Source organism: Globicephala melas, chromosome 2, assembly GCF_963455315.2.
Source record: "Globicephala melas chromosome 2, mGloMel1.2, whole genome shotgun sequence".
NCBI lineage: Eukaryota > Metazoa > Chordata > Mammalia > Artiodactyla > Delphinidae > Globicephala > Globicephala melas.
Window position 1 is genome coordinate 164035340 of NC_083315.2, and position 56825 is coordinate 164092164.

The window sequence follows — 56825 nt, forward strand, 5'->3', positions numbered from 1 at the left end:
GGAAATTCTTGGCTAAGCCCCTCTGTTCCCTGGACCTCAGTTTTCTATTCTGTCGAATGAGAGGATTGAATTAGATGATTTCCAGACTTCCTTTCAGCTCTAATATTTGATTCTGCTGCAAAGAAGTTAGACCATAACATAGCTGTGTCGTTATATTTAGGCTTACCTGCTTCTGCATGTAGTGCTTTAAGCTTTTTTTTTTTTTTGCGGTACGCAGGCCTCTCACTGTTGTGGCCTCTCCCGTTGCGGAGCACAGGCTCCGGACGCGCAGGCTCAGCGGCCATGGCTCACCGGACCAGCCGCTCTGCGGCACGTGGGATCTTCCCGGACCGGGGCACGAACCCGCGTGCCCTGCATCGGCAGGCGGACTCTCAACCACTGCGCCACCAGGGAAGCCCTGCTTTAAGCTTTTAAAGTCACTCTTACATTTATTTTCATGCTGGAGGGAGAGTCCCCATTTACCAAGAAGTTAGGTTTACTGTAAAGTGTATCCCAGGTTTATCTTAATGTGAATCAGTGTGCCACAAAATATTCCTCTGAGTTTACTTCAGTCCTAGTACATACCAAACCTGCTACTTTTGGTGGTCAGAAAAGTAGCTCACTAAATTGTGAGCTCCTCAAGGACGGGGCCTATCAAATTTATCTTCATATTCACAGTGTTTAGTGAATTTCATTTCCATGAGCTCAATAAAAGTTTATTGAAGGAATGAATGAACAATAATTAGGACAGAGGTAGAAAGAAGAACTTGGATGTGAAGGGGTCTTTTGAGTTTCAAGAAAATCAATCAACCAATACTTACGGAGAGTCTACAGTGTAGAAGGTATAGTTTCTTTTTTCAACACCACAATTTTTTTTTCCATTTGAATTGTCTTCACTTTTTATTTTTAAATTAATGAAATATCATCATTATGGGACATTAATCTTTTGAAATAGCAGGGCTTATCTCCAAGCTTTCCTTTATATGTATTCTATCATGTTCTTTGAAGAATGTAAATATTTAGAAGAAAATGTTTTTTTAAAAAATTTGACACTCAAAATTGCTCACTTTCCCCTTTTATTGTTGCTTTTCTGGTCTTTTTAAAGAGATCATGTCCTCTTCCCAGCTTTTGATCATTTTTGGCTCTTTTTGGAAATAAATGTCCAGGATTGATCTGTCAGTGGGAGTAGGCATGACCTAGTCTGTTCTAAGTATTTTAACTGAGTATCATTCAACAAAGTAGGAACTCTATAATGATCTGAATTTTTACCATTTATAAAAAGATGTAACTCTTGAGTCAAGTCCCCTATGACCTTAGCTCTATTTACATTCACATCTCCAGGGGTCTCCTAGTTACTAGGGAATTCTGCACAAGTTCCTCACAAATTTCACAAGCAAAATATTTAGAATCATAAAATTCTAAATCAGGGAGGCACCAGAGAAAGTCCATCTGGGTCCCCTTTCCCATTTTTCAGTTAAGAAAACTAAGTTCCAAGAAGTACAGGTTCAGGACAGAGCCGCCTTTAGGGTCTTACTAGACTGATCTTTCCTTTGACCTTTGAAAACATTTTAATGAAAGATTAGTCATATTAAGGGGATCAGAGGAATGTTATCATTTACAAGGCCTCCGAGTGACTGTGGAAAATCTCTAGATGACTTTGCTTTGGACTTTGTGATTCCATTTAGGGATTGGCTGTCCTGAATTGTTCCCTGTGCTAGGCCTTATCTATACAGCTTGTTTAAAATCTTTGACCTCAGTTTAAATTGCTGACACTTTCCTGTTGTTAAGCCTTATCATAGTTTCTTTACTTATGTCTTCTTCAGGCTAGCAGTGGTTCCCTTTCTCATTCCCAAAAGAGCTCAGAGAAGCTAATTTTTAAAAAGAATTTTTTTAACTGAAGTGTAGTTTATTTACAATGTAGTGCAAAGAAGCTAATTAAAAAAAAATTTATTTATGTATTTGGCCGCGCCAGGTCACTGCCGCGTGCAGGATCTTCATTGTGGCATGCAGGATCTTTTACTTGCAGCATGCAGGCTCTTAGTTGCGGCGTGCGGGATCTAGTTCCCTGATCAGGGATTGAACCCGGGCCCCCTGCATTGGGAGTGTGGAATCTTAACAGCTGGACCACCAGGGAAATCCCAAAGAAGCTAATTTTTTGAGATGAGTAACAAACAAATGAAAGGGTAAGTAGTTATACAATTATAATTTTTTCATATCATTCCAAAGTATTTTTTAGGGTATTGCAACATGCTAATAAAGAATAATCATGGATATATCTTCATTTCTCACTGTCCAACTTTTAGGCTGGTTCCTAAAAATTTGGTTCTTTTCTTCAGCTGATTAAAACAGGTATGAATGGACTTGTTCAGAGTATGGTGCTCTTTCACAGAAAGAAAAACTTGTTCCATGACTTTTGCAGCACCTAACCCCCAACCCAGCTGGCTACCTAGCAAATGTTACAAGCAGCAGCGTTTAGAAAGTAAAAATGGCTTGGTGGCAGCCTGTGGTATCACCATACAAAGCACAGGTTGAAATGCATGCTCTAGTCTCAAAGTACCCCAAAATACAAAGTTCCCACAGGTGTATACAAAGTCCTGAACGGCTCTGTTCCGTTCTCAACCTTTCTTTAGGATTTGAAAGTCAGAAATACCTCTATTAGAATCACTACGTCAATAGGCCATTTAAAACATGGCTTCTATATTTTGCTGCTATTCGGTTTTGAGGTCATTTCCTAGGTTTCAAACGTTGTGTGAAACAGGTGCAACTAGGAAACTTTGTGTGGCAGAGAAGAGCTAGAGCAGTGAAACGTGAAACTATAAATCAGTTCTTTGAGTCACAAATCTCTTCAGCTGCTCTAGAAGACAGTGATGACTCAGCAGCATTCCACTGGCATGGTGGAGGGAATGAGTCTGCGAGGGCTTGTTGCCCTGGGCACCAGCCTGTTGGGGGCGTGGAAAGATGGGAGACCTTGGATCTTCCCACTGCTGAACTGTTAGACTGCTTCAGATTCCCTGACTGTTCTGAATTGCCTTCTATCTGACCTTTGCCATGTTTAGCTGATTGATGTTTTAGATATTACAAACAACCACAACTTGTATTTGTCTCGCTAGGTATTTATTGTTTACAAACTAATTCGACATTCTTTTCACGCATGTAACCCTCACACAAGCCCTTGAGGTTTTGTTATCACACCCATTTTACAGATGAGATGGCTGAGTCTGTGTGGTTAACTGGCCAAGGAAATAGTCATTTAACCTGGCAAATAATATGCCACAATATTATCCTCTTCTTGGGAAATAACTGTTTTCTTTGTCAAAACAATAAAAATAACCAAGCCTTTTGCTGAAATAAGACAAAATTTCTTTCGTTTTGGTTTATAGAGGAGGGTGTGAGAAGAAAGGGGGCACACCACTACTCAGTTGTACAGCTTAAAAACTCTCCTGAAGGCAAAACTTTTCAGGGACCAAATGATCCAGTCATCTTGTTGTGATGCCTAGAGTTGGTTTATTAGCCAACGACTCGGAGTCTCTACTTAGGATGAATAAGACTCAAGAAGCATCTTCACTGGACTTAGACAGAGATAGTTCCAGTTTTTCTGTTCAACTACAACTTGCCTTTGGCCGTATTTTCTCCATATAGGAAGCAGGGAATGGATCCAGTCATGTGAAAGTGGGGAAAGAATTGCAGAAGGAGGAAGGATCAGCCCAGGTCCATACGTGCTCAGAGCTGTAGAAGGGTACAGGTCAGGATCAAAGCAGGAACAGTCTGGCCTATTCCTGAGGAAGTATGATCCGCCACCAAATCTAGGGAGACTCATTTCTGGTGGTAGTTCCAGTGGTAGTATCAAAGCAAAAGACTTCCTTTTCCTTTTGTCTCTGCTTTGGAAAATTCACTTCTCATATCCTCTCTAGCCCAGTAGTGAATTGAGCTCACCACTAATCAATTAAATAATCTATTGATATTTATTATCAGGTACTGTGCTGAGCTCAGAGTATAAGATGGTAGCTTCTGCTACTACCTGGTTGAGGAGATGAAATACATGAAAAGATAATACCAAGTAGAAATGGGTAAGAGGTGTAGGCATTCAGAAGAGAGGAAGTATCATTCAGAGCTATGATAATTGGGAAAGTTTGAAAGATGTGTGATTTAAAGAGGACATGAAGGACTGGTAGGATTTAGATTGGTGGCGAGGATCTGGACACTGAGAATGGCATGGAAAAGGCAGTGAGTTGGGAGGGCAGAATGAGTATTCAGGGGTCAGAGAGTAAACCAATTTGTCTGAGGCAGAGAATTCATATTTGTAGAATAACAAAAGTAATGCTGAAAAAGTAGATCAACAGACTGTTGAAGGGCTTTGAATGCTAGGCACAAGGACTTTGCATTTTATCTCCTGCAGGCATTGGGGAGCCTCTGAAAGTTTCTGAGCAGAGAAGTGACAGGATGAAGCTAATTTGGGTGACTGACTGTGTGCTGCATGTATCAGAAGGGAACAAACTCATTGGGATGAACAAAGAATAATGGATGTGGTACTAAAAATTTGGAACCCTCAGGATTCTTGATCTAGGCAAACATGATGCTCCTTCCTTTTTTTAAATCTCTAGAATGGTGCTGTCCAATAAAACTTTTTTTTTTTTCAATAAAACTTTTGTGATGATGGAAATGTTCTGTGCTGTCCAACACGGTAACCACTAGCTATGGGGGCCTACTGAGTACTTGACTGTGGCTAGTGAAATGAAGGAACTACATTTTAAAATTTTAATTATTTTGAGTTAAATAGCCACACGCAGCTAGTGGCTACTCTACTGAACATCATGGCTCCAGAAGGCAGGATAAAGGCTATTCATTATGATTCAAAACCAAACCACACAGTTACCAAAATAAATCTTAATTCTGTTGGAATTGGTGAGGGCCATTCTTTGGTATAATCCACATTCAGCATCAGTTTCTCTGATTTATCATTATGGCCCAGTTTTCTGCATATCAAGACCTCAGTGAAAGTACCAGTTTGTGCGGATCACTGGCTCTGCCCTTCAGGCAAACTGAGTCACCCCAAAACCTGCCATTCCAGCTTACCACTGTGGCTACACAGCCCTCAGATGACTAGTTGTTAAATCATCTATAAGCTGCTAAATGCCTATTGTTGCATGGACGTCTTAGACCTGCTCTCTGGTATGACCCCCACTGTAGCACATGTGGTAGAAATGAGAAGTTGCTGGTTACTGTTTGGATGTTGATTAAAGCTACTTTTGCACTTGACTTTTGGATTAATGGGGAAAATGGTGACTCAGGAATTTCCAGAATAATATGGCTTAGAGAATACATTGCTCAGTAGGTCAGCTGCATTGTTTTAAAAAAAAGTTTAAATTTAGTGTAAACACCTAAAGCACAAAAACTATGATCTTATCCCATTGGGCGTTTTAGAATCTGAATTCACATACTTGGTCCTTAAGTCTATAACTGTTGGCTGCCTGTGACTTAAAATTCAGTCCATTAAAGCACAGACCTAACGAGGCCCAAGTCATGGGTCCAGTCTCATTAATGGTCTGTTATTTTGCTCTGTTCTCACACTTGCTGTGTTGCATATTCATGACCTTGGTCACAAGGGTGGACCAAGCCAGAGAGGGAATAGTGCAAATCCATGACCACAGCTACTAGCAAAAGAAGCACAAGCCCTGTGAATGGAGGGCAAGATGTGTCCTCTACTATACAAAAGAAAGTGTTTAAAAAACAAACAAGAATTGGGCACATATGCAAGGTGAATGGTGCTATTTGGAAATATTTCACTTTAGATCATTAACTAAATATACTGATGAACCCTGCAAGCTGGAACACACAGTAGGACATGTAGTGGTCTGGTTATGCTTCACTTAAAATTCTGGGACACTAAATAGACATATGCTAAAATTGATAATGTTTTTCTCATGGTAATAAGTCATGGCCTAACACTTGCTTATTTTGTTACAATGGTAACACATTTCAAATTTGAATGTAATGTTAGAATTTTCCCTGTATTCTTTACCTATCTAAGAGTCATTCATAAAATATAATAGCAAAAAAAAAGATAATAGCAAAATTTTATATGGAAAAATAATGAGGTATTTTGTCATTGATAGGGATAGTAAAGCTTGTGTAATAATCCTGTATAACACTTAATGAAATGTAAATCCACACACAAACAGCAGGAACCTGTTCTGGCTATTGGAGATGATTGATGAGGAAGACAATCCCAAATGGTGGATCATCATCAAATTATATTGGACTATGGGGCAGAGAAGGAGGGAGCTAGGGATGGTGGAGAGGTAGAAGACAAGATTTCTTTCCTGTGAGACAGCTTACAAATTCCTTAAGGAAAATCCTCTAACTAGATAATCCATCCACGAAGACACAACAGACTATGGTTATATTCAGTGAATGAATTTAGACTGGTTACTTTGTAAAAACCATCAAACCAACCATTCACCTCTCTCTCTCTCTCTCTCTCTCTCTCTCTCTCTCTCACACACACACACACACACACACACACAGTCATTTTCTCAAAAGACTGTAAGCTCCATGAAGGCTAGGAGATCTATCTATCTATCTATCTATCTACCTATCTACCTATCTACCTATCTATCCATCATTCCAATCATCCATCTCTCTCTGTGTTTAATTTAAAATACCAAATCCCAGGGCTTCCCTGGTGGCGCAGTGGTTGAGAGTCTGCCTGCCAATGCAGGGGACGTGGGTTCTTGCCCCGGTCCGGGAAGATCCCACATGCCGCGGAGCGCCTAGGCCCGTGAGCCATGGCCGCTGAGCCTGTGCATCCAGAGCCTGTGCTCTGCAACGGGAGAGGCCACAACAGCGAGAGGCCCGCATATCGCAAAAAAAAAATTTTAATAAATAAAATTAAATAAAATACCAGCTCCCAAAGATACAGCATGGAATAGGACTGGGATTAGGGAGTCCTTGGCTATCTCTTTCAATGAAAGCATATAGTCAACTAAATGTTTGACAGTGAGCAAGTCTCCTCACCTCTTTAGGTCTCCTCTGCAAAATGAGAAATGTCCTCCAACTAGGAAGCATCACAAAGTAAAAGTTTTTCTTTTTCGTATGCATTCTACTCCTTGTGTGGGAGATACAGCTATTACTACATTCCTATGATCTTATTTTAGTTTTAAATCCTTGGGTAAGAAGTATCTCTTTAACAACCAAATTTGAACCTTATTCTTTGTGCTCCTTCCAAAAAATTAAAAATAAATTCTATTAAAAATTCTATTAAATTACAAGAGATATAGTGTAATGCTTACATGTTTGGTCCTCTGAAATAGATTTTTGGGTTCCACCACTTAAATTAGGCAAATCACTGAATCTCTCAGTGCCTTGATTTCTACATAAGGATAATAATGACACTGGCCTCACAGGATGGGGAGGAAGATGAAATAATACAGTTAGCACAGAGCCTGGCCATAGCCAATGCTCAGCAAATGTTAATTTTTAAGCCATTCCCATTTCTCCATTTGCCCTCTTCATCTTCAGTATATGTATAATTGTGTGTATACACGCATATATGAAATAATGTATAATATATATTATACATGTATATTTTATAATAACATATATTATAATCTCAGGCACACCGTTTTACAGCTGGAAGGAATTTTTAGATTAAATCCAAACCTCTTGTTTTACCCCTGAGTATGTAAAATTATTACATTTTTATTCTTTCTGTTAGACTCAGATAGGTAGAGTAATCAGGTTAGTGACAGAAATGATATTCGAACTTGAGATTCCTGACTTGGGGTTGCATTCTTTCTATTTTTCTTCAATTTAATATTACTTTATATAAATAATAATAACCATTTTCTATCAATATTATGAAATATTCCATAGTTTTTTGGTTCTCAGTAAATTATGAGTTCATAATAATGTGACTTATTTTCTTCTTGATCTTTTCATAAATTAGGAAGTTTATTCACTTAAAGAAATCTTTAATGAACACCCAGTGATCATCTAGGTGGTCGGAAGAACCTGCTTCAGGAAACAGGTAAATCTTCACACGGTACCTTTAAAAATTTCAGGTATTAATTTCACTAATATATAATCTAATATTAGAGCCCCTGAGCAAGATCTTGGGCAAGTCACTTGACCTTCTTATATTTCAATGTGTCAAACTGGCCGTAAAACTGAGTAAAGCATGACCTCATTATAAATCCAATTAGACTTGAAAGCTAAGATGTGATTTGATACATTAAAGAATTACCAAAAGGGAACTCTAGCTGGTAAAATATGAAGAATCACAATAATGAATTTTACTATAATAAGTAAAATGATTCTGAAATACAGTTTTTAGCAAGTAAAATCATGAAAAAGGTTCACAGTGTTTTATTTGGGTGAAATAGGTTAAATGATAGAGGAAGAAATATTATTTTAGAAAATGCCTGGTTTTCAAAACCATACATTGTAGCAACTTAATTATAAGGCGTGGAAGACTATTAGAAGGTAATAAACCCTTAACAAACACATTTTATTTCTAGGCCACTATTTCCCCCTACCTACACAACGTATGCCAAGTTTTAAAATGTATTTAACTAACTACTGTATGAAAACCTGGCAAAAGAATACAAATTCCCTTAGTGTGTTTAGCCATTTAGACTGTAACTCACTGTATTACTGAATATTCTTTTAACTGACTTTATATTAGTCCCTTCCCCCATTTCCAACTCTCCTATTAATATATACATTTAAAAAATATATATACATATATTTTATTTCCACTCAGGTTACCCCTGTGAGCACAAGATGATGATGATGACGATGGCGATGACAATGACAGTGATTGGTAGATGTGTTAACTGGATGATGTCTTTCTCATCTGCAGAGGGAAGGCAGTACCATTCCCTGGCTTGCTGCTACAGCTTCTCTTTAAATCGTACAGCAGGTTCACCCTTTCTGCAGCATTCCAGAAGGAATATCAGTAAGAACAGTTCCACAGATGCTTGTCTGAGGTTATCACAGAAGTCCTGGGGCATCTACAATGTGCCTGAACATTTTCCATTGTTTTACATCTTTCTGCAGACTTTGTCAAAGCCAGAAACAAACACAACCAAGCAAAGCCCTTTCAAGCAGAGCTTGTCAATCGCACACTTTGCCACATTCTCTGAAACAGTAAGCAAATGATAACTTGCAACTGTTGCTCAGGCCCTGTAAACAAAAGATCAAATTCTGTGCTCTGCCTTGGCCAAAAAAGAAACTGCAGCATTTTGTCAAGATTTTTACAAAGTTCTGGGCTTCAAATTTACAACTGGTACTGTCGTTTCTCTAGTATACAGAAAATTGAAAACATTAGTAAATTTAAAGATTAAAATACTACTTGAAAAAGCATATAATTAAGATTGTACATTAAAGAATGGTCTAGCTCCATAGTAGAGTCAGTCAGCTGTGTGTTCTAGCTCTAATCTAGGGGATTCTATGTATCTATTTTTCTCCTTCTTTGTTTGTACGGGCGTATGAGTAAAGATCTGATCTCTCTCAGGACCAGGTAATTAACAAAAAACCCAAAACCAAACAAACAAAAAAATTAAAGCATGTGTTTTAAAGTCTATAGAAGATGCACAGATACATTAATTTCAGTAAGACTGGGGTCAGGATGAATAGTATTTTCCACAGGAAAAAGAGAACCAAACAGTAGGAGAGGGAGATTATTCAGGCATTAAAAAAAAAAAAAAATTCAGTGGAAACGTAAAAACATTAAAATAAGACTGGCTAAGCATATGAACACGACACAGATTTAGCAACTGAGCATATATTAATTTGTCTCTGATATTACTTCAAATTTTCAAAAGCAAACGTCTGACCAATTTCTTGCACGAGGCACACTGCCCTTCCCCTTCCAGACCCCTCTCCCCGGCAGCAGAAGGAGAGCGGTCAATTCCTGTCCCCAGCTCCCCGCGGCCGCCCCCTACCCTAGGACCGCCCGCAGCTCCCCAACGGAGGCGGCCAGCTGGGGACGACGAGGCCAGGGGCCAGGGGCACCCGGGTGCCCCAGCGGAGCGGTAGGAGATGTGAGGTGGGGGTAGGAGGGGGGCCCACAGGTGGGGGTGGGGCTGGGGTGAGGGGCCTTGGGCTTCTGAAGCCCAGGGCCGCCCCAAGTCGGGGCTATGCTGACGTTCCGTCCTCGCCCCGGCCCCGGTGAGCATCTCCGGGGACTCTTCGCCGCACCTGTCCCGCGACCCTGCGCCTCTCCCCTCACCCTTCGCGTATGGGTCTCCAGCCCCGGCCCGCCGCGGCTTGCGCGCAGGGGCCGGCGGGAGGCCGGGCGCGCCTGGGGGCGGGGCCGAGTGGCCAAGGCCCGGCCCTCGCAGCGCAGCTCAGAACGAGGCGGCCGCGGCTGAGGCGGAGGGATACCGAGCGCCGTATATATATCGCGGAGCGCAGGCTCGCACTTCGACAGTGGTGCTGGGAGTGTCGCGGACGCAGAGCCGTTACTCGCAGTTGGGCGGCGGCGGTGGCGGCGGTGGCGGTGGCATAGCGCTCAGCGCTCACAGCGCCTTAGCAGCAGCAGCAGCAGCAGTAGTAGCAGAGGCACCCCTGCGGTCACAGCCCCGGCGCAGGTGCAGCCACCCTTGTTCTCTCTGCTCTTCCTCCGTTTGCTCGCACCATGGTAGGTCGGGAGTGGCAAACGCCGGCGTAGCAGCTGCCGGCCCATGATTTCTTCCCCAATTTTTAGTTCAGACTATTTTTTACTCCTCTTTTTCTTTTCTTTGTTGGGTTTTTTTTCTTTTCTGGGTGTTACGAAGCAGGTGCGGTTTAGGATGCATTCCGGATTTGCATCTCGGTTTCCTCGGCCAGGGATCCTCATTTAAATTTTCGTGCGTCTTGGAGCTGGGATTGGCCGTGGGCTGTCCGCGGGCTGGGGCTCTGGCCCCAGCTGAATCGGAGCCATCTGCATCCACCCCCCTCCCCCAGTCCGCACCACTGCATCCAGCGCGCCGCACCCGGGCTGCCCGCAGCGCTTCGCCTCTGCCCCGGGGGGCGGGGGAGCCGGGCGGGGCCGGGCACTAGACCCTGGCTCGCAGGCAGCTGGGCGGGCGGGCAGCGGAGAATGAATGGGCCGGAGCGAGCCGGTGGCGCACGTTGCTCCTGCCGGGATGTGGGGGGCGCCGTCAGCCTTCCCCCAACACTGCTGTCCCCGTTGGGCGCTCTCTCCCGGCGCTCTTTCCTCTTCCCTCCCGGGGGGCGCGGCGCGGGCGTGGGCTGGGAAGGAAGGAGCCGGGGAAGGGTGGGGTGGGGGCAGGAAGGCGCGGGGTGGGGGCGGAGAGGGCGGAAGCGGCGGGCCGGCCGCCCTGCACCCGGGCGGGGCCCTGCGGCGTGGCCGGGGCTCGTGTCTCGTGGGTTCGTCCCCCTGCAGCCCCCCACCCTGTGCGGCAGTAAAGGCGTGCGGGAGCCTCGGTACACCAGGAGGTCCCTTCCCGAGGGAGGCGCTCGGCTCGCGCTAATTGGGGCGGGGGACAGGCGGGGGAGGAGGGAGCTGGCGCGCAGCTCGGCTTCCAGCAGAGACGCAAAGTTTCTGCTCTGGGAGGCGGTGGCGGCGCGGCGGGCTCGTCGCCTCGGGGAGCAGAAGCGGGTGGGGGGCGCGGGGCGGACTGGGCCTCCGCCTGCCGCGCAGCCGGGGGTTGGGGGTGGGAGTGGGGGTCTCCCTGGCCTGGGAGGGCGGCGCCCCCTTGAACCCGCCTGCACTCGGGGCCCGCTCCCCTGCCCGGCCCTTCGCCCGGCGTTTTCTCCGCCCCGAGCCACTTCCCAGTCCGAAGGGAGATGCCCTCCACGTTTCCGCTTTCTCTGCAGCCTCTAGATTGCCAGATGCGGCTGTGCGCCTCGCTGGGTGTTTTCCATAGCCCCTTTCCTCTCTCGGCGGGCAGGGCTGACATCACCCACAGCGTTTTCTGGCTTGGCGGGGTGGGGAGGTGGCTCCCGGCAGGTTCAGCGCACCTTCGCCCCCAAGGCCAGCGCGGTCCGGTGGTCGGCGTGTATTTCTTTGTCGAGGAAGGCTGATGCTCTCGATAACCACTCTAATGCGAGAATTTTGCGGCGAGGTGAGACTGTCTCCACGGTGAGGTGACAGCTTCTCTTGCGAGGTGTGGCAGCGCTTCCTGTTGTGCAAGACAGACGTTGCCCTGGCATTACGTAAATCATCGTGTCTCCTTCATTCGGTATAAAGAAGACCAACGTGCTATGTCTGGGTTAGAAAGGAAGGAAGACCCAGTTCTAATTTGAAAACATAAGTGTCTGATGTAAATCAGTATATGGGAACATCATTCCTATTGTGAAAGCTTTCACTTATGAGTTAGAATAAACTTAATGCCGTCAGCTTTCTAATAGGACTTATTCTGGAACTGGCTTCATTAGGCGTCCTTCATTAATATAAAAATACATATTAGCTCTCCTTGAGATCTCGAATTCCCCTGGCTGGAGGCACAGGTTCAGTGTTGCTGAGGCCAAATAATGCAAGTGAGAATTACCTTCGTGGCCGTTACCACCTCTAGTCAAGTATTTCTATTATGAGCAGCTCTTATGTCATCCATAAAGTAGGTAAATATTCTCTAACAAAGTTAATAGTTCCTCTCCAAAAAAGGGAGGGCGCAGTCTCAATAATTATTATGTAGTTTCTTTGTACTTAATTTTTGCAGTTTTCTAACAGCTCAGCTGTAGGACAGTTCCATTTTTTCCTGGCTCCTGAGTCAGGATAATTTGACCAAGGGCATTTAGCTGTTCTAAATTTTAGGCTTTTAACAAATAGCTGCCTAATTTAAATGATTGGAAAGCACTTGTTACGTGAGAATGAAGTCGGTAGGATAACCCATTGCTGTATATTTTTTTCCATTGAATTGTGTCTCATAAAATAGATATAAAAGCCTGTTAATCCAACCCAATGACATTATGTAACGCCAGTTTGGAGCTTTGGAGTGCCTGCAGCAATGCGCAAGGTGCACTAAAAGTCTGCCCCTGGACCCAATCCTGGCTGCGGTGACAGCAGCAGCAGGCTGGGTCCCTTCTTGGATGGAAGCGGGGACTGTGGCACCCCTGGTGCAGTAGGTGGCGCTCTTCTTTCTCAGAGCCTGCCCCTGCAGCCGATGCAGTGGGCCTTTTGCCACTAGAGGTGCCATTTTTCAAACTATGAACTGACCCTTCCTAGTTAGACTGCAGAGCGTATAGCCATAGGCCCAGAGAAGAAAACCCGAAATGAGATGTTGTCACTTCCTTTGCCATCCTTTGTTTTTAAAATAGCGTAAAGGGTTCCCTTTATTCTAATTGTTTTTATTAAATAACTTTGCTGAAGTTTTCAAACAGCTGATTTTTTTTTTGAGATTGATTTTTGAAAGATCACTATTAAAAGTGTAATTGGAAAAACCATGTTGACCTCGATCAAACTCTGGTGGATTGAATTATAACCTTTTCTTTTTCTATGTAGGCTGATCAGCTGACCGAAGAACAGATTGCTGGTAAGTTGATGATTTCAGGGAGTTTCAGTAGACCGGAACTAGGCAGACTCAGTTCTGGTGACTCCTCTGTCCTCTCCCCCTATAGTCTGAGCAGTTTTCTAAGAATTTACTTAAATGAAAACAATAAGCAGAGATATTTAGGTCAAGTGTTACTCCTTGTCAGCGTTTTGGAGATAATGAGAAAGGAAGTAGAACTAAGAATACCCACATATTATACTCTGGAGTATTTGACTATGCTTCACGGTGTGCCAGGCTTTGTATATAATGAGATTGCATGGAGCCTGCTACAAAAATGTAGCAAAAATGTAGTTTAGAATTCTTATGCCATAGGTCTTTTAGTAATTCACCATGAAAGCTTGTACTTGCTATTCTAAATGGGAACGGATGGAAATAAGTGTCAGGACCACTGTAATAATTGGGAAGGGAATGATTTAGTTTATATTTTAGCTTTTAATATTCCCTGGAGAACTTTTTTTTTTTTTTTTTTTTTTGCGGTACGCAGGCCTCTTACTGTTGTGGCCTCTCCCGTTGCGGAGCACAGGCTCAGCGGCCATGGCTCACGGGCCCAGCCGCTCCGCGGCATGTGGGATCTTCCCGGACTGGGGCACGAACCCGTGTCCCCTGCATCGGCAGGCGGACTCTCAACCACTGCGCCAGCAGGGCAGCCCCTGGAGGACTTTTTTGAGATGGTTTCTCTTTAGGAAACCAGGAATGCCTTTGAAATACTCTGAATGCCATGTAGAGAGAACACACTGGTTACGTGGGATTGTACATTTCTGGTAACCACCTCTTCCTATGGCTGTGAAACGGGGAGTTCTTGTGGCTGTAGAAATTTAACAGGAAGGGACCATAAAGGAACATGTGGACCAATCTTCACTTGTCAGATTGGACTTAGGACTAAATTAAGTGTGTTGAAGCTTAGCCTTCCTTATGTGACAATATTGTGGCTTTATGGAACTGGTTACCAGGAATGACGTGTGCTCTATGGACTACTGTGTGAAGGCCAATCCAACAGAACTGCTGTGATCTTTGTTTCAGCAGATAAAGAGCAGACAGTTTCTCTTAACTTGCACAACTTGGATGGCTTGCTTTGGCAAGTTAAGGAAAGGGCGTGCTGTGGCTGGGTTGGGTGAAGACATTCATTCTAAAAGGTAAACTTTTGTTTTCAGAATTCAAGGAAGCTTTCTCCCTATTTGACAAAGATGGCGATGGCACCATCACAACAAAGGAACTTGGAACTGTCATGAGGTCACTGGGTCAGAACCCAACAGAAGCCGAATTGCAGGATATGATCAACGAAGTGGACGCTGATGGTAAGGGCTTTAGCACTATGAACGAATGCCAGCGTTGTGTAATTCAAGTTCAGACATTAAAGATTGTCTTTCAGGTCCCCAGATCAAGGCAAACGTGCAAAGATCCTTTCTGTGGTTTCCTTACAGCCACTGACAATTAAAATAGAAGATTACGGGCCTGCCTTTCGCCCTGCTCACTGTCTAGAATATTTCCTGGATCGGATCACAGTATTGTTCTTTTCCACTCGCCATGACCTACAGCTCAGTCTTTTATCAACTGGCCCATGAGTCTGCACTGAGTCCTATGGGGAAAGTAAAAATAAATAGCCGTAGACCTTTAAAAAAGCTTATTGTCTCTAAGAGGAGAAAAAACCCAAGTGAGGTGGGGGAAGAGCATTCTCAGATGTTAACATGTGGAAGTGAGTACAGTGTGAGCTGTCAGTGTGTTTTTTTTTTTTTTTTTGTGGTACGTGGGCCTCTCACTGTTGTGGCCTCTCCCGTTGCGGAGCACAGGCTCCGGACGCGCAGGCTCAGCGGCCATGGCTCATGGGCCCAGCCGCTCCGTGGCATGTGGGATCCTCCCGGACCGGGGCACGAACCCGTGTCCCCTGCATCGGCAGGCGGACTCTCAACCACTGCGCCACCAGGGAAGCCCTGTCCGTGTGTTTATTGAAGAGGATTTTGAGGATCATTGAGGCTTGGAGGTGGGGTGCATGATGATTGTAGGGAGCAGATTTATAGAAGCTAGTAGAAGGATGTGGAGCCAGAAGGGACAAGCAATAACCCCTCCAGCAGTTGGTCACCATTTGGTTGTTCGTTCCTCTGGACTCCAGAACAGTGGACAGTAGACCTTTTATTGGGCACTTCTATCAGTAAGTCGTTTTTGATCACTTCCCCCCCAAAAGAAAACACGTTTTTTGGAAATAATATCAATTAAATTAATAATTTTAATTTATTTAATAAACTGAAGTAAATTAATCAAATCTACAGACATTGTAGAACATTAGTAAATTTTGAAAAGAGGTAGGAATAAACAATTTGGATCTAGACTACTTTCTTGATGATTGGCATGATAGTAGCCATTAAAAATATGGTATCATAAGGTGATAAAATGGAATTACACTTCTCTGGTAATATACATTTAGAAGCAGGGGTTTTGGGTCAGCTCTTTAACAATGGTTTTACCCCATTTGAACTACTTCTAAAGACTGTTTTCATCCTTAGTAATTTGGAAAAAGGTTTTTCATAGTTCCGTCTCGTTTGACTGCTAAGGGTGACCAGCCATCTGGGAGCGTGGGGTGGCTCTCTCATGTTTTGTGTAAGCCCCGGGGAAGCTGCTTGGGGGCTGGCAAAGTGTATTAGGCCCTCGGGTTTTATGGAACAAGGTGGGGAAAGTTGTCTCAAGGTATAGAATCTGGTACTCACAATGAATAAATGTGATGCCTAAGGACATCGCTGTGTGGCTGTAAGAGAGCATTTCAAATAATTTTGTCTTCCGTGAATGTCAATAATGCTTAAAAATTTTGGAGGCTAAATAGATTTGAAGGAATCTCTGAATTATTATTTTGATTTAAAGGTACTGGTGAAAATGAGTGACTTAACGTAAGGCTTTTTTCTTCTAATTTAATTTTTGTTTCTGTTTAGTTCAAGTAACACTGTTGATCTGGTGACTTGTCTTTGGGGTGTTCATCGAGCTGTTGGTTTTAAAGGAGGAGTTGTTTGGAATACTGGCCATAGAACAGATTCTTCTGACAAAGTTTCCTGAATGTTAATAGTCTGAGCTGAGAAAACACTTTTGAGCCTTGCCCTTAATGGGAAATAAAGATACTGGAGTTGGGGAGAACATGATTAGGTGACTTACCATAATGTGGCTGAGAAATGCCTCCTGGAGAAGACTTTGCAACACTTCATGGTCCCTGGCATAACAAAGTCAACTTTTTTCCCGCTCATAATCCTTTTCTTTCCTAAAAACATTGTGTATTCCTGGTGGCCCAATTATGGACCTTCACCAGCATCGCTAGTGCAGGCAGAGCTAGATCCGAGTGACCTCCCTAACTCTGGGGAAGGCAAACTCAGGTGCCTCCCTTGGGAGTAGAAAGATTCAGCTTGCACTGCTGTGGGCTTTTTTTCCTCTTGAACGGTACAAAACCTTCAGTGGCCAAGAGTCTGTATGTGCATTTTCCTTTGCATCATTAAATGCTATCCTGGGCACTGATCACTGGTTTGAATTAAGTGAATCACATGAAATTGCCCTGTGAAGTATTTGAATAGTTTAAACCTAAGATGGCTCAACATAATAAAACAATTTACCAGTTTGTCCTAGCAAATGCTTACTGTTCTATAAAGTGGTTCTAAAACTATCACTCCAGGGTAGCGTCACTGGAGCGCTTATTTTACATGAGCTTTTGTTTTTTTATTTGAGGGAATGGCACCATTGACTTCCCAGAATTTTTGACTATGATGGCTAGAAAAATGAAAGATACAGACAGTGAAGAAGAAATCCGCGAGGCATTCCGAGTCTTTGACAAGGTAACCCTGCGTCTGCATTGCAGACTGTGCTTAAATATGGCTTTCTGGCTGTCATTTCTAAAAGCTTTAACGTTCTGTTCTAGTTAGAACACTTACCTAACTGCCTGAGCCTCTGTAATCTCATTTTCAGATATCCTGACTTATTGTAGTAACCTTATCAGATGAGAGTAAACATAATAAATAGTAGAGAAATTTTGAACCAAGTTTCTTGATTGTGACTTTCAATTTCTGTTTGCTTTTCAAAAGCCCCTGCAGTGTCTGCATTGCCTGACTGCATGTGTTTAGTAGGTAGAAGTGGGAACTGGAGATGGAGAATTGTCGACATACACACAGTTGGCAGTAACTTGAGGGGCTTAATTAAGTCAAAGGCCTACTTGCCCACAGCGAACCACTATGAGTCCCTACCAGTAACAGTTGCTGAATGTTCACAGGATGGCAATGGTTACATCAGTGCTGCAGAGCTACGTCACGTCATGACAAACTTAGGAGAAAAACTAACAGATGAAGAAGTAGATGAAATGATCAGAGAAGCAGATATTGATGGAGATGGACAAGTCAACTACGAAGGTAACACACCAAGTTTCTTCAGCTTAGTTTTTAAGGTTTCCCTTTAGGATCTATAAACAAGTTAACTGCTTGAACTAGATTTTTTTTTTTTCCTTATGCAGAGTAGAGACGTTATGTTCATTAAAGCTGCTTTTGAAGATAACCGAAAGTTATGATTATTTGTCTTTTCAGAATTCGTACAGATGATGACTGCAAAATGAAGACCTACTTTCAACTCCTTTTTTCCCCCCTCTAGAAGAATCAAATTGATCTTTTACTTACCTCTTGCAAAAAAAAAAAAAAATTCATTTACTCATTCTGTTTCTATATAGCAAAACTGAATGTCAAGAGTACCTTCTGTCCACACACACAAAAAATCTGCATGTATTGATTGGTGGTCCTGTCCCCTAAAGATCAAGCTACATCAGTTTTCCGATATAAATACTTGTCCTACCTTAATGATAAGGAAGCACTTAGTGGACACCTGGCAGGTCCGTCCGCTCATGGTTAATACACTGTTTGGGCTGGCCAGTTTTTCATGCATGCAGCTTGACAGTTGAGCACAGTCAGGCGTTTGTATTAAAAATGAAAAACAAAAAAACAAATTCAAAGCCTGCTCAAAGGGGCTCTAGTTCAATTTGTTACCATAAACCATAAAAGCTGGTTTACTGAAAACAGACATTGAAGATTGGTTTACCTCAGGATGCTGTGGAAGAGAAACTGTCCAGGCATAGCCCCACTAGCAGGATGGCCCTCTTGTAACTTCCCCGTGCCCCTACCTGTCGTGACCGGGACACACCCTGGTGGCATGCCCACGTGTGTTGGTTTAGCCTTGTGTGCATTGTGCTAGAGCGGAGTGGGTGTCAGGCTATCACCATTCATACAAATTTTTAAAAACCTTTATCAAGGGAGCATCTTTGGACTCTCTGTTTTTAAAACCTTCTGAACCATGACTTGGAGCCAGCAGAGTAGGCTGTGGCTGTGGACTTCAGCACAACCATCAACATTGCTGTTCAAGAAATTACAATTTACGTCCATTCCAAGTTGTAAATGCTAGTTTTTTTTTTTTCCAATAAAAAGACCATTAACTTAAAGTGGTGTTAAATGCTTTGTAAAGCTGAGATCTAAACGGGGACAAGGCAGTTGGAGGGGAGGCAAGTGTACCTTTAAATGCCCACAGCCCAGCATTGGGTTTCCCTCCCTCCCTCCCTCCTGAAATCCCAGCACCAACTGCTGAGCCTGAGACCTTGCCTAAAACCAAGCAGATGCCGATTGCTTCATCTTATTTATGGACATGTAGGTCTACTTGTATTTTCACTGGGGGGGAGGGGGGAAAGTGAATTATGGTAACTTAATGATTATTCAGGCGGTAGAGCTCTTAATGAAGGAAAAAAACCACTTTCTCTCAAGCATGTATTTAGGGGTTCTTATCAATTGTGCTGCTGATTACCTGTTTTATGTAACTACTTGAGACCATCTGTGCAAAAGACATGATTTAGTGTGTCTGTAATTCAATCCTCGCTGTGTGTGGTAGAAGCAGTCACTTTTCTAAGCCAGGCTTTTCATGCCTAAAAGACACTACCAGTCACCTTTTGATTCACAGTTTTTAATTTATGATTATACTTACCTTAGACTCCTTTTCCTTTTTCTTTTTGTTTTTTTCGGTTGACTTGACTTTGCTTCCCCACCCCCCAAGTAGAACGAATGCTAGCTCCCAGCTTGAAAGTAACACTCCCAGCCCAGAGGGAATTTTGTGTTTCTTGATAAACCTGTAACCAAAACTCAGAGATGCTGGTACTGGTCTTTGCAGTGGGATTGGTTTGCTTAAAAGCTCCCTAAGAGGCGTTTGGATTTAGTGCAGACCTCTTTTTGAAGTGAAGGCTGAATGTGCATTTTTCAGGGTGTTAACTTGGTTGTATCTTATTAGCGAGGAGATTTGGATTTTGAGTGTTTCTGTGAGAAGTTTTACTTTGCCAGGGAACAGCGGCAGGCTGCTAGTGAGGCAGTGAGAAGCTCTTGGCAGCCAAATGGGTGCATTCGGGGCTGTTTTACGGAGACCCTCAGCTTCTCCCTCTCCTACTTCTTGTCTCTCTGGCACTTTGCAGCTCTTTAGTTTTCCCGCCAGAGGGGTGGGTCAGAGCAGTGGAGAGGAGCCTGCCCATCTGCCTTTGCTGCTGGTCCTTAGACCCGGTGGTTAGAAGAAGAGAGGTTGACGTCATGAGCTGGGCTTGGCTTTCACAACTCCTTGAATCTGGAAGGAACATGTCAGAATACCTCGGGGGTTTTCTTCTGGTGAGACAGGACTGGGGTTTCTCCTTCGAGTAAGTTAATAACCTGGATGTTTCTTGCAGGGAGGTCAAGTAGCCTGACTGTTGACCCACTCTCAGGCCTGTGGCCGATGACCTCCTGGTAGTTTTAAAAAGGGTTGAGGGCGATTTGGCTTGTTTTTCAGAAACTTTGCCTTCTATCTTACCCTTTCACCAAGTTTTTTTTCTAGAAGCTGGGTGGACTCCATGTTAGTGGTCCTGCAGTCTTTCCTAAAAGACTACTCTTGAAACCAGATTCTTGAATGGCCCGGATCCTGTACGGGAACCAGAAACCTTTCCCCCAGGGGATGCTGAGTTCCACTTTGGTGCACCGGGAACTCAGTCCACTGTAGCCTTTCTCTCTGGCCTTTGAGGGGGACGACCAGCCCAGGGGTTGAGTGTTTGCAGTCTGCAGGGGTTTGTGAGAGGAAATGGCTGGAATGAGGTGGCAGTACTGTGAAAGTTGGTCAGCACCTTCCTGTAAACTCTTGCCCTACTTCTAACTGCTCTATAAATATATATATATATATATATATACACACACATATATATATATATATACACACACACACATATATAAAGTGACTAGTTTAACTGGCATCCCGCAGGAGCCTGAGACTTGCCATAAAAAACTGCTGAGTCCTTGGCATATACCTTCATAGTTTTGTTCTCCATCTGTTCAGGGTAGGTGTCAAGCAAGGTAAATGTATCTTGATATTTCAGATGGACTTTTGATGTACTGTTGCCAAGGAAGGTTTTTTTCTGATTTTTTGGCAAACGAATTTTTGCACACTTTAAATTGGTGTCTTTCGGCAACTTAAAACACATTGAAAATTAGCTACTGTACATATTTTTATATTCTCTTTATAAATGCATGTCTGACTGTACTTGTAACCATATTGTAACACGTGGCCGCCCAGTAGGCCTCGTGCTGCTGTGGCCCCGTCGGAGTAGCAGCATATTAGCAGCCCCTCAGCATACTGGGAACTTCTTCCTAAACAAAGAATGTAAATTTGGTCAAGTCTGCTCTTGGTTCATTCAATTATTTTTAACATTTGAATTAATTATTGTATATCCTAAATACATTTATCCTTTTGGCAGTGACTAGATTCCACGAATGTGTCTTAATCTATCCCTTCAGCTGGCGGTTACTATTATCTTTTTTGATCCCTTGAAGTTACCCTGTAGGAGACAGAAATTCTTTGCTGTCTGTATTCCTCAGAGTGAGAAGGTAGTGGCATGGGTGGAGTGTGTGTTCTTTCTCCAAATCTATTATAATGTTCATTAAACATGTCTGTAGCAAAGATGGTGGTAGTTCTTTTGTTACCGAAGTCACCCTTCACCGTGGCGATTTGCGAAGGAGATGTACTCGAACGTTTCTGTAAATCGTGAGATGAACTGTTTGGAGATTTAACCACCTCTCTGATGGGGGACCAACTCTATGGAAATTGTAAATAAGTTCTATTTATAAACCTGGCACTGTATTCAATAAACATTTCTGCAGCCTTTCATCTCTAACTGCGAACTCTGTAGGTTTTTAGCTCGCAATGCTTTCCATTCCTTTTGCTCAATGAACAAGCTACACCTGCCCTCAGCTGTGATTCCACCTGGGCCCTAGCGTGGTAGGGGAGGGACCAGAAACACCACAGACACATCCCACTACGGCCTTACCCTGGTTTTAAAGTTTAGGTGTCAATAGCTGACGTTTTAACACAATCTCTTGGCATATTAATGTATCTGTGTTTGCCTTATGTGGAAAATTCACACCGTAAAAAGATTCATTCCTCTTTAACTTCAAGGTTAATCCAAGTCTCTTTAGGAATTGTGTGAAGAAGTACACTTTAAACATTAGATGGGAATTTAGATACTAGATGGGAATTTAACATTACGTAAGCACATGCCTCTGCCCATGTCCAGAGCAGGGCAGTGGAGGCTACAGCTTCCATGCAGAACCTTGGAGTTGAAACCTTGCCCTTAATCAGTGCCATCGCAGACCCTGGTTTCTAGACAAGGTTCTCTAGCAGGAAAGGCCATCTCCTGGCTGCCACCTGTGTTTCCAGAAGGATCTTCCCCAGGCTGCCTTGCCCATTTCCTTTCTTCCCACTGCACAGAAGCACAAGAGGGCTGAGAAGAACGAGAATGATCACAGGGTAAGCCCCTGCTTTGGCCAGAGGGCTTGAGACACAGCCAGCCCCTCGTCTACAAGGATGGAGACACCACCGTGGGGACAGAGCCCTCTGCTGAGACTTTAGGCCCGGCTCCTAGTTTTGCTTCTGTCCTTCTGTAGCCATAGACAGGTTCTTTACCTCTCTACACCTCAGTTAAAATCAGATTATTGGACGAGGTACATTCTACCTGTGGCTTTCTAGTATTGTGACCAACCCAGCTTGGCGTCACTTGGTGTTTAAATTGAAATTGCAGCCTAAAGGGTGGGAGGCAAAAGAGTGTAGGTATGCTGTACACTTGGAGATGACAAATGGCATTTTAAAAGTCTCAGCAGCTCCCTGTTGGGGGTGGAGCGGAGGGTAAGCTTGCTCTTAACACTGTGATGTAATACTGGAACGGGGGTCAAAGAAACATCATGAAGTGACTTCCGTCCTCCTGGCAGCACAGAAATAGGAAGCTGCCATTCACTGCCTGCAGGAGGTTCAGTCCAAGTGATGTCATCTAGTTTTTCAGCAGTTTTGGTTCAGGAAGAAAAACACATGCACACATTTCCGATTTGAGCTGAACTTCCCAGAGCACTGAGGGCCGGAGCGTCCAGTGACTCATGATGCCTTAGAAGGAAATCAGACTTCAAGTTCTTTTATAGCTGCTGAGAAGCTGAGAAGCTGCTGCTTCTCTCCCACTGCCCTCAGCCCTCTGCCAGGGAGTGAGAGGAGTTCACTCGTGCTCTGGAATCCACGGGAAAGCTGACGGGAGCCCGAGGAACTGCCGGCTCTCCCATCTCACGTCTCCATCGACAATGCCGGAACTTGGGTTAAAAAAATGGTGGCACTGTCCCACATAAGAATTATTTATGTCCTGCCTGTGTGTCAGCAGCTATGGGAGTGAATGTGTAATTTACATATTCAGATAGTATTTCAAATGTCACGTTTTTAAGTTCTGCTTTCACTTTTACAAAGGTGAAAGGTCAGTGGTTCGGCTCCCTCTTCACTCTTTGTGAACATCCCATTCCCTTCCATAGCCTGGCAGAGGCCTGCCTCTTCCTGTTCCTCCTCTTCTGGGTGCCCTGTGGTCCTATCGGAATTCTGACTACTCCTTGAGAAATGCTCACTGCCCCCAGCCAGGAGCCCTTCTCTCTAGTATGGCTGGACCTAGCCCAGATTTGTCTAACACCATGAGAAATGAAGCCACCTGGTCACATCTCACCTCTTCTCTTCTTCGCCAAAGTCTTGATCTTCAACTGGAAGATGTCACACAACACCCCGGGGCTCCCACGACCTGATTCCAACTCAAGGTTGGAGACACTTCCCTAAACCCCAGAAGTGGGTGATGACCCAATGGTTGGCTAAACCCTAGTGAGCTCATCCTTTTTGGAGCGTTCCGGAGGGGAACTCAGGGTCTGAAAGCAGCTGTTCAAACAGAGCAAATCCTTTAACTCAGCTCTGCAAATAACTGCCCGGCCTTCCCATTCAGGCTGCCACCTATGGCCAGGAAGGAATTCAGAGCATAGTTCTTTTGCTGTTTCTTACTGGGAGCGCCAACTCATTAGAGGAAAAAGTGAGAGTGCTGTATTCTGATGATTTGTTCTCAGGTTCAATGCCTACAATGTTCAGAGCTCAGAATTAGAGGACTTCAAAATACTGGAAGGCTCAGTATCAACCTTTTGAGGAGCTTTTGCAGGCTATTCATAGAAACATGAGATACAACCGCCAAGTAGCGTGCCAATGAACAATATATAACAACTTGAATAAATAAGAACTGATGCAGACATAGCATAAGAAAGTATAAAGCAAGAATTGACAAGAGTAACAAATCCATCATCATAGAGATTTTGACATAGTTACCCCAGTTATTAAGAAATCAAGTAGACAATAGTACATTTGAACTACACAATGAACAAGTTGATTTCATGTATGTACGTAGAACATGGCATCCAGCAGTTAGAGATTTCATATTACAGATATTAACATTAATAATAATAAATCATTAAATATTATATTGATTATAGTTATAGGATAATATAATTACAAATACGTAACAAATTAGTAATGATAACATAAGAAATTAATAAATAAGTTTAAGTAGAGAATTAAGATTGACTATATATTAGATCATAAAGTAAACTGCAACAAACATTAAAAAAAATCTTTCATATTGACCAAGTTGCCTAATAACAATGCAATGGATAGAAAACAATTTAAAAATTACAACTTTTAATATACCCATTTAGTTTGAAAATTAAAGTCCACTTCTAATAGCATTTCTAAAAAGAAATAATATGCACATCTAGAAAATGTTTAGCACTGAATGAGAACAAAATTCTACATTCCAAAACTGTGGGATACAGCTTCGAAATTAATAGCATGAAAATGCTTATAATGGAAAAGAAGAAAGACTAAAAATAAATAAGGTAAACATCCAACTTGAGTTAGAAAAAGAATAAAATAAGCCCAAAGAGCAGAAGTATCAAAGATACCCACAGAAATTAATGAAATACGAAACAGGTACAAAAAAGAAGATCAACAAAGACAAAAAGTTGGCTCTTTGAAAAGATGATTAGACACAGTATGGTAGCTTGTCAAAAAATTAAACATATAATTACCACATGATATATCAATTCCACTTCTGAGTATATACCCAAAAGAATTGAAAGCAGGGACTAAAACAGATATTTGTACACCCATGTTCATAGCAGCTTTATTTACAATAGCTAAAAGGTGGAAGGAACCCAAGTGCCCATCAGTGGGTGAATGGATCAAAAAAAAAGGTGGTGTGTATATATATATATATATATATATATATATATATATATATATATATATATATATATATATATATATATATAAAACAAAATATTATTCAGTCTTTAAAAAAGAAAGGAAATGCTGACATATGCTACAACATGGATGACAACAATCTGTTCTTTTGTAAGAACAAATACTGTATGATTCCACTTACATGAGGTCCCTAGAGTAGTCAAATTCACAGAGACAGAAGGTAGAATGGGTGGATGCAATGGGGGGGACAATCATTGTTTAATGGGTAAAATTTCAGTTTTGCAAGATAAAAACGTTCTAGAGATGGATGGTAGTGATGGTTGCACAGCAATGTGAATATACTTAATGCTGATGAATCGTACACTTAAAAATGGTAAAAATTATAAATTTTGTTATGCATGTTTTACAATTGTTTTTAAAAGTCAAGCAAGTGAAGAAAATATTACAGAAAGATAATGTCATCCTGGAAGTTGCTTATATTGCAGATGATGTTTTCTGTTTCATTGATTTTTTTTCCCTATTATTTCACCATTAATATAATGTTTAATTATTATAGTTTTATAATAATAAAACTATAATAATAATAATAATTTTTTATAATAATAATTTTTAAATTATTATAGTTTTATAATAAAAAATATATAAACTATATTATAGTTTTTATAATAAAAGTTCATTCCATTTCTGGTTTAAAAAGTTTAGACAAATCTCAGGCAGTGCTAATGAAAAAAATGTTAGGAGGGAATTCTCTGGTGGTCCAGTGGTTAGAACTCCACGCTTTGACTGCTGAGGGCCCGGGTTTGACCCATAGTCGGGGAACTAAGATCCCACAAGCCGTGGAGTGCGGCCAAAAAAAAAAAAAAATGTTAGGAATAAAGTGGGAGACGTAACCACAAATAAACCAGAGATTTTTTGAAAACTGTACTGTAAAAACTTTGATGCCAATAAATATGAAAACTTAGGTAAAAGGGATAATTTCCTAGAGAACTGACTCAAGAAGAAGTAGAAAATTTAAAACAAACTAACCATTAAAGGAATCTAATCAGTAGTTAAAAATATATCTACCTGTGCTGGATGACTGTCTAACTGTGCCCCATTCCTCCCCATGAGTGATGAGGCCTTGGTCTCATACCCTTGAGTCTAAGAGGACACTGTGACTACTTTGACCAATGGAATACACTAGAAAGGATATACTAGTTTCTGGGCCCATGCTTTTTCCAATTCTGCCCTTGGAACATTCTGGAAGCCCTGAGATCTCCATGCTGGAGAGGCCACATGTAGATGCTTCAGCAGACAGTCAGCTGAGCCAAGCCTTCCTGCCAGCTGTCCCCACTGAGGTGCCCAGTAGGTGAGGCTATCTTGGATCTTCCAGACCAGGTCATTTGCCAGCTGAATACCACTGAGTAATCTCAGTTGACCTCAGATGGAGCAGAAGAATCACCCATCTGAACCCTGCCTGAATTCCTCACCCACAAAATCAGGAGATAAAATAAAATGGTAGTTGTTTTAAGCCACTAATATTTGGGTTCATTTGTTCTGAAGTAACAGATAACAAAGCCACCACCAAAAACAGAAAAAAATTATTCCAGAGAAAGAAAACAAAACAGAAAGATTACACTGCAACTCTTTACCCATTCTTGACAAGTTCTTCCAGAAAATAAAGAGAGAGTATGTTAAAACTGATTATCCACACCAGATAAGAATACAAGAAGGAAGGAAAATGACAGGCTGGTCTATGTACATAGATGTAAAAATATACAAATATAATTATTAAACTCAATCCAGCAGTGTATTAAATAAAATGCATCTATGAACATGTTGGTTGTAATCCAATAACCCAATGATTATTTCACATGGAAGGAGAGAGAGTCGTACGAGGGGAAGGAAAGGCTGAACAACCTAGCCAGTGGAAAGGCAGATGCCCCGAGCTTCAGGCTTTTTGGAACTGGGGACTCCCCCTCCTCCGTCGAGCCTCTGGTCCTCTTGCTTGTGCATTGTCTTCCTTCCCTATCTTCCTCGAAGACTGGCTTTCTCTACTGTAGGCAACGTGGCTGGTACCACTCCTGAGATTTATACCCTACACTTTTAGCCAGGTAGAGACAATCTGTTTCAGTCCCAGCTCCAACATTTTTGAGGAAGAATTCTGCTACAGTTTGCCTAAGGCACCCAATCTTGGACTATTCATCTGTGCCAGGAGGTAGACTCTGGGGAAACAACTATGCATTAATTTCTTATTGCTGCCATAACAAGTATCGTAGACTTAGCGGCTTAAAACGGGGGTCTCCAAAGCCTGGGCTGCAGACTGGTAACGGTTCACGGCCTGTTAGGAACCAGGCCACACAGCAGGAGGTGAGTGGCTGGCCAGCGAGTGAAGCTTCATCTGCCGCTCCCCATCGCTCCCCATCACTCGCATTGCCGCCTGAACCATCCCTGACCCCTCCCCCCCAGCCCCCCACCCCCGACTGGCCTGGAAAAATTGTCTTCCATGAAATCGGTTCCTGGTGCCAAAAAGGTTGGGGACCGCTGGCTTAAAACAGCACACACTTATCTTACAGTCCTGGAGGTCAGAAGTTTGAAATCACTTTCACTGGCGTAAAATCAAGGTGTCAGCAGGACAGGTTCCTTCTGGAAGCCCTAGGAGAGAATCTGTTTCCATGCCTTTTCTAGCCTCTATAGGTCACCTGCATTCCCTGGCTCATGGCCCCTTCCTGAATCTTCAAATGTAGCATCTTAAATCTCTTTCTCTATGACCCCTGCTTCTATTGTCACATCTCCTCTGACTGTGACCCTCCTGCCTCCCTCTTATAAAGACCCTTGTGATTATATTGGGCCCATCTGGACAATCCAGGATATTCTTTCCACCTCAAGATTCTTAATCACATTTGCAAAGTCTCTTTTTCCATGTAAGGAAACATATTCACAGGTTCCAGGAATTGGATGTGGGCCTCTTTGGGGGCTATTATTCTGTCTGCCCTCAACTGTGATTGGCTTAGATTGGATCAGGTGTTCACCTCTGGACCGATCAACCACCACTAGGAAGTTGGGCTACTCTAAAGTCAGGGCTGCTTCCACAGGAACCTCAGAGATGGGGGAGTTCTCAGAAGGATGGGAACACTACACAGAGAGGATGAAAATTTTCCCCTCCGGTGGCATTGCTGTCCACTCATTACCCAAACTAGAAATGTGGGAGTCACTCATAATTCCTTTCTTCCCCCTCATGCAGTATCAATTGTATTATTTTAACCAATACTTAAGTAGCACTTAGTCTGTGCCAAGCGTTGGTTTCAGCCCGTGACCCATAGTCACTCATGTATCCTCCTGTGAGATAGTTACTCTCCCAGCTCCATTTTCCAGGAGGGAACCTATGGCGTAGAAAAGGTCCAGTACTTGCCTGGGGTCCCACAGCCAGGAAGCTGAGAGCCAAGATTTGAGCCCAGGAAAACTGGCCCTAGAGGCCATGCTCTTAAACACCCTTCAATTCTGCTTCATCCTTTTACTTATGTTGCCAGTGAGCATTTCCTAAACGCTGTGTTTCTTCCCTACATTATCTTATTTGCTCCTTCAGATAACTGTGATTGAAGGCGGTCCAGACAATTCTACCTTTTAAACGCCCTGCACCCTGACCTGCTTCCCTCCTGAGCCTTATCCTGTTACCATCCACCTCTTTTTTTTTTTTTTTTTAGGCTGCACCATGCAGCGTAATTGAACCTGGGACCCTGCGGTGAAAGTGCAGAGCCCTAACCACTGGACTGCCAGGGAATTCCCACCGTCCACCTCTTATCTCTTGGTTGACTGCTACTGCCTTCTAACTGGACTGTCTGCCTCTGGCTTGGTCCCCTCAAATTCATCCGTCAAACAGGTGACACAATAATCTGCCTGCTTAAAATGCTGAAGTTGAGGGTTCCTTTCCCATTGTCGAGGGGAAAGTCCAGTCTCACTAACACACTCTCCAAGGCCTTCCATGAGGTGCCTCACCCACCTCTCCAGCTGCCTTCCTGCCACTTTATGCTCCAGCAAAACCAACTTGCTCATGGGTCCCCTCACATACAACCCATCCCATTAAATGGTGAGTTTCTTGAGGGCAAAGACTTTCTTACTTACATCTGAATCCACTTGGCCTGGCATGGAGGGATGACTCATACTCCAAAAATGTGTTAGGGATCCACTCCCATGGGACAGGAGGTCTCCAGTGGATTGCCACTGAGCTCTGTCCTGATCTATGTTCCTATGCTTGGCTCTGATGAAACCATAACGACACCCCGTATGACAGAATCAGGAAAGTTGAGGTTGAAATGATGGTCCCACACGAATTTAACAGACATGTGTGTAACATCTTATGCTTAGGTTCCAGAATGCACCTGCCCACGTACAGCAAGAGGGAGACAGAATTTAGGGCAGCAAATAAGGTAGCGCTGTGAAAATTAGAGATTCAGCGAGCGACTCGAGGCCAGGAAAGGGTCAGTGTTGAGTCCAGAGTTTGAAATTCCGTTTCTGACGTTCTTTCTATAGTCCAGCATGGCTTCCCCAAGGCCTCTCTCTCTTATTGGTTTCTGTCTCCATTGAAGAAGAAAAGCGTGTCTTATATTTCACGGCATCCCTGTTGGCTTAGGCGGTTCCGTCTGGTCACCATGCTTGTTCCGCCACTCTGGGATGGCTGACTCCTTCTCAGTCTTTGGGTCTCAGCTTGGATGTTTTCTCCTCAAGAATCCTTCCCTGACCATCCTCTACAAGACATCCGCCCATTAGTCTCTACCACAGCATCCCTGTTTGTTTGCTTCCCACCAGCGTAATTTGCTTCCCTTCCTTGTTCATTGTCTGTCTCCTGTGAGAGACAAAGCCCACGGGGCAGGGACCAGGTTGGTCTTGTTCACCAACGTGTCCCCAGCCTCCGGCTCCAGGCCTCGGTGTTGGAGGTCCTCAGTAAATAAATATTTGTTGAATTGGAGAAAGATATGCCACTGAAGCAGTAGAAGGTTACACAGGAAACGCCAAACACGCAGGTGGGCCTTCTCAACAAGGGGTCCTGTCACGGCAGCGGATGGGAGGAGATGAGGGGGTCAGTAAGCCCACAGCAGGGTCCAGCCCTGGGGGACTGTAGTCCTGGCCAAGGAGCCAAGGCAGGGACTCGGATCCAGGTGGCTCTTTGCTGTGTTCGTGTAGGGCCCAGCATGAAGTTGAGTTTAATACATTATAGCTGGGTTTTATTATTTTTTTTAATTTTTATTATTTATTTTTTCGGTACGTGGGCCTCTCACTGTTGTGGCCTCTCCCGTTGCGGAGCACAGGCTCCGGACGCGCAGGCTCAGTGGCCATGGCTCATGGGCCCAGCCGCTCCGTGGCATGTGGGATCTTCCCGGACTGGGGCACGAACCCGTGTCCCCTGCATCGGCAGGTGGACTCTTAACCACTGCGCCACCAGGGAAGCCCAAATACATTATAGCTGGGTTTTAAAAAATTTACATATCACACCGTAACTGCCTGACTTCTCCCTTGTTTTTTTCTTTTTTAATGGTAGCAAAACTCATATAACATAAAATTAACCATTTTAAAGTGTACAATTCAGTGGCATTTAGTACATTCACCATTGTGCAAACACCACCTCTGTCTAGTTCCAAAACATTTTCATCACCCAAAAGGAAACCCCAGACCTCCTCCCAGGCCCTGGCAACCACCAACCTGTGTTCTGTCTCTACGAATTTATCAATTCTGTATAGTTCCTATAAATAGAATCATGCGATATGTGACCTATCGTGTCTGGCTTCTTTCACTTAGCAGAGTATTTTCAAGATTCATCTACACCGCAGCATGTATCAATGCTTTGTTCCTTTTTATGACTGAATAAAATAATATTCCACTGTATGGATAGACCCCAATTTGTTCATTCATTCATCCGCGATGGGCATTTGAGTGACTCCCGTCTTTTGGTCTCCCCTTGTTCTGGTCAGTGATGCATGTATCTTAGTGGGTGACCTAAGAAAATGGTACCCCAGTGTGTGTGATGCTGATATCACAAGTGAGAAGAATACACAGATGTGCCCTGGGGGCCCTGTGTCCATCCTGCTGTCTTTGGGGGCAATGCTAAGAGCCCAGCTGTTGGCCTCAGGACATCCACCTTTGAGTCCTGGCTCTGCCACACGGGCTCCCTGGACCTCACCTGCCAATGGAGCCGGCCACACTTGTGCTGCCCCCTCATAGGTATGTTGGGAGGCTCCTGTGGTTGCCAGAAGGCTTTGTGAGCTGAGAAGCTTAGCAGATGGGCAGCTAATACTGCTGGTTTCCAGACCCAGGTGGAGCAGTAAGTCTCTAGGCCTCATGTGACCCAGACTGCTTCGGTCCAAATCCTGGCTCCTATAATTTCTAGTCCAGTGGTTAAGACATGTTGTCAGCTTCTCTGAGCTATTGAGAGAATACTTTCCCCCCTGGGCCCCTGAGTTGAGCTGGGCTGGGAACTTGGTTCTCCTGCTTCCAAACTTCAGATTCCTTCCTCTGAAATAATGAGAGGGGGCACCTTTTTATCAAACTGTTGTGGAAAGGTGAGGGACAGGCTCTTTGCGAAACCAACCCACATGGGCGTCCAGATACAAACCTTCACACAGCTGCGTACACACATCCAGGTTAGCCATCAAGACACTGAACAACAGATAGGGCCCTTGTTACCTCCACCAACTAGAATGCTCTCTTTCCTTCACTGGAGCAGGTCGGGGGTTAACCCTTCAGTTGAAGGCTCATCTGTGCCACGGTTCCAGGGAGGGGCTGGGGCAATAAAGGAGCACTTGGGTGTTTGGGGCAGTGGCTGTTTACCAGCAGGTAAGGATATTTTAGAATATTTGAAGACTGAAGGCCATGATGGTATTTATCAGGTACACATCAGATGAACGTCGACCTTGCCTACCTGCGAACATTTGCTCATCCTTCAGCACATACAAGGGCACTGCCCCCTGCCAGCCCGCGCCCGACACCAGACTTTCTGACCTCCTGCAATCAGTTTTCCTCGAATGAGGCCGGGGGGCGCTGACTCAGGCGGCACACGGCCAGCCTGCTAATACTACCCTCGGCTCCGGCCTGAGAAGCTTCAGGGAAAGAATCACGCACATCCTGAGCTCTCACCTGCCCTGGACAGGCCTGTGGACCTCCTGGTCCGGATGTCAAGGCAGCTGGCCACGGTTCCACCCTGTCCTTCCCTCCTGCCAATCATGTTTGCAGGGAGAAAAACCCATACCACACAGGGTTTCTCCAAAGTCCTTCTTGGGAAGAGGCCTACAGGATGGGCTGAGGCTGGGTTTCCTACCTTTTGGAGCTGGGAAGTCACTCTGGGATAACCGGGCCAAGCTCTCCACTTACCAGGTGAAGAATTAGGTCCCAAATGTTGGAGGAGAACCAACCCAAGTCACCCATGGAGAGGGTGGTGAGACTAGGGCAACGTCCAGGCCTCCCAAGGCCCAGCTGACACCTTCTACCTTTACAAGTAGAAGGGGACATTCCCCCACTTGGTGTTCCGATTCCCTCCCAGGCAGGACCCCACGAGCAAAATGTCCTAACTGGCTCAGTTTTCTCTCCAAGCTCCGCCCGTGACTGTTCTGAAGGCCTGCCTTCTATCAGCTCTGGTCAGGACTTAACCCATCCATGTCCTACTCTCCCAGGTTCAGGTGTCAAATGGGTCCACCTGATTGGCCAGCTGACAGGCTGATGCACTTCAATGAGTGTCCTCTCCTGGGAGTGTGTGGCCTTCATCAACCCAGTTAAATTCACCCTTCCCCACACCCAGCCCATACCCACCGCAACACACTGGCTAAGAGCTCCTTGGAGGTCACAGCTGGTCCCGTGGTCTCTCCCTTGCAGAGCCCAGCACAGGGCTAGACTCAGAGCAAGTGTCTGGTGACTGTTCCCTGAAGGGGACTGAGAGGGACAGGGATCTGCTTAGAATCCATGTCCTTAGAGGGACCGGGAAGGGGAGGAACTGTGGAGGGTGGCCTGCAGGGTGGCTGCGAGCAGGCAGGGAAGGGACTCCCTCGGGGGGTGGGGGTGGGGGGCTCTGGAATCCCTCGGCCTGCCTTCCTGGACAGCACCCACCAAGCACCCAGTCCCGCCTGTGACTGTAGGGGCCAAGGTGGGCCGGAGAGCGCTTGCTCAAGATGGGCTGGGGGGCTTCCCTGGTGGCGCAGTGGTTGAGAGTCCGCCTGCCGGTGCAGGGGACACGGGTTCGTGCCCCGGTCTGGGAAGATCCCACATGCCGCGGAGCGGCTGGGCCCGTGAGCCATGGCCACTGAGCCTGCGCGTCCAGAGCCTGTGCTCCGCAACGGGAGAGGCCACAACAGTGAGAGGCCTGCGTACCGCAAACAAAACAAAACAAAACATGGGCTGGGTGGTAGCAAGGCCTCAACGACACCCCCCGCGGGAGGGTCCTGATTCTGAACAGATGGGCATGGGGAGGGCTTCAGGGAATGGCTGAGAGCCCAGGATGCGGGGCTGGGTGGAGCTTGCGTGACTCAGGTGGGCAGTGGGGAGCCAGGGAGCCTGTCGGGCTGTTTGTTCTCCGTGTACCCCCAGACTCATCTCTGCCCTTCTCTGCCCTGCCCAGTGTCCTGGAGTGGGGCTGGCCTGTCTCCATGGCATCAGTGGGCCCCCTTACCCACTGGTTTCTGGTTGGAGCTGGCCAAAGGGAAGCACTTAGGCAGACTGGAGGGCAGAGGGGCTAGTCGTTGCCAGGCCATGAGTCAGCAGTGGCTGTGTCCCAGCTGCTGCGTGTGTGTGTGTGTGTGTGTGTGTGTGTGTGTGTGTGTGTGTGTGTGTGTGTGTGTGTGTGTGTGTGTGTGTGTGTCCCAGCTCCTGTGGGGCAGCCCTCCCTGCAGCTCCGGCGCTCTCTGGGGACTGCCCCTGCCCCTTGCTCGGCAGGAGTAGGGCTGGTACCGTGTCTAGCCTGGATGCTTCCATATCCCATGCTGGTGTCCTTCTCCCTGTCCACACCCTGTAAACAGCCCCAATTCTCCTGTTTCAGGGTGCCCTCTGTGTCCCTCCAGGACACTTGTCGGGACCCTGTGGGTCAGGACCAACAGTTGACAAGCATGGTTCTAGAAGATGAGGGGGAAAAGGCCTAAAGCAGACATGATAGTAACTGGGGCTCTGAGGCTCACCCCAGAGCAGACTCCACTGGGCAGCAAGACTTCTGAGCACAGCGGTCGCCCAGACTCAGCTGGAGGCCCTGGGGGCTGAGATTAGAGAACCAGCTGAGCCCACAGACGTGGTTAGGATGACTCCCAGAGGAGGGAGCTTGGCTCCCAGGACAGAAGAACCCAAAATGGCCCTCCTCAAGCCCAGGCAGTGGGGGGGGGGTGTCTGAGCCTGCAGACGGGCACCCCAGAATGGCTCATCCCTCATTCCTGCTCCGCCCTCACACCTCCTGCTGCCCATGGGGAATTGGCCTGGGCTTCCAGCATGCACCTGGACTACTTGGACCTTGATAGAACAGTCCAGGGCCTTGGGGAGATGCAGGAAGGGCAGTGGGGTCAACACAGGGCCTTGTTCTGACTCTGGCCTTCCTACTAATCAGTGATGGAATCTCAGGGGGGCAGCTTCTTACCCCTGGGGCTGCAGCCTGCCCTGCTCCCACACTGGGACTCTGGGGCTTCGACCCAAACCTACTTGAGAAGATACTGAGAGCTGACTTGGCTTCTCTAAAAAATTGGAGAGAACAAAGAAGCAAACTCACCAGTTACCATGGAAACCACCCAAAATTTAAAAGACTAAAACAACAGTTTAATATCTCAAAAATCCTCTTTTTTCTCCCCCCCTCTTAAAAACACACACTCATATACAAATCCCATTGTACCACATTATTCTGATGAGATGGGGTGGAGGTGGAGGGGAGGACGAGAAAAGGATTCAGAATCTCAGGGGGACCACATGGCGATGGGGTTCCCAGAATTAGTTCTAGGGGTTTAAATTAAAACACAAATAAACATTGGAAATGCAAAAGACCTAAATCCTCCTGCTCCACTGCAGATGGAAACAAGGTAAAAGCTTTTCACTGGATTAAAAGGGAGAGAAGATATGCAGGTGGGATAGTGGGGCTGAGGAAGTCAGCTGGGCCCTAGTGCCTGAGGGAGGGCCGGGGACCACTGCTCCCTCCAGAACCCCATCTCTTGGGCTTGGCCATCACTCCAGTCCCACCCTGTCCCATCCCCCCACTCTCTGCAGGGCCTGAGAACTGAAGACTGGGAACAAGGCATCCCCAGTACTGCGTGGGCCTGGTGTGGGTGAGTGGGGACTGAGCTCCCTTATGTGGAGGCCATGGAGCCACTGCCGAAATGCCAGGTCCACTCCTGTGAGGACAGGTCTCGCCTCCCAGAGTGTCACACTGGCCCCAGAGAACTGCCCCGGTGTAGCGCCTCACTGCGGGCAGGATGAGTCTGTGGGGCCCTGTCCTTCTGGGAATGGTTCCCTGAATGTCCACAGGACCCACCCATCCTCGAGTCTCAGGCATGTGGTTTTTGCAGGACTGACTCCACCCCCAGTCCCAGGGGAGAGGCCTGCCTGGCCACAGGGACGTGTTAAAGGATAAGCAAGTGACATGTCATTAGATGCTGACTTGGAGTTCTGCGAGAGAGATGTCCGTCTTCCCCTCTGGGCTTGAACTTGGCAGCGTGAGTGTGCTGGGGGCCACCCTGAGAACATGAAGGGGTAAACCTGCCTAGAGAAAGGAGCCAACACTGAGAAAGCAATGCTGAGATAACATCACCCTGGATTAAGCTTCGCCTGAACCCCATCTCCCGGCCCCCAAATGCTTCAGTTGTTTGAGCAGATACATTCCCATCATTTCCTCCTGAAAACATTTTAGTTGGTACAGATCTCGACCCCTGGGCCTGGCATTCAAGGTTTGTCGCCATCTACTTCTCTCCCCTTTTATCTGCATCTCCACTAATTGCTCTGCATGATTCCTCCACTCAGCCCACTGATCCAGTTGGCCTTTTTCCAAACATGCTGCGAGCAACCCACCCTCCAGGGTGTTGCTTACAGCACTGTCCCTACCAGGAATGCCCGTTCTATTTATCTGAGTACTGAGTACTCAGCACTTGCTACTATCTGAGTAGTACTTAGACAGGTAGGCATATTAGATTAGGACTAATTGCTAAGTACTACTTACTCTCCAAGGTCCTTCTCCCTCTTCCAGGAAGACTTCCTTGGAAGCCTCCTCTTGTGTGTTTTCCTGATTGCCCAGGTCTCTCATCTGGCCCTGATGAAATACACCTGGCTTCCCAGGTGGTTCATGAACTCCAAGTATCATCCCTTGGCTTGATTCAGTAGGTTCCTAGAACCTATTTCTATTCCAGCAAGGGACTTGTGTTTAGGGATGGACACCTGTCCCCAGGCCCCAGCTCTGCCCTGTTCAGGCAGCAAAGAAAATGGATCCTATCATACTCATTTTCACATTTGGTCCTTACAATAGGTCTGTGAGGTAGGAGATTTTAACCCATTTTAAGAACCAAACCTTGAGGCTCAGAACAGTTCAATGACTTGTCCAAGGTCACACGTTCCTGCACTAGTAGACTTGGCACCTCAAACCCAGGTCTTCTGATTCCCTCGTTCATTCCTCAGATGAGAGACAGAACTGAATTTTACTGAGGGGTCCCCTGGGATGTGTGTGCATCTCTCCTTGGTCCTGCGGAGCCCAGGGTGGCACCTGTACCTTCACAGCTGAGCCAGTGTCTTCCATCCTGGACCCAGCAGGCTGGGTCCCAGGTGGCAGTGGATTCTGAGCGGCCAGGGGCTGGCCAGCCTCATCCTGACCATGTCAAATCCCAGAGGCCTCGCTGAGGGGTCATGTCCCTCCAGATGAACAAAATAAATTCATGGAAATGTTTTCACAAGGGCGTTTTTCCTCTGCTGGTCTCTGCTTCCTTGAAAAACACAGACTTGGAGGTAAACAGTCTTTGCTGCTACAAGGGAGCAAATACAGACTTCCTTCCCCATCTCCGGCCCCGACAGTTCTGCTTCCTCTGCCCTTCTTTCCAGCACTGTCCAGTGTCCCCCAGGAAGGCCTGAGGACCAAGCTCCAAGGGTGGAGGGTGTCCCACAGAGACAAGCCGCGGGGACACCTGGAGCTCCAGATGCTTCTGCCTCCCCATCAGTCAGGGTAGTTGGACTCCTGTCCTCTGGACTCTCCCCACTCCCATCAGATGGGCCCGCTGGCCTGGAGAAGCAAAAGGGGAGCACTTCTGAAAGGAGGGGTGCTGTTAGGTTAAGATGGAGGCTCGATCCTGACGGGAAAAATAATCCACGGGCTTGAACCATGCTTTCTTCTTAATTCCAGACCCTGGAATTTGCTTGTAAACAACACATTGTCATCTTGATTTTCAGCTCCTTGAAATTAAACAATGTTAAGAAGGGTTTGTACGAACAACCTTAACTGCAGAGGGCAGAATGAGAGGAATTACTGTCTGTTTATTTATGCTTTACATTTTCTACTTGAAAAATGCTTCAAGATACATTTCACTTTCTGTCTGGGATTTTTTGTCCCCCAAGATCCTGGTGGGGACGCCTCTTTCTAGTGATTCCTGGGGATGGACTGGAGGCAAACAGCAGTAGAGTGACCTGCCCTCAGTCACCTGCAAGGGCAGGATTCACATGATGGGTTAGCACCACGGCAGATGGGATTATTGGTTGCAGTTCCTCACTCCCCTGTGCTCATGTAACACACCCACACCCTAGCCGTAGCCTCATAGATTTCCTTGTCCCACTGATTTTGAGGCTGACCCTGTGACTCGCTCTGACCTCTGGCAGGTGGACAGAAATGGCAGTGTGCCAGTTCTCAGCCTAGGCAATAAGAGACCGCGTGTATTTCTACTTGTCCTCGTGCGCTTTTGCTATCTTCACGAGGGAAGTTTCCCCTGGTTGCCGCTGCCCTTTTATCCTGGGGCCCAGAATGAACATGTGAGGGGTCAGAGTTGCCCCTATTGATCCACAGATCCCCGAGAGGGAAAAATGACGGCTGTTGTAATTCTCTGAGTTTTGAGGTGATCTGTTACACAGTGTTTCATGGCCATTGCTGACTGATACAAGTACTCAGTAGAAATTCTGTAGATAGTAGGTGATTAATAAATGACACCCTGGCATGTTTATTTCCTACAGATTTACTGAGCATTATCTATGTTTTTGCCAACCACTGTGATATGTTAAGTTATGGGGATACAGATAATAACAAAAATCAGTAAAATAATAATTAACATTTATTAAACATTTACTAGGTTCCAGGTATCATGCTCAGCTCTTTATATATAATATCTTATTGAATTCTCCCACATTTCTATGAAGAAAATGAGGAAATTAAGCCTTTGAGAGTGAAAGCAACCTTCCCCAGATCATATGACCGGAGAGACCCAGTTTCTGTCCTCAGGACACTCACAATCTGGCAAAGAAGGATGCTTGCCTGCATACACTTGTGCACGCCTGTCCATGTGACTGGACCGGTATTATTATTGTCCAAGTTTGAATTCTGTGGTGAGGCAGCAAAAGGCAGACTGGCTGTTTTGGCAGGAAAATCTGCCTTGTTCTTCTCCGCAGGCAGAGTTGAGCTAAAGGCTGTTAGCAAGCTAGGGGGTGGTGAGGTTACAACCTGCACCAAATGGCATGAAGGTGAACATGACCCCCACAGGTGCTTAGGAAAGCCCTGCTTTTGGAGTTATAAAAGCTTGAAAGTAAGTTTCTGTGGTTCTGCACCCAGCTTCCATAGACATGTGGTATGACCTTGGGCCCACCCCTTGCTCTCTTTGGGCCTCAGTCTCCTCACCTGTAAAATGGGCTGGAGGATGTGGTTGGGTGATCTCTACAGTGGCTTCCATTTCAGAGATGTGTGTAGCCTTGGACCCCTGCTTTGGAAGGAAAATGTCTTCTTTTCTCTTTGCTCTTGTCATCTGCAAGGGGGTGGGAAAGGGAGTATAGAGGGGTAGGGGAGGAGTGGATGTGTTCTTTTAGAAATTGTGTTAAGGGCTTCCCTGGTGGCGCAGTGGTTGGGAACCTGCCTGCCAATGCAGGGGACACGGTTCTATCCCTGGTCCGGGAGGATTCCGCATGTCACGGAGCAGCTAAGCCCGTGCACCACAACTACTGAGGCTGCGCTCTAGAGCCTGCGAGCCACAACTACTGAAGCCCGCGTGCCTAGAGCCTGTGCTCCGCAGCAAAGAGAAGCCACCACAATGAGAAGCCTGCGCACTGCAACGAAGAGTAGCCCCCACTCACAGCAATAAAGACCTAACTCCGCCAATAATAAATAAATAAATATTTATTTATTTACTAAAAAAAAAACGAAATTGTGTTAAAAGCAGTGCAAGCACAGGGACTTCCCTGGTGGTGCAGTGGATAGGACTCTGTGCTCCCATTGCAGGGGCCTGGGTTCGATCCCTGGTCAGGGAACTAGATCCCACATGCATGCCACAGCTAAGGAGCCTGCAAGCCGCAGCTAAGACCTAGTGCAACCAAAAAAAAAAAGCAGTGCAAGCAGTTTCATACTGTGATGTTTGTTTGATTAGAGACTTTGTTGACTGTGGCTCTTTCTCCTGGAAACTGGCTGTAGAGTGGGATTTTAGCACCAGCACACGGGGCGTGTGTGTATGTGTGTGTGTGGGGGGGTGGCCGTGTTCTGTGTGGGGGGGTTAGCTTTTCAAATGGAAGGATCACAACCCCATCAATAGCTACCATTTATTGAGCAACTATTATGAGCCAGGCACTTGCATTACCTCCATCAATCCTCCATTTTACAAAGGAGAAAACTGAGCCCCTTAGAGGCTTCCTGTGCTGCTTTCTCCTGCTCAGGAGCCTCTCCTCTTAGCAGAGATGCCCTTCATGGCTCTGTCATCTTGGGCAAGTTCTGAACATCTCTGAGCCTCAGTTTCCTTATCTATAAAATGGGCATAAGAAGCCCTGCCTCACAAGTTTGTCGTGAGGATCACACTGAGTAACATAAATGTTACTGGAACGTAGAAGGCACTTGATGAAAGTAACCATTTTACTTAATGTGCAAATAAGCATGTATTTACTTAAAGTCTTTCCCTTCAGATGCAATAATTCTAACTCCATCCCTTCCCAGAAATTTTTATTCTGTTTTCACAATTACTCACTTTGCTCAGTTCAATTCAAACCTCAGAATCATAGACATCAAAGCTCAAAATCACCCAATGTCTGCCGGTCCAGTCAGTTTTAATCTTGTTTTTTTTTTTTTTTTTTTCTTCGCCGTCTAACCAGAGAAACCTTTTTGCTAACTAAACCTTCCGGAGAAGCCCAATGAACAAAACACAGAAAAGCTAGGTTGCTCTGATGGAGGCAAGATGGCTGGGTGGTGCAAGGGATGAAATCCTGCCCGATGGGGGTTCCTCCTCCCCTAGAGGGGGCTGCTAAATGCCTCTGAGGATCCTTGCCTGGCGCCCTTCAAACCGCGTGAAATCAGTCTCCAAGTGCATCATTTGGAGCCCAAGGCTGGTTGCAGAGATCAGACCAAGGAAGAAGGATACTGCACTTTACTGATGACCGCAAAGGTCCCGGCAGTGTGTGGGCTGCATTCAGAGACAGCGGGATTCCATGCGGGAAGCAGCTCCCAGCTGGCTTCTGCTGGATCACGAGGGCTGGCATCCCCAGGCTGGAGCTGGGAGTAACCTTCCTGCTGCACCCCAGCACTCCTGGTGCCGCTAAAGCAAGTGAGCAAGGGCAACCTTGAACCTCTTAAGTTATATTGCTATTAATGAGCACCTTTTCCCCATGCAAATTACTTGTCATATACCTCCCGTGATCCTGCCTGGGATGCCGAGGTGGAAGGCATTAGGCCTGCAGTGAAGCAAGTTTTGATTTTTGTTTTTCTTAGTAATATTCATTTTTTAGACACAGTCCCTACAACTCTTCTGTCCTCCCTTTGTCCCCACCTTCTTTGTGTGCCAGTGTCTCTCTGTGTCTCTCTTAGTCTTTGTGTGTCTCCCTGGATGCCCCAGTCTTTCTCTATGGACTATTCTCTGTCTCTCTCCCTCTCTGGCTCACTGTTTCCTCTTTCTCTCCATCTCTCTGATGTTCTTCCCTTCTTTTTTTTTTAATTAACAGGAACAGAGCTGGTGGCTCTGAATTCACAGTGGCTACCCCCTTGCTAATTTCACCACCAGGACCCATAGACCAATGACCACGTGGGAAGAGGCTTTCAAGAAAAGGGCAGTTCCCATGATTCTCCTCTCCTCTCTCCACGGGAACAGGAGGGGAGCCATTTGTGGCTGGTTTCTCCATGGGAAGCTTTAACAAGGTGCTGGCAATCAATGGTGGCCTTTTGAGCCCCGACTGCCTGCTCTGGGACACCATCCAGCTCTAGAGAGAGCTAAAATACCCACACTGGACAGATATTATTAACACTGAGACAGAAAGTAATTTCCCCTCAGCATTTACAGAATCTTCCCCTCAGCTCTGGGAAGGAAACCAATATTGTCCCCATTTTATGGATGGGGAAACTGAGGGCCAGAGTAGTAAGTGAAGTGACTCACCAGAGGTCTCACAAGTGATTCAGAGCAGAGCCAAGACTTGAATCCAGGTCTCTTGACCCTAAACCTCAATGCTCTGAGCATGAGGCCTGTGGAGATGGAAGCTTCCAGGAAATATTGGCGGGGAGAATGAGAGGGGCAGGCTGCAGCCTGCTTAGAATTGTGACTGTTTTCCTCCTCTGGGTCCCGGGGCTGAAGTGAGGAAATTCCTCCATGAAGCAAAGTTGGATTGCCTCTTGGAGGCTTCGTTCCTGTGTTTGGAAGGCTCTCAAGGCAGGAGGGAAGGGGAGCAGCTGGTGGGCATGTTCCTTGTGCCAGGAGAGAGCTGTAGGCGACTACTTATTTTCCTGTGTCCTCCTAGGGTTTCTTTTCTTTTCTTTTTTCTCTTAAAAGATTAACTTGAGAATTTAGTATCTTTTATCTATTTATTATTATTTTTTGGCTGTGTCACGTGGCATGCAGGATCTTAGTTCCCCTACCAGGGATCGAACCGTGCCCCTTGCAGTGGAAGCGCAGAATCTTAACCACTGGATCTCCAGGGAAGTCCCTCTACTAAAGTCTTGATTCAGGGCTTCAGTCTGATCTTGGATGGGCAAAGGGGAATTACAGGTAACTGAGGAGGGATGGCAAAGGGGGGCAGTAGTCCACTCCCAGAGCTGCCTGGTGGCAGCATGGTGCTTCGTGAGAACACCCTAAGGAAGGTGGGGAGGCTGTTTTGTGCCCAGCTCAGCCTGTCAATAAGCTATGCTGTGGTTGGATTGGCCCTTGTGGTTCTTATTATGATTGTAAGGCATCCTTCGGCAATACCCACCAGGAGACTCTGTAAAAAATAAAGGTTTATTACTTACAGGACCTGGAAGTTACATGACACACCTGGGGCCACACAGCAAGGCCTTGCGGGGCAGGGGTGGGGTAGAGGGAGAATGGGCCTGGGCTTTGCTTTAATCGGGGTCAACGGTGGAGGCCTAGGGTTTCAAGGACTCAATCTTTATTGGTGAATTTAAAACATAAGAGTGAGCAGAGAAAGACAAATATCATATGATATTGCTTATATGTGGGATCTAAAAAAATGGTACAAGGGAACATAATTACAACAGAGAAATAGATTCACGGATGTAGAAAACAAACTTAAGGTTACCAAGAGGGAAAGGCGGGGGGAAGGGATAAATTGGGAGATTGGGATTGACATATACACATTGCTATATGTAAACCAGGTAACTAATAAGAACCTACTGTATAGCACAGGGAACTCTACTCAATATTCTGTAATGACCTATATGGGAAAAGAATCTAAAAAAGAGTGGAGATATATATATGTATAACTGATTCACTTTGCTGTACAGCAGAAACTTATATAACATTGTAAATCAACTAAACTCCAACACAAATTAATTTTAGGGACTTCTCTGGTGGTCCAGTGGTTAAGACTCTGCGCTTCCACTGTAGGGGGCAAGGGTTCGATCCTTGGTTGGGGAACTAAGATCTCGCGTGCCATGAGGCACAGCCAAAGAAACAAATTAATTAAAAAAAATAAAGTTTAATTATCAAGGGGGAAAAAACCCCACAAGAGTGAGAATTTAAAGCATGGGAAGAGAAAAAACAACTGGCCCAAATGGTCAGTTATTGAAATCAACCAAGGTCTCTAAAACAAAGGCGCCTCAGTGGGAGGAGGTGGGCTGGGTCTTTACCTCGTCCTTTGGCTGGCAATGTGTTTATTCAAGATCCCCATCATTGAAGTGGATGCCTCTTTGAAGTGGCTGCCTGGGCAATCAAAGCTTAAGTCAGGCACTTGCATTACACAAAAGAAAAAACAAACAGACAAGAAACAACTGGCAGGATTTATACTGCAAAGGCCCTCCACAACTGGAACTATACGGACTAGGCACCCTCCCCGCATGCAGACTCTCCCCTCACTGTCAGCTTTGAAGGGCTGGGGTGAGATTTTATTGAGGGAGCTGAAGCTGGTCTGCTGGGTGGGCTATGAGGGAGGGCGGAGGCACTAGTCCATTGCTATCCATTTTGGACATCTTTCACTGGTTTAGGGAAGCAGGTTTGCCTCATCTGGGCTCCACGAAGGATGTACGCTGCACAACTCTGGGGAGCACCGGTCCCATTGTGCAGTGCACAACCTACACTCCTGTATGTGGCAGCCTGGTCTGGGAAGGAGGGGTGCCTGATTCAAGGCAAAACCAGCCCAACACAGATCCCGGCTCTGGGAACTGAAAGGCTGGTCTTGGTCCACTTTAGTGACCAATTCAATTTCAGATTGAACTAGCCCACACTGAGCTCCTATTATGTGCCAAGCTCATAGTAGGTGATTTTTCTTATTCAAATCTCTCCATCTCCCAGTGTACTCTCTACTACATTTTGAATTGGAGGAAATTTACTTGCCTTATTGATAGAATGACCACATTTATGTTCTCAGGGCAGACGGTTCATTTTCAAAACTCAAAAGTCAGTTTTTCTTTGTTTTTGTTTTTTTGCAGTACGTGGGCCTCTCACTGTTGTGGCCTCTCCCTTTGCGGAGCACAGGCTCCATCCGCGCAGGCTCAGCGGCCATGGCTCACAGGCCTACCCGCTCCGCGGCATGTGGGATCTTCCCAGACCGGGGCACGAACCCATGTCCCCTGCATCGGCAGGCGGACTCTCAACCACTGCACCACCAGGGAAGCCCCAAAAGTCAGTTTTGTAGCCAGGTCTGGCATGCAGTGTAGATTGCCTTTGTGCCTCTAAAGACAATTGAGACATTCAAGTTGGTACTCAAGAGCCTTTCTGGGGCCCCGTGGATGCTTCTTCTCATACTGATGACCCACAGGCTTCCAAGCAATCACTCAAAGGGTCCCTGGGCATTTGGCTCTTAGCCGGGTTAAGAAGGGCCTGTGATTCTGGGAGGTTCTCCTGCATCAGGGGCTGGGCTGCCTGCTGGAGTGGCCTGTGGAACTAGAAAGGACCTGGGTCTTGGGTTCAACTCTTAGCTCTCTTACCTACCAGCTATGGACCTTGGACAAATTTCTTGCAGTCTCAGTTTTTTACTGTGAAATGGAGATGATAATACACGCTGTATTATATCATGAGGTTTACATGGGAATAAAAGGCACTGTTTATTGAGCACCCACTGTGTACCAGATCTGCTGAGCCCTTGGCATTTGTCAGCTCATATGACTGGTACCTGGCACAAAATCCCCACTATTTGCTGAATGAATGAATAAACGCTTCCTCAGAGGGCCAGCTTCACGTGCAGGCCACCTGGGCACTTGCACAGGACCCCACACTTAGTTTAGTGCTCTGCTGTTGCCATCTTGAAATGTTTCATACTTTTTGAGCAAGGGACCCTGCTTTTTTTTAAGGTAAGAAGTAGATTTATTAATATCTTTTGTTGCAGGAAAATGGGGCACAAGAGGACGGCACAAGAGGACTCTCGGGTGAGTTCCTGGGATGGGCCATCAAATAAGGGTCCTTGGCTTCACGCAGGGAAAGAGGACCCTGCATTTTGATTTTGCACTGGGTCCTGCAAATCATGTAGCTGGTATTGCCTCTCCATAAACCCTGTGGGACATGCCTAGTCTGCATTGTCATACCTATTCTACAGATGCATAAACTGAGGCATAGGGAGGCGAAACTACCTGCACAAAGTTTCCCAGCCTATAAAATGCAGAGCAGGGCCCCATTGTGGACCTCCACTAAATGCAGTTCATTTCACTGGGGTGGTGGCCCTGTTGCTCTGGCCTCACGCCTGGGCTGGGCCTGGCAGTGGACAGGTTACAAATCCACAAATTGGAGTGGCCTTTCCTCCAGCTCTTAAAAGTCAGGGGTTTGGAGGATCTCACCAGTCTTTGGAAAAACTTCCAGTTTCTGACAAAGCAGTAAAAATGGCCTTCAGTCCGCCCACTCTCTTTCTGTCTTGTTCTGGAAGATGAGTGAGAGGTAAATGCGGGAGAAACAAGGAAGATGAACAAATGTCATGGAAAGTCAACAACATCTCCCTCACCAGTGTGGTCGAGGGGAGGAGGACACAGAAAAAGAAAGCCCCCCACCCCAGGCCTGGGGCCTCTGGGTGGCTGTGTCCACGGCTCTCCAAACAGTGCTGAAAATGAAAACTGTGGGACAAGCTGGTCCCCACTGCCTAGAACAAAGGGAGGCTGGTGTGTCTTAGTCACTGCTAATTTCTGGCAAATTACTGGCCTTGGGAGCAGGACTGCTTGTAAAGTTCTCAGCTGCTGTAAGCTGAAGGCAATGTATTCAAAGGGAAATAAGGGCCACATCTGCTGAGGTGATGGGGAGACAGGGAGCCTCTTACAAGCTCGTAAAGACGGTGCTGGAATCTTAGATGCACCTGCAACAGGCCTGGCACTCTCCTCAGCCCAGTTTTTATTCTTTTGGATTGGTTTGCAGAAGGATGCCCAGAAGGGTTTATGAGAACCTGGGACTGTGTGTATGGGTTCTTTAAAAAATAATAAAGTCCTCTACTACTCCCATGGCTGAGTGCATGTGATGTGGGAGTCGTGGGCGGGAGGAAATTGCAACTGGTTTTTTTCAGCCTGAGAGGGAGGGTGTTGGAACAGGTTCTGAAGGAGAGGAAATGCTCCGTTGTCTCTTAATTCCAATGATGCTGGATCCACACACAACACTCCAGCAGCTCAAGGCGAAAAGTGAGCTTCAGGTTGTAGGTGAGCGTTCAGGTTCACCAGCGTTCAGGAGCTTCAGGTTGTAGGTGAGCGTTCAGGTTCACCAGCGTTCAGGAGCTTCAGGTTCCAGGTCTCAGGGCTGGAAACCCTGAGAGGGTAAAAGGAGAGAAGGAAGAGGAGGTAATGCCTTTGCATCCTTGGGCCTCAGTTTACCCTTCTGTAAAATGGGATCTGGGAGCCCAGACTAGAATGGAGCTTGAACATTCTGGATTATGAAACTAGAGAAAAGGGGCAGGCAGGAAAAGGGGGTTATTCATGAGCCCTAATATGTACACAGAGCTTTACAGTTTATGAGCCTCTTTAAAGACATTGTCCATTTCTTCTTCTTCATTATCATCCTAGCAGACATACAGAAAAGGACATAAGCAAATGCAAAGTGTCATGGGTAATTCTAATTGTAATAAATTCTAAAGCAAACACCCATCTAGTGAACAACCCAGATCAAGACAGAATGAATGACAGAATGATGCCAGCAACACTAAGTGATCTTTCCCACTCACATCCCCTCCCATATACTACAGGCACTCATAGCTTTGCTTTTATGAAAATCATTTCTTTTTCTTTCTCTTTTGTTTTAGTTTTGCCACCGTGTATACATTCCTCAATGATAAAGTTTAGCCCTGCCTGTTTTTGAACCGTATATAAATGGATTCATACAGGACATGTTATCTGTGTCAGCTTCTTTTACTCAAAATCATGATTGTAACACTGGCCCATTTTTCCAGATGAAAAAAGGGAGCCTCGGAGAAGTTAAGTGACACATCAAAGGTCACATAACTAGTCCTGGCAAAGCTGGGCATGAAGCCACACCACCTGGTTACTCCGTTACCCAGATCAATCCGCTGGGGTTGCTAACGTCCGTTTCCAGCAATAGGGCAGAGTAGGTAATCCGAGAACAGAAGAGACGCCCTTATGGCTGAGCCAAGGTCACGGGCCCTAGAGAAGGAGCCTCTGTGACCTGCTCTTCTCTGGCTTGTTCCTGTTTCACTTTTTTTTTCTCTATTGAAGCATAGTTGATTTACAATGTTGTGTTAGTTTCAGGTGTAGAACAAAGTGATTCAGTTATTTATATATATATATTCAATATCCTGTAATATATTCAATATATTCTATATATATATATATTCTTTTACAGATTCTTTTCCATTATAGATTATTACAGGATATTGAATATAGTTCTCTGTGCTATACAGTAAATCCTTGTTTATCTGTTTTATACTCAGTAGTGTGTATCTGTTAATCCCAAACTCCTAATTTATCCCTCCCCGCCCTTTTCCACTTTGGTAACCATAAATTTGTTTCTGTGTCTGCGAGTCTCTTTCTGTTTTGTAAACAAGTTCATTTGTAGCTTTTTAAAAAAAGATTCTACATATAAGTGATATCATATGATATTTGTCTTTCTCTGCTCCACTTCTTAATATATGAGTTAGGACAATTTATCAAAATAAACCCCTAAGTACCAGCGGGCAACAGTGAGCAATCTAAGCTAATGGAAACATAGATTTTTCTGAATTTCTTCTTCAAGAAAGCCTTGCATTTTCTCCTCATAGGCTTTGGCTCCTGAGGCTGACACAAACATAACATAAAATTGAGGCATTTTACAGCACCCAGATGCCCACAGGACTACATTTCCCAGCCCCTGCCTGGGCAGTTCTTTCATGTTACCCCTGCCTTTGCTTGGCCCTTCAGGGTCATGCCAGAGGCCACTAAAGTCTTGAGAAATGCCCTCAGTTTCCAGCAGTGGCATAAAATGTTTCCTCATATTGTCTTAAGTGGGGCTCCTGGTGAGTCAGTTATATCCTAGACTGCAGAGAGGCTCCCGGGTTTTTGGAAGATATTTGCAGCTGGGATGAGACTTTGGGGAAGGGGGGATTCTTGGCTGGAGAGGGGAGATGGTGAAGGAGGAGAAATGAATATCTGAAGAAATTGGGCTGTGGGTATTCGGGCATGGAAATGGGGGCAGGGCAGCTTAGAAACACAATACAGGGGTCACAGTGCTCGGGGAGGGAGTGTCAGGTGAAGACAGGGCCCTTGCACAGACCCTGGCCTGGGGCGGCTCCTTCGAGGTGCTCATGACTGAGGCCCTTGATCCCTTCCAGGAAAGCACAGAACTATCTCCAGGAAGCCCCCAGCCTTGGGCAGAGGCATGAGCACTTGTCCAGGAGTCTGGGAGCACTCAGGATGTGCCCGGTCCTGTTGCACGCACGCTCCCGTGTTAATTCATTTGAGACTTACAAGGACCCTACACTTTTTACTGGCATCATTACTTTATCATAAAAGGGAACGTGACGGTTCCCTTTTGACAGACGAGGAAAATGAGGCACTGTGAGGGTAAATAACATGCTTGAGTAAACTAGTGGTGGAGCTGGGATTTGAACCTTGGTATCTGACTTGATTTTTTTTAAATCTTAAAAAAATGAGGGGATGGGACCGGGCGACATCCATCGTCCCTCCCGGTCCACCATCACAAGGGCTGATGGTCTTGTCTGCTAACTTTATTGTGAAGTCTGGGGTCACACAACGCAACAGAACAAACCTTACGAGAAGCAAGCAGCTTCGTAAAAGATGAGGCTGCCGGGCTGACCCGATTTCCTTCCTTGACATCATGCGATTATAAGAGAACAGGCGGGCTGGGGGCACATCCTGCCCGTGGTTTGTGCAGACCAGCCGTGAGCCAGCGGTCCCTTGAAGCTCCACTGTGTTCTGGGTCTCTCTGAACGAATCCTGCCCTGCCTCGCTCATGCAGCTAATGCTGGATGGGGGGGTCCTCACCTCCTCTGACCTCCCCACCTGCTACGCCAGCAAGGTGCCAACTTGTACTCACAACCAGTAACGCCAGTGGTGGGGACTGAAGCTGGGCCTCTCTCATCCTTTCTCTGTGGGGTAACACTGGGTTGTCATAAAGTGGGGTCCGCCTAGATAGAGTGGGGAATCTAAGGCTTTCATTGGCCTGACTTGCTTGGGTGCCTGCTTAAGCAGAGAAGCAAAGATGAGCCACAGGGGGTGGCATTTAAGAGTCACCAGGTCGTTAGAAACAAACTGGTCCTGAGAGTCAGAGGGGAGAGACGTTGGCCCCAGCTCTGGGGGGAAGCTCTGAGTGACAGCATCGGGGAACCCCTGCTACCCACTCCCTGGACAGATGAGCAACTTGCCCAAGTGCATAGTGAGTGATGGTGGAACTGAGATTCAAACGGGATCTCTCAAGGCCAAGTCTGGGGCTCCAGCCACTTAACCTTTTCTGCCTTCACATCTGGTACCAGCTCAGGAAACCATATGCTCTGGTCATATGGGCTCGACACCCAGGAGGCCCCACCGCGCTGCCAACAAACATGAACGTGAGTTTGTCCCATCTCTACGGGAACCTCCAGTGATGACTCAGCACCTGCATGCTCTGAGTTCTTGGAGCTCCTCCATCCAGAAACAGAGAGCCTAGGAGTAACATGGCTGGCAGCTCTTGGAGTCGCTCCAGGCCAGGAGGGACACAGCCCGTCACGGGCCACCTTGGCAGCCTGTGCCGTTTCTCCGGGGAGTGGATTGATCCTGTGCTCTGCACTCTGTCTCTCCCAGTGCCCGTACACAGCGATACCACCAACCAACATTCACTACCCTTCACAGCAATCTAGTGAGGTTGATACATTACTGCACAACAGCATTTTACCGATGAGGAAACTGAGGCATAGGAAGGTTAATACCCTGCCTGTACTGGTTAAGTACAACTAGTCAGTGGGAAAGCCAGGATGGCAAACCCAGACAGCCTGGCTCCCAAGTCCATGTGCCCAATCACTGCACCCAGGTTATCCCTCCCTTCTCCTTTCTGGGGGAAATTCACTCAGCATCTCCTTTAAGAAGCTCCCCTCCTCCATTCCGTGAGGTGGGGGGAAGGGAGGGGCTGGCTGTCAGCCACCATGCCCTACCCACAGGGCGGACCCAATGCCCAAGCTGGGTCAATCAGGTTCTCTAGGCACAGGACTCTTTGCCTGAGTGACAAAGACATCTTGAGTCATCCTCACAGTGATGGCCCCCAAAAGCTCCTTTCTGACTGAGTTCTCTGGACCTGCCTTTGTTTCTTCAGCGTTTCTTTCACCACTGAGCTGTCCAGTTTCCTTCCAATAAATAGCATTTTTCCCCTGCTTGTTAGCCAGAATTAGGTTCTACAGTTCAAGAACCCTATGGGTATAACCACTGCAGAAATGACTTACCTTTCATTCCATATACATTTAGTAGGTGCCCAAACAGGCCTGCATTCAAATGTGAGCTCTGTACTTACTAGCGGTGTGATCCTGAGGAAGGGACTTCTCCGATCTGATCCTCACCCCTCTCATCTGATAAAGGAGGACATTACCTTGTAGAACAATTATACGGACAACATTCCAAGAAGAGGAAAACCCAGATGCAAAGGACTGGAAGTGAGCGAGAGTTTGCCTTTGACCACAGTGGCATTAATGGCCCTGTTCTACACCTCTCCCTGTGTCCATGCCCTTTGTCATGTGGCTTTGCAGTACCCTCCTTTTTGTGGGTGGGAGGTACTTCCCTACCTCTTTACTCTGGGCTCGACTATGTGCTTTGGCCAATGGGATGACAGCAGATATGGCTCAAGCAGACACTTGATAAGGGCTTGCAGGACTGATTTTGCTTCCTCGTGCTACTACCATCACCTTCAGATGGACATACCCAGGTGAACCCACTGGCCTCAGGTGGAGGATGAGAGACACATGGAGCACAGCCATCCCCAGCTGAGCCTAGCCTAGATCCACGAGCTGCAGACTCATAAATTGGCCCAGCCAAGACCAGCAGAGCCAGTCAAGTTCAGCCTGGGTCAGCCACCCCCCAGCTGACTCACAGACATGTGAAAAAATCATTCATGATTGTTATCTTAAATGACTGAAATTTGAGATATTTTGTTATGTATCAATAATTAACTGCTACATAAACTGGTACGCAGAAGTGAACATAAATCATATGTAACGTTGTTTTTTGGGACTGGGTGGTGGGAATGAGTAAACTATTAGGGAAGGCTGAAAAAAAAGTAAGGAAATTGCTCTTGGAGGCTGGAAAAATGGCAATCCACATTATGTAATGCTGAATCCTTTAGGAAAACTGTTAGTAACTTGGGAGATAAAAAGTGTATCTAATAAACTCTTGGACTTGGGCAAAGAGATTTCTCAGCAGAGTATTGAAAGCATCAGTTGGCTTTTATGACTGTGTTTGATAAGGTACTACAAAAAAGAGACAAGCTCATAAAATAACTGCCTAGTTTGCAAGTAGTATTAGAAGGATGATAGAGAAGGTAGAATCTGTTCTGTCGCTGTGGCTTCTGGCACATGCTGTAGAATGGAATCAAAGACAAAGGGAACCCACAAAGTTTTTAGGCAGAGTTATATTGACAAAACGACTCGTAGCCTGAATTAAAAGAGATGGAAATTGTTCAAAATATAAAAAGACCTCTGGGTAGGAAGTAGTTTCAAAAGATTGCTTAAAGGCTATATTTTATAATGCCTTCAGAAGTAGCCAGTGATGGTGATAGAAAAGGAAGGACATCTCAGAGGCTGGAGCAAGAGCCATAGAGAACAATGGGGAGAGAACCTTTCTTAGAATGCAGATCTTGGAGCCTTTCGGCCGGAACCGCCATCTTCCAGTAATTTGTCAAAATGACCAATGCAAAGGGAAGGAGGAGGGACACCTGCTACATGTTCTCTAGGCCTTTTAGAAAACATGGAGTTGTTCCTTTGGCCACATACATGTGACTCTACAAGAAAGGTGATATTGTATGTATCAAGGGAATGGGCACTATTCAAAAAGGAATGCCCCACAAATGTTACCATGGCAAAACTGGAAGAGTCTACAATGTTAGGCAGCACGGTGTTGGCACTGTTGTAAACAAGCAAGTTAAGGGCAAGATTCTTGCCAAGAGAATTAATGTGCATGTTGAGCTTTTGAGCACTCTAAGACCCGAGATAGCTTCCTGAAATGTGTGAAGGAAAATGATCAGAAAAAGAAGGAAACCAAAAAGAAAGGTACTTGGGTTCAACTGAAGCACCAGCCTGCTCCACCCAGAGAAGCACACTTTGTGAGAACCAACGGAAAGGAGCCTGAACTGTTGGAGCCCATTCCCTATGAGCTCATGGCATGATGGGTGTAAAGAAAATAAGGGACCTGGACTGTACAAGTGTTTCTCTTAATTGAGTAGAAGTGTTGTGTCCCCTCCCCCAAAGAAATATTTAAAGCACATTTTAATTGTGTCCAGATTCAGTGGGTGATGTCTTTACTTTCCAAATTTAGTAGTTTTTCTTCCTGAAAGATGTGAGGTAGTTTGCTGTGCAATATACTCCACTGGTTAATAAACTGCCAATTATAATTTATAAATATATTTAAAAAAGAATGCAGATCTTGGAGCTAATCAAGGAATGTTACCTATCCCCAAGTTGTGGTAGCTGGAAACGTTTTCCCAGCAGGATTTCAGAATTGCTATGGACCAGTGACTGGTATGGACCTCCTTCTTCCCCTGTTTGAATAGGAATGTTTATTGCAGATGTCCTGTCCCTAGCTTACCATTATATGTTGGAGGTATGGGAGATAGATAACTTGCCCAGAGATCTTGGATCAAAAGGAGCTGTATCTGGACTGATGTAGATCATGAGAAAGTAGATTTTGAGCTTGATGTCACCGGCTGTTTCTCAGTCTTGCAATGGGAGTGATTGATTTTTGCACGTGGGAAGGATCTGAATAATTGAGGTTGAGTGTAGGGTGCCATAGATTGATTGCCTTAATGGACCCAATTCTTCACCCCTGCTGTATCCACATCATTTGCCATGTAAATTGGCAGTGCCCTCTTACTGTGGGGAGGAAGCACTTCCCTACCCCTTGACTCTGGGCTCCTATATGACTTGCTTTGGCCAATGGGATATTAGCAGAGCTGACACAAGCAGAGTCCTGACAAATGCTTACATGATGGGGTTCGTCCGCTTGCGCCTCTGACATCACCATCAGAAGGCTGTGCTCAGGCCAGCCTAGTGATCCATGGAGGAGGATGAAAGACACATGTGGCAGAGCCTCTCCCAAGCTGGGCAACTGCAGACTTATGTGTGAGTTCACTCAAGACCCACAAAACCATCCAGCCAACTCCAGTCAATCCACAGAGACATGAAAAATAATACGATTGCTGTTTCGAGCTTCAGAGATTTGCAGCGATATTTTTATGCAGCAGTAGATATCTGATATAGCAACAAAGCGGAGTTTTTCTCCACGGGAGGCTGCTAGCCACACATGAAGACCAAATGAACCCCTTCCCTTGTAAGACTTCTCCAATACTAATCATGATAACAATAACAAAAGCTATCACTTACTGAACTCATTTCCAGGTCCTGTGAGAAGGGCTATATGCATCATCTCGCTGAATTCTTACAACAGCCCTGAGGGTTGGTTATGATTATTTCCATTTTATAGATTAAAAAAAACCCAACCCCCCCCCCCCCCCCCAAGGCTCAGAGAGGTTAAGAAAACAGGCTGAGGTCACACAGATAGTAAGTAGTACAGTTTGGATTCAAGCTCAAGCTAGTCTAACTCCAAAAGCTATGCCATCTAGTCAGGCACAGGCACTGTAGTGAATGGGGTTGGTTTCAGGCCTGCATTCTCCAGGCTGCCCTATGGATCACACAGCATTTGTTGGTTTTGTTTTCCCAACAGACTTTAATGTAAGAAATTATTTGAACAGGTGCTGGAGAATTGAAGAAGTGAGACGGGGGATATGAGCGTAACACAGAGGTAGAAGCCACAGCTGTCATCACCCTTAAATCAGGGAACAGAGGGAAGAGGTGGAGTTATCAGAACTTTCAGCTGGGGCTCCATTTTCTGGGGAGGAGCCCTGTCTGGCAGGTGCTGGTGCCTCTGATGGGCAGAGCTCATTTCTGACATGTGAACAATGTCAAGGGTGTCAAGGAACATAGCTGGCTGGTTGGGGAAGGACTGGGTTATCCAGTCTGGAACCCACTTTGCTCCAGACATAAAGAAGACACCCAAGGAGAAGGAACGACATCAGGGAGAAGATGGGGCTTGGATTAGGCATCAGAAGATGGGGATAACTGAAGAAGAGATCTAAGGGAAGGAGTCACTCACCCAAGGTCCTGGGGCTAGGATGGGGGCAGGGCTGAGACTGAACAAAGATCCAGGTGTGCATACTTCCCACACTGCCCTGGGGAGGGATGCACCCCTGGAACTTCCTGCCAAGGATCCAAGCATGGGCTTGTCCACCCTCTGACATGATGATAGTGGTCATGTGTGCTGGGGAGGAAAAAGTGACAGTGGCCCTCTGAGTTGGAGTATGGGGGCCACAAGCATGGCCTTTGCAGCCAGATGGTCTGGGACCTAATTCTCCCCTCTGCCACCTAGTAGCCATGTGACCTCAGGCAAGTCACTTAACCTCTTTTATTTTTATTTATTTATTTTTTTGAGGTACACGGGCCTCTCACTGTTATGGCCTCTCCCGTTGCGGAGCACAGGCTCCGGACGCACAGGCTCAGCGGCCATGGCTCACGGGCCCAGCCGCTCAGCGGTATGTGGGATCTTCCCGGACCGGGATATGAACCCGTGTCCCCTGCACCGGCAGGCGGACTCTCAACCACTGTGCCACCAGGGAAGCCCAACCTCTTTTATTTTTAAACTTTTTATGTCAAGAGAATTTTAGATTTACAAAAGACTTGCAAAGAGAGTTCCCACATACTCTTCACCCAGCTGCCCCTGATGTTAACATCTTACATTCATCCCAAGGAACACTGGTACATTACTGTTAACTGAACTCCAGACTTTATTCAGATATCTCCAGTTTTTCCACCAATGTCCTTTTTCTGTTCTGGGACCTAATCCACTTAGACTTCTCCTCTCTTTGCTTCAGTGTCCTCATCTGTAAAATGGGGCGATGGTCATGATGGCACCTAGAATCCTTGTCCTCTTGTGAGGATCAAGTGATGGGTCACTGACGCATAGCACTGAGGTGGTGCCTGGCACAGGGAACTGCTGTATCAGTGTAGGTCATGATTATAATGCTTAAGACCAGTGACGCCTTTTCCGGCCTTCTGGGAGCGTACCCTGGAATGCCAGCCGGAGCCCCTACCACTCACTCAGGACTCAGGTTCCTTTGGAAACGCCTGGCAGTTAGGTGGGTGACAGCGAATCCCAGATACCATCACTGAGACCCAAGTGGTGGGAATCCACGCCGTCCAAATCCAGCAACTGCACTCTTCAGCCCTAGCTCACTGCCCCGCAATGATCAATTCTGTAGGAATTTCACAGGTTCAGCATTTGAGGCGTCCCACACATACTGTGGGAAGAGGGATCGGGACACAGAGCTGTCTCAGAAATAGGAGAAAGAGGAGCAAAAATAGGAACCCAGGGAGAGGGTGGGCAGCAGAGCATCATCTGGGCCAGCCTGAGACCCTCCTTTTCAAGTCACAATGCCACCCGCAAGCCCTCGCTGAGTGCCCGGTGCTGGCCAGGCTCTGGGAGGACAGCATGACAGCGGGCGCACATGAAGGTGCCGTCCGAGGCCACCTTCTGGGAGCCTCCCGCTGCCTCTGGGTTCTGGAGGCATCCTCCTGGGAAGGCCCTGATGGCCTGGTTGGGCATTTCTGCAGAAGCATCAGCTGGGTAGAAGTAAAGGGGCGGGGAGGGGAGCAGAGAGGAGATAGAGCGCGGCCAAGGCAAGGGGCGATGTGGCGGACTGGAGGGAGAAGCGGGCGTATGCGATTTCCCGTGAGCTAGGCTGTATGTTCAAATGTGGACAAGTGTTTGCCCAGGGGCACCAAGCCTGAGGGGAGCCCAGCCGGAGAACAGCGCGGAGGGGGCTCGGCCTGCCCGGGAAATTGTTGCATGGCTCTGCGTTATGCTGGGAAAAAGAGGGAATCTGGGTTTGTGACAACCAAGGGAAGAAGACCGGAAGCTGCCATGCATCACGCCTGCTGTGGGCCCTGAGGCTGACCTCCGCTGTCAGCCACCCTCCCTTCTAGCTACCCCGGAGTAGGGGTTACAGAGGCTCAGAGAAATTAGCTGATTTGCCCACGGACAGACAGGTACTAATTGGGAGAGGTAGGTGTCTCATAGTGTCCTGCTCTGAGGAGGGTGAGCTGCTTAGGACTCTCAGGGGGTGGAGGTAGGGGCCTTCTGCACCAGGCTGGCCTCCCAGCTCGCAGCCCCACCTGCTGTCATTCCTGGCTCTGATGCAGCTCATGGGCTCTGGAGCTCACGCCTAGCTGTGGAGGCAGCTGGGAAAGTCAACCCACGGCCTTGGGGGCTTTAAGACAACCACCAAAAAAATACTAGGAGGGCAGAGAGAAGCCAGCACTTCACTTAAACTGCAGTGGCTGTGTAGAGGCACATTCAGGCAAAACTTCAAAGAACTAGACTGAGAAAGGTCTTGAGGAACAGGAAACAGACTAACAGGTAGAGGGAAGAGCAATGGTGTTTGCTGCCGATTGCACTGATGGTCCCAGGGACTGGCCCACGCTCTTTGCCGTGAGATCTTGCAGCTCCTTCCCACCTCCGATCTGGGATGCCCTTGGTACTTGCTTTGGCTG

The 56825-nt window shown here is 46.2% G+C and overlaps 1 protein-coding gene and 1 pseudogene across 1 annotated transcript; both read left to right on the forward strand.

The window, feature by feature from the left end:
* The first annotated feature begins 10394 nt into the window (after positions 1 to 10394).
* Positions 10395 to 21648, forward strand: CALM1 (calmodulin 1). Its single transcript, XM_030883595.3, has 6 exons — positions 10395 to 10621; positions 13427 to 13457; positions 14627 to 14770; positions 17172 to 17278; positions 17710 to 17845; positions 18017 to 21648. Exons 1-6 carry the CDS (start codon positions 10619 to 10621, stop codon positions 18043 to 18045), a joined length of 450 nt encoding a protein of 149 aa, XP_030739455.1. The 5' UTR covers positions 10395 to 10618; the 3' UTR covers positions 18046 to 21648.
* Positions 21649 to 51905: 30257 nt separating this feature from the next.
* On the forward strand, positions 51906 to 52390 carry LOC115867135 (large ribosomal subunit protein eL21-like; annotated as a pseudogene).
* Positions 52391 to 56825: the final 4435 nt, after the last annotated feature.

Bases quoted from the DNA above. Each gene is read 5' to 3' on its own strand.
- CALM1 (XM_030883595.3), top strand. The intron at 13,458-14,626 runs GTAAGTTGATGA...TTTTGTTTTCAG, and splicing joins GACCGAAGAACAGATTGCTG to AATTCAAGGAAGCTTTCTCC. The intron at 17,279-17,709 runs GTAACCCTGCGT...GAATGTTCACAG, and splicing joins CATTCCGAGTCTTTGACAAG to GATGGCAATGGTTACATCAG.